Here is a 72089-nt window from a genome sequence, read left to right on the forward strand (position 1 = left end):
CAAGTTTCAAGGGGAAAAAATCATTTAAAGCCAAGACAAAGCTGTGAAATCAAAGTTAACTCGGGTAGAAAAAAAGACAGAAAGTTAACAAAATTTCAGTAGGCTATATCTTTGGATTCAGACTTTGGAATTTGACCTATTTTATATCAAAATGACCGGCTCGAGAATAACTATCTAATGGTCTAGGCCTCTAACCATTTGGAGTAGTAAAAGTATATGAAAATAGCATTACAGTAAATTCTAACAGTTTAAACCCTTTTGGACTTAATCCATTGGACTTTGGACATGATTCTCTGGCCCAAAACTCAGCCCTGAAGCCTAATCACTAATTTGTAACCCTAATCCTCTATTTTATAAAGGGGACTAAAGCAAAACCCTAATCATCTTCCATCCCATAATTTAGTGTAATTTAGAGTTTATGTTTTTAGCCTCCAATTCCATTAAACACCATTTTTATTAATAAAGTTCATTCTTTTTCATATCTGTTTAGTTTAATGTCTTCTTTTAGTTTAAGGGGGTGTTTGGATCCTATTTATTTATTGGCAAAAAGTGTTTATTAGTGAAAAAACATTTTTTGAAAAAAATAAATGTGTTTGGTCTCTATTTAAAAAAAAAATTAGTTTTTCATAAAAAAAACACTTTTTGGTCCCAAAAACTCATTTTATGATAATTATGTAAAACTTGTTTTTCAAGTTAAAAAAACTGTTTTTCTTGGATGGAAACACTTTGGGCCGTTTAGGGCGCTCAAGGCAAATGAACTGCCCGAATGTTTTAGACTTTAATACTTTATGCCGCGATATGTCGAAATTTTTCGAGAAATATAGTGTGAAATCTGGTTTGATAAAATAGCTTTTAAGAAAAATCGCAATCAAACATATTTATTCAAAAACTGTTTTTAGAATAAATATTTTTTCATAAAAATGCTTTTTAAGAAAAAATATTTTTTTTTAAAAATGAGAACCAAACACCTACTAATTATTATTGTTATTCCAATGATTTTAGACTAATCTTTGTTAGGAATATACAACTTAATTGTACTTACTCTTTACCAATTACCAAACTATACAAACCTTTTGTCTTGTAAGTGTCTTGTACTTCTTAATTAAATCTGAGCCTAGTGTAGATACACTATGTCCTTAAGACAGATTTTCTCCCTCACGGTGCTTGAAGGTTGATGGGAAACTGTCTCCCAAGATAGAACGGATTTCCTTCTATAGAAAGCTAGCACTTCAATTCTATAGAATCTTAACACAACATAGTATTTGACTAAGAACGAGGGAGAAGAGAAAGATCGTAACTCGCGGTGATCCGGTGTATTTTTCTCTCCAAATTCATCCACTATTTATAGGTGAGTGGTGCCTCTTCAAACAACACGGTGACTCTTAGGAAAAAGTAAGCAACTCTTTGAAAAGTCACATGTTTGAAAAAGACACACCATTTCGCATAAAAGCATCGTTTCGAACCAGTGCCTATTTCGAAAGGTCACACCTTTTCGGCATGATGCACTGTTTCGAACCAGTGCACATTTCGAAAGGTCGCACCTTTTCGGCATAATGCACTGTTTCGAACAAGTGTATCATTTTGAAAAGGTTTTTCTCACATTACGTACTGTTTCAAGAAAAAACCCATTTCATCTCAAGTGGGGTAACTTGGGAGACAAACTACTCATTGATATTTTAATGGATTTGTGCAAATTCATTTTTTCTAACAATCCCCCACATGAATGAAAATTTGGCTTCTTCTATCATAAACATCGGATTTCTGTTCTTTTACAAATGAAAAGATACCGCATCAGGTCAAGTAGCATGGGAGGCCTTGAACTTGCCTTAGTGAAAGACGATCGGATTTAATTGGACGATCAATAGACTTCAATTAATGTCCTTGAATTGTCAGCCGTTTGTATGAACCTAGACAATCATCTTCACGCAATACCTTCTCGAATATTGTTGGTTCTCACGTTTGTGTTCATTTTGGCCTTAAACACGTATTGGTTTCAGATAGTGCTTTTGAGACATTTGCCTTTAAAATTCTCATAGAAGCGGCCCCACTTCGCACTAACATAAGTGATTTTCTATAAAGAGTATCCTGCAATACTCTACTTGGATAACATAACTTTCCAAGATATAGTAAATCATTAAAAGCTTGACTTATCCTGGTTCTCACGGCAGATATGCACTGTCTTATATAGGAATGGGTTAGAGTATAATATTACTCTCCAGTGCTAACTGAGGCACAAACATAATTCAGTTGGCCCATTGAACCTAGATCTTGGGATCTCCAGTCAACTAGGTTGGTTTTTCCATTATGATGACTCTTGGTTGATTATCTCAAAGGCTTTAAGCCCATTCCCCTTGATAATCTTTCTACTTGCTCTCTTGTTAAACCTTTTGTAAGCGGATCCGCAATGTTATCTTTTGACCTTACATAGTCGATTGAGATAACTCCATTTGAGAGCAATTGTCTAACGACGTATGTGTCAAGACTTCCCGTTATACATGCTACTCTATGCTCTACCAATAGCAGATTGGCTGTCACAGTGTATACACACTGCTGGCACAGGTTGAGCCCAGTTTGGAATATCCTCTAAGAAATTTCAAAGCCACTATGCTTCTTCTCCAGCCTTGTCCAATGCTATGAATTCTGATTCCATAGTGGACCTCGCTATGCACGTTTGTTTTGAGGATTTCCAAGAAACAGCTGCACCTCCAAGTGTAAAGACATATCCACTTGTGGACTTTGAGTCTTTAGTGACAGATATCCAATTAGCATCGCAGTACCCTTCTAGAACGGCTGGATATCTTGTATAGCTCTACCAATAGCAGATTGGCTGTCACAGTGTATACACACTGCTGGCACAGGTTGAGCCCAGTTTGGAATATCCTCTAAGAAATTTCGAAGCCACTCTACTTCTTCTCCAGCCTTGTCCAATGCTATGAATTCTGATTCCATAGTGGACCTCGCTATGACGTTTGTTTTAAGGATTTCCAAGAAACAGCTGCACCTCTAAGTGTAAAGACATATCCACTTGTGGACTTTGAGTCTTTAGTGTCAGATATCCAATTAGCATCGTAGCATTTTTCTCGAACGGCCGGATATCTTGTATAGTGCAAACCAAAATTTCGAAAGTATACTTTAAATATCCCAAAACTCTCAATATGGCAGTCCAATGATCTCTGCCAGGATTACTCGTATATCGACTTAGCTTGCTCACAGAGTATGCTATGTCAGGCCTTGTACAGTTCATGACATACATTAAACTACCAAGTATACGAGAGTATTCTAGTTGAGATATGCTATCTCCAGTACTTTTGGCTAAATGAAGATTTACGTCAACTGGTGACCTTTTTGGTGTGATGTTATATTTCTTGAATTTGTCAAGAATCGTCTCAATGTAATGAGATTGTGATAGAACAAGTCCATCCTCTATCCTAGAGATCTTAATTCCTAGGATAACATTAGCGACACCTAAATCTTTCATGTCAAACTTACTAGACAACATTTGTTTGGTAGATTTTATGACATCCATATTACTACCCAAAATTAGCATATCGTCTACATAGAGACAAACAATGACACATCTCTTTTGAGTGCTTTTAACATAGACACACTTGTCACACTCGTTTATTTTGAAACCGTTTGACAACATTGCATTGTCAAATTTCTCATGCCATTGTTTAGGTGCTTGCTTTAATCCATATAAAGATTTAACAAGCTAGCTTGCAAACTTTCCTTTCTTGTCCAGGAGCAATAAACCCTTCGGGTTGTTCCATGTATATTTCTTCATCTAACTCACCATTCAAGAATGCCGTCTTTACATCCATTTGATGTATCTCAAATCCATGTATTGATGTTATTGCTATTAGCATCCTTATGGAAGTTATTCTTGTAACTGGAGAGTAAGTGTCAAAATAATCTAATCTTTCCTTTTGTCTAAAGCCTTTGACCACAAGTCTAGCTTTATACTTGTCGATTGATCCATCAGTCTTAAATTTCTTTGTGAATATCCACTTATATCCCAAAGTCTTGGAACCTGGTGGTAAATCCACCAATTCCCATGTATGATTTTGCATTATGGATTCAATCTCGCTATTTATTGCTTCTTTCCAATAAGTATCTTCTGGAGATGACATTGCCTCCTTGAACGTTTGAAGATTATTTTCCAACAAGTATGTTAGAAAATCAGGTCCAAAAGACGTTGACGTCCTTGACCTTTTGCTACGTTTAGGTTCCTCCTCAATTTCGCTTTGTGTAGGATGGTTACTAGTTGTAGCATCTAAAGTTCTCTTTGTTGAACTTGACTCTATACACATGTTATACGGAAACGTCTTTTCAAAGAATGAAGCATTCCTTGACTCTATAATTGTATTAACATGTATATCTTGAATCTCTGATTTATGAACCAGAAAACGATATGCACTACTATTGTTTGCATATCCAATGAATACACAATCAATAGTCTTGGGTCCTATCTTCACCTTCTTAGGTTTAGGGACTTCCACTTTAGCAAGACACCCCCACACTTTTAAGAATTCGTAGGAAGTCTGATGACCTTTCCACAATTCGTATGGTGTTTTAAGCGACTTCTTGTTAGGAATCTTGTTGAGAATGTAATTGGCGGAAAGCAAAGCTTCCCCCCACAAATTCTGGGGTAAACCAAAACTTCACAACATAACGTTCATCATCTCTTTTAGAGTTCGGTTTTTGCGTTCCGCAATACCGTTTGATTGAGATGAATAAGGAGTCGTAGTTTGATGAATGATTTCATGTTCATAACATAAACCTTCAAAAGGTGATTCATATTCACCTCCTCTATCACTCCTTATAGCCTTAATCTTTTTGCTTAGTTGATTTTCAACTTCATTTTTATAGTGTTTGAACACTTCAATTGCCTCATCTTTACTTCTCAACAAGTAAACATAACTATATCTAGTGCTATCGTCAATAAAAGTAATGAAATACTTTTTACCACATCTAGTTTGCACGTACTTAAGATCACATATATCCATTGTGTATTTAGTCTAAAAGGTTCAAGATTTCTTTCAATGGAATGAAAGGATGATCCGTCAACTTGGATTCTACACAAGTTTCACATTTATGGTGTGGGTCTTTTTTAATTTTGGTATATAGTCCAAATTAATTAATCTATAAAGTATCATAATTAACATGTCCTAATCTACCATGCCATACATGTGAATACTCAATCAAGTAAATGTAAGATTCAACTTTATTGGCTCTTTGGTAATAATAGTAAAACAAGACATCCTAAAGAGCCCATCCTGAAGATAGCCCTTTCCCACGAATATATCATTCTTAGTTAGTACAAATTTATCAGAAACAAAGACTAACTTAAAGTCATTCTTGCTCAGCAGCGACCCAGAAACCAAGTTCTTGCGAATTAGGCACATAGAGCACCTCATTCAGAGTTAGTTCCTTCCCATAAGTCAACCTCATCACCACCTTTCCTTTGCCTTCAACCTTGGACGTAGAAGAGTTTCCCATAAAGAGTTGTTCTTCCTTTTCCACAGCATGATAAGTGGTGAACATCAACTTGTTGGAGCATATGTGGCGAGTAGCACCAGTATCCACCCACCATTCCCTTTCATTTCCAATCATGAGACATTTAGAAACCACAGCAGATAGGTTCATGTCATTAACATTGTCAAAAAGCGTGTCCATTGTCATATTGGCTTAAGTCTTTTGCTTCTTATACTTCTTTAGCTTGCGACATTCACTTGCCTTATGTCCAGCCTTCCCACAATTGTAGCACTTGCCCTTGAACTTAGTAGGTGTACTACTCTCTTCACCTTGAGCTTTGTCTTGGTGCTTCCTCTTTCCCTTAGCACTTGATCCTTCCACAACATTGGCCTTTGCCACCATGGGATCCTTGCCCTTCTTCTCAGATAGGCGGTTATCTTCCTCTATCCTTAGACGGACAATCAGTTCTTCAAGATTCATATCTTTGCGTTTATGCTTAAGATAGTTATTAAAATCCTTCCAAGATGGTGGTAATTTCTCAATCATAGCAGCCACTTGGAAAGATTCTCCTAGGGTCATTCCTTCAGCAATGACATCATGGAGAATTACTTGAAGTTCTTGGACTTGGCTTATGACGGTCTTACTATCCGTCATTTTGAAATCAAGAAATCTGCAAACTATGAATTTCTTCATGCCAGCATCTTCACTCTTGTATTTCTTGTCCAACGAATCTCAAAGTTCATTAGCAGTCTTGAACACACTATACACATTGTATAATGAGTTAGCCAACCCACTAAGGACATAATTTCTACACAAGAAATCTGCATGAAACCAAGCATCCTTGGCCAAAACCTTCTCCTTGTCGGTTTCATCAGGGCTTACATCAAGAGCCTTATCCCATAGAAACCTTGCCAAGTTCAGGGTAGTCAGATAGAATAGCATCTTCTGTTGCCAGCGCTTGAGATCAGTTCCATTGAACTTTTCAGGCTTCTCCTCATGAGGAACAGAATGGGAAACAGCAGTAGGAACAGTAACAACAGGAGTAACTGGTGGTGTTGCCATATTCTGAAATATAACTACACTTTGTTATTTCCTTTAAACCAAAAGAAAAGAAAAATGTAAACAAATTACGTTCGGTAAAGAAGAAGAAGAAAAGAAATATGTCTTAAGTTGTTAGGAATATACAACTTAATTGTACTTACTCTTTACCAATTACCAAACTATACAAACCTTTTGTCTTGTAAGTGTCTTGTACTTCTTAATTAAATCCGAGCCTAGTGTAGATACACTATGTCCTTAAGACAGATTTTCTCCTCACGCGGTGCTTGAAGGTTGATGGGAAATTATCTCCCCAAGATAGAACGGATTTCCTTCTATAGAAAGCTAGCACTTCAATTCTATAGAATCAGCGAACACAACATAGTATTTGACTAAGAACAGAGGGAGAAGAGAAAGATCAGAACTCTGTGTGATCTGGTGTATTTTTCTCTCCAAATTCATCCACTATTTATAGGTGAGTGGTGCCTCTTCGAAACAACACAGTGACTCTTGGGAAAAAGTAAGCAACTCTTTGAAAAGTCACATGTTTCGAAAAGACACACCATTTCGGCATAAAACACTATTTCGAACCAATACCTATTTCGAAAGGTCACACCTTTTCGGCATGATACACTGTTTCGAACCAGTGCACATTTCGAAAGGTCGCACCTTTTTAGCATAATGCACTGTTTCGAACAAGTGCATCATTTTGAAAAGGTTTTTCTCACATTACATACTGTTTCAAGAAAAAACTCATTTCATCTCAAGTGGGGTAACTTGGGAGACAAACTACTCATTCATATTTTAATGGATTTGTGCATGAATTGACTTATTTAGTTTTTATGTATGTTTAAAGATAAAATAATTCATTTTGAATTAAACTAAGGTTTGTTATGATTAAACAAAGATGCTTAGTTATAATTCTACTTCTTGCTAGTAATAATGACTACAAAGGTACAAAAAAATTTGAAATTTTTATTGGGACATTATAGAAAAACAAATAATATAAAACTTTACAATGAAGTAACTAGATTTTGGCATGAAATAACTAATTAAGTGGATTATTCATTTTCTTTATCTTCTCCTCATTCATTTGAATAATATATTTTATTCGGGGCTAAGGCTTCTTGCCTTCTTGGACACAAAACTGTTACAACAATGCTAGTAGTTATACTTTGTTAATTTAAGAAAGGAGGTATTCAACGGTTTCATTTGTCATTTTGTATATAAATCAAGTGGTAAGATATAACTTTTATGCCAGTAACGGTGACCTGGTTTGATACTCAGGGATATCCCAAGACCTAATGTGTAAAAAATGTGTTTACAAGTAGATTAAAACGTTGATATCATCGCGCAATAGCCAATAGCAAACCTTTTGTTTTAGAAAATTATTTCCACCAGGGGGTTGCGTTTCAATGTTTGTTTTAACTGTTGAATGTTTATCGTTTGATTTGGTTTCTGCTGAAAGGAGTTCATTAACTGAAGTGCGAACAATTTTGCTGAATGTTGGTTGCAAGAAGAAATGTTCATTCTGTTATGCCCCAAAAGCTATGGAGCACACCAATCCAATGCAACGAAAACGACAACAAATAACAAAATCGGTAGAAGCAACAACCCACTACAACGGTGTGTTATAAACTACTTATCAAAGCACCAACAAGGAAAGATTTACCGTGACCAAGCTATGCCTACATCCACCAACAAAAGAAGCATCTATTCCAATAAAGAGAACGTGATTACAATGACTCGACAACCAAAGAATCCCAATAGAACTCACAAACAAATTATCTCTCACTAACAAAATTCTCCTCACTACAGTTGGTTTTCTCTCATACTCAAAACTCACAAAGTCAATCAATATTTATAGAGTACCGAAAATTTGGACGTGAGAACAATTGGTTTCCTAAATAAACCAAACTCTAATTCCACACCGTGGTGTTGATTCCTAATTTCAATATATTTCCAATTCTGAGTGAACCTAATTAAAATAGTTTCTAATATATACGTGCTGTAGAAGTACGCTTACTTTTCAATTTGAATTTGGAAGGTACTAAATTCAACATCAACTTAAATCGAACACCTATAGAGTTACTTTTCAATTTGAATTTGGAAGGTACTAAATTCAACATCAACTTAGATAGAACACCTATTGAGAAAACACAACTGGTATATCACCGACAGTACATGTCATACTTCATTTGGATATGTTCGACTATGTAGCGCCGAACAGAATCAGTTCAACATATGCACAAACAGTGGCATACTCCAACACATTCAACATTTAACACTTTTTGAGTGGTCCACCCAGTCTTTCAGTCAGCATTCAGGCACTGAAAACAGACCCTACTTTGTTTATGACCGTACTAGGGCAATTTCAGATCCGGAATCCTACAAAAACATTTACCCTTTACCGTACATACACAACATAAAGAAATAATTTATATTATTATATTATTATAAATCCCTATTATTATATTATAAAACTTCTCTCCAACCAAAATGAGAACTTTCGAAGAAAGCCTTCTTTTGCAAACAAAGCCAACATGTAAAAGCCAAAACACACATAGCTCCACGGAAAGTGGAGGAAAGCAATTCACACACATTGAGGGTGAAGCCTCGTCTCTAGGCTTCACTTATCAGCCAGAAGACGTAGATCATCTCAGTGTATTAAATTAAATTTAAAATGTATCCACGTAAATCCTTTACAGTTATCTTGAGTATCAAATGCACATTTGCCTGCACCTTATCCAATGGCTACGTACTATTAAAGATCTATTTAATTGCATATGATCTCATTCAGACATCCTCACATCTATCCAAAAGAGGTGTTTTGCTTTCTTCTTGTCTATTCGTTTCTTCCACAGCACCTGTGAGTTCTTTTGATCTCGTCGCTTCATGTGTCCAATCTGTTTCCATCAACACAAAGACCATGACAGTAGCACAAGTTACTTGTGCTGCAAGTAAACCCAACCAAAGGCCCAGTAGTCCCATATCCATAACAAACCCCAGAATAATTGCCACAGGCAAGCCCACTCCATAGAAAGAACCTAAGTTTATGTTAGCTCCTAAAGATGGCCTTGCACTCCCTCTCAAAACTCCACATCCAGTTGTCTGTGGGCAGTTCCCAAGCTCACACAATCCTATAACAGGCATTGCCATTGCCGTTAATGATATAATCGCTTCATCACCTGTAAACGCTCTACCCCAAACATCACGCAGTGTCATTGTAAATACCATGGCGATTAGGCCCGTAAAAACTGCACATAGTAACCCAATATGAGTTGATGTCCTAGCTCGCTCTGGCCGATTAGCACCTAGCTCGTTCCCAACCCGTGTCGACACAGCTAAACTTAGTGCAGACGGGAAGATGTAAACAAGTGAAGTGGTTTGCATGAGAATGCCCATGGCTGCCATGGCCTCAGTTGCATGAGAGAGAAGACCTGAGAACAAGATCATGAATTCGTACCACCACCATTCTAAGCAAACAGATATGCAACTTGGAATAGCAAGACTGAGAATTGGTTTCCACTCGCGGAAGCACTCAAAAGACCAACTTTGCCAAGATATTATGTGTGTTTTTGAGAAGTAAAGATAGAAGAAAATGGCTATAAGAAAGTTCAGATTTGTTAAACATCCCGCTGTAGCGACTCCGCGAATACCAAGTTCAAGGTGGCAAACAAGTAAATAGTTAATTGGGGCATGCAGAAGAAGAGCAAAAAGAGAGCTGTGCATGAGTGGTCTTGTTATATTTTGAGATCTCAAATAAATCTTGAGAGGGTTTAGAATTGATTGAAAGAGAAGATCAGGGAGGGAGAAAGCGAGGTAAGTAGAAGCAATGGAAGAAATTTTAGGATCCTGGCCAAAGTAGAGAAGAAGGGGTTCTACATTTAACCAAAGGAAAGAAAGGGGTATAGAGATAAAGATGAGAATGGTGATGGTGCGTTGTAGAACATGAGACATGAGTAGCCATTGTTTTGCGCCATAAGCTTGAGAAGAAATGGCATCCATACCCATTGAGAGACCAGAGAGAACAGAGTAGCCAGTAATGTTTGCAAAGCCAATAGAAAGAGAACAACCTGCTAATACTTCTTTTCCAAGTCTTCCCACGAAGAGCATTGATATTAAAGCTTTACCATAGAGTATAAGACCTGTGATAATCATAGGGAAGGCAATGGAATAGAGCTGTTTGATCTCTTCAACCACCTGCATATTCATAGATGGTACAACAAAAGAAATGAGAGATTTTGATCTTGAAAGCTGGCAAGCCAAGAAAATGAAAAGCATGCACCCAAAGAGACAGAAAGAGAGCTAAGAGTGAGTACATGAGGTTATATAATGGAATGAAGTGATGAGTCACTGACCTCTTGAAGATGCCAAGTGTTGGTGTGGTGGTGATTAGGGTGTTGTTGGTGTGAGAAGTTGTTAGTAGCACTTTTACTGGTTGGCAAAACATGGTGGCAAATCATAAGTGGATATGATGGTGATGATGTTGCAGCAGTAGTAGCAGCAGCAGTAGTCTTGTTCTCCATATTTTTCAGACACAGCCACCAACTTGAAGATATCTAGCTCTCTCTCTGATACAAATAGTAAGAAAACGGCAAAAGTTCCAAAAAGGTTAGACACACACAAAGGAACTTAATTAAAGAGGTGCACATGATAGTCCCTACAAAATTCATAAGTGAAACCCCACAATCACAAACACCTAGCTACTAATCAAAATACATTAGCAAACCAATCAACTGATAAAAGCATTAAGAAATAAACTTTCTTTAACTGATACATCTTGGTTGTTTCGTTTAGTCTGAAATATAGAAGAACAAGACAGAATAAAAAGGGAATAAGAGGACTGAATGTCACTATCAAGTCTGATAATTCTTGGTTTATCAGTACACCATTCCCCTTTACTTCCAACCAAGTGTTAGTAATTAATATAGCAACATTCATTTAAGCATCTTTTAAAACTGCTTGTGTTTGAGTTTTGAGCGAGTAGATCATGTGCGTGTTTTACTGTTATGTTGCTCGAATCTCCAAGTAGGAGTTGGCAACTACTATAGCACTGGCCGGGTAAGCAGTAAAAGCAGAATGAATGAATGAGTACAATTCGTCTTTTTTTATTTGGAAGTTTTGGCAGAAATGGACACTCCCCAGTCCCCCTTTTACGTGTTTTGTGTCGCCCTCCATACTCACTACCTGCTGAAAAACACGGGAGCTCCAATGTGATTTATCATCATAATCTAACCAGAAATAAAATCTAATATCATTGTTCATTTCAATACATTACTGCAAACGCATGAGTAATAAACAACCCTACTGTAATAAATATTAAGATACACGCTTAATGCATTACCTTAAATTTGTGAATACTTACGAGAAAATTGTTCCTCCATTCTTAATAACCTTAAGGGCAACATTAAATTATGGACATATCAAAGACACATTGGTGATTATTCAACCTAATTGCATGAGAATTTCCCTAATGAATATCAACAAGCTCTAACTTAGGTATTGTATCGAACACCTCTAGATCCTATGTGTAGATCACAAAGAAAAACAAACAGTTAAAACCTTCAAAAGAATTTAAGAATTGCAAAAGAAACCAGACACACTAAGACCAAAATTTAATGTGTTTTTCACTTCTACAAGATTTCGTGCATAGAGATACAATAATCCAACATTGTGTAAGTACTTAAAACCGTACATGACACCATACATTATGTTCGTGTGCCACTCTGTTTACAGGGAGTAACTCTCAAGGACAAAAATGCCGAAAAAGTAACTCTCAAGGACTGGGTAGATGAAAGGTCAAGTATACCCTTGACGCGAAATAAAAAACGGATCGGGTAGATGAAATGTCAAGTATACCCCTGATGCGAAATAATTAACGGCCCGGCCCAGATAAAACGACCTGGTGTATTTAGTATGAACATTGAATGTTCACAGTCATTGGGTATGAACATTCAATGTTCATAGTCTTTTGGGTATGAACATTCGATGTTCATAGTGAACATTCAATGTTCACAGTCCTTGGGTATGAATATTGATTGGGTATGAACATTGAATGTTCATAGTCTTTTGGGTATGAACATTCGATGTTCATAGTGAACATGCAATGTTCATAGTCCTTTGGGTATGAACATTCAATGTTCACGCGATCATTGGGTATGAATATTGATTGGGTATGAACATTCAATGTCCATAGTCTTTTAGGTATAAACATTCGATGTTCATAGTCCTTTGGATATGAACATTCAATGTTCATAGTCTTGGGTATGAACATTGATTGAGTATGAACATTCAATGTTCATAGTCTTTGGGTATGAACATTGATTGGGTATGAACATTGAATGTTCTATGAGCATTCAATGTTCATACATCAATATATTGTATAAGGTACATTCACCTATTTGGATATGAACAATCATTGTTCATACACCAGCAGGCGTATAAACACTCATTGTTCATAGTAAAATGATAGAAAGGGTAAAATTGAAAAATATTTATTTTAAATCCGGAATATTTGTCTTTGAAGGTTATTTTCACAAAAGGGTATAACTGGCATTTAAAAAAATAAAATGGTCAAACCAATTTATTTTGTCCTTGAGGGTTACTAAATTTGAAATCATGGGTCGGTGAGTTACTAATTGCTAGAATTTGTCTTTGTGAGTTACTCACCAAAAACTGTGTTCTCTAAATTTCATTTTCTTTAAAATTAGGTGTTAGACCCAATTTCTTGCTCTATTTATTAACAAATGGTTTCGAGTTGGTTCCCCCAAAATTTAAAATGACATACTGACCCAAGTATTCTCTTCGGCACAAAATAGCTCAAGTCCTCCATGATTGTAAAATTCAAATATCTTACTCTCTACTCATTGCCGATAGGTCTCAAAATTCTCAGTGCTCGACTTTAACTGGATGAGGTTTAATTTAAGAACAGATAACCAAGCAATACTTCGGTTTTTGGTTTAAAACGTGGTCAAAAAGGTTCATAGCTTCAGGTTTGCGTTTTGCTTACTATGAGCACTGCTCGCCTAGTGACGACCTTAATTATAATTACTAGATATCTCGACTGATAAGGTCTGCAAAATCCAAAGACTGGAAAGCTGTCACCACTTTTGAGGAAATGACCAATACAAAACCGACACGATTTTGTTTCGTTTTTATGGTCCCCTGATACATACACCATCTGACCTTCTATTGAATTCTCAATAGTAACGGTACGTAGTCAGTAAGTAAAGTCATTCCTACCCACGGCTTTAGAGTACTGTTGCGCTCGTGCATTCTGCTCACACCTTCACTGCCATTCTCACATAATCATGCATTGCTCGTATGTGACAGCTTTGCAAGCTAGATGCTATGCCCCCAAATATGCGTCCATGCACTTTTTTCATCTTTCACTTTTTCTTGACCAACTTCAACCTGCAAGAAACTCATCCTATATCCTAAACAAGACAAGAACAATCTAAGCAAAATCATCAATTTTGACCAATTCAACAAAAAATTTCCTTTTATATCATTCTCACATGGGAGACAAATTCTCTCTTTCTTCTTACACAACCTCCAACACAATATGACGTAACCTTACGGTCAATATACACCACAAGATGTTCTTAAAGATTCACACTAAAAAATCTAGGCTATTAAATTAAGGTTAAATTAGAGAAAAGAAATGATAGTCTTTTGTTAAGTATAGAAAAGTAGTTTATCACACATTGAAGCTACCAATAAATTAAATAACTATCATCAATTTTAATATCATTACCACATAAACAACTTATAGAGTTATAGTTTGGTTTCGCATTCCAAAATTTATACCAACCTAAAAAACTTGTTATTTTAGTCTTTATTCTCATTGTCTTCTCTATTTTCGATTTGTTTAAGAAATAATGGAGAAAAATAATAACACAAACATCGACAAAAGTAATGGCCTAATTAACATTCATGAAAGTAGCTGACAATAACCAAAACTTGTTACTTTGTAGATGTCTGTGTTATTGTTTTCTTCTATTATTCCTTAAACAAATTGAAAATTGAGAAGACAATGAGATGAAATAAGAAAGTAACAAATTTTTGTGTTTCTGAAATTGGTACAAAATTTTGGAGTTTGAGAGTGCAGAAACCGAAGTATAAACTATCTGTGTAGCAAAAGACATTAAAGTTGCTTATAGTTATTTAATTTATTGCTACCTTCAATATGTGATAACTACTTTTCTACATTAAACAAAAACTACAATTTTTTTTCTCTAATTCGACCTTAATCTAACGGTCCGGATTTTTAATACGAATCTTTAAGATTATATTTTATGGTGTGTGTTGATTGTAAGGTCATATCATATAAAAAGAGAGAGTGTTATAAGAAGAAGAGAGAGAATTTGTCTCCCATGTGAAAAGGGTATAAAAGTAATCTTTTATTGAATATGTAAAAAAATTGGTGTTTTGACAGGATTTAAAAATGGTACGTTTCTTACCTTGTTTAGGATATGATATTATCCTTGGAATTCCACTTAATTGCTTTGTTTACATGTATACGTTAGTGAAATATATTGATGAAAGTGATACCAAAGGGGCCTCTTGTTCTGTTGAAATCATGAACAGTGAGATGAGATAGAGACAAAGTAGCATATAAATCATCGTAGTGTCTGTGTCCAACTCTCTCTTTCACTGCGTATATTATCATTAGTTGTCATCCTTATAAGTTAACGAAGATAAGGATTCCCTTACACTTCCCTTTCTCCTCATTTGTAAAAACCTACTTTTGTATAGACTGACACTAATTAACTGGGGCAATCTAATACTACAATTATGGGCACTAAGGATATGTATGGCTAAGGGCCGTTTCACAACCATTTGAAGTATAATGAGTTTTGTTTCTAGAGTACTGGATGCACCGGTGCGCTGGATTCTCATCTCTTGATTCAAGACTTTGTGGGGACAGTACATACACACCTATTGCTGATAAGAAGGCCCAGATTCTAGAGCACACATACAGCCTGCACACTCTAGATTTTGCATTAAAACAAATTCTTACTTAAATGATTTTGACATAAGCCATTATCAAATAAGTAATACCAAACAACCAAACTCAAATGAGTTTTTGATTTAATTACTAAAACTAAAATAAAAAGAGAAAATTGCTAAAAAAAAACAAAAGAGAATGAAATGAGACAAGAGAAAAGCTCTATAATTTTTGTTTCTCATTATGTAAACTAGTTTTTTTATTTGTTTATGTTTTAATAGATTATCTCATTTTAAGAATGAGAGATAATGGTTTCTAAATATTTTTACCAAACACTTTTTTTTATATCCAAAATCAATTATAAGAATCATAATCAATTATTGGCTCTTGATGGATTCTCATAATGGTTTCCAAATGGCCCTAAGAGATAAATTACAAATAAACAGAAACAATGTTGGTATCATTACTATTTTAGGGTGTGCCACGTAACAGCTTTTAGTTCGTAGTTAAAGGAACGCCGGAGCGTTTTTAAATTCTGGGCATTGATATAATCTTGGCATTGGAGATGCCTAAAAGGGTTGGAGACTTGGAGATGCTTTGTACTGTACAGGGATATCAGGATATGTTGGTCAGGTTAGGTGGCAGCAGAAGCAAATGTAAAAGCCCTTCTATAACCCTCCACTATGATGCACCATTGCACCCTTTAGAACAGGCCACCATGATAAATACATCTTACATCATGTACACTCATATTTATATCCATTCTTGTCTCCTTTCTTCCCTCCCATTCAAGTATTCAACACAACCGTTTTGATTTACAGAACTGTCTCATTCATCTTTTGATAGATAGATGGATAGACAGTTCTAAATGTCTAATGGTAATTCTGAAATGAAAGCTCATATTTGCTGCAAATAGGCAAGCATAGACAACTGAGTTTGACGTGTGTAGATTCCATAACTAGAACTTTATTGGCCCAGACACTAGTAATCTCCTATCGCCATTTGACACTTAAGCGGAGGGGACCTTTTAAGATTCCAAAGAAGAATCACCATTCCAGCGGTACTGGACCTTGACCTTTGATGGTGATTCTCATCTTCTATAAAAGGTGAGGCTGATTTTCCACGTTTGTTCATGCACCACACCTTTAGGCTTTAGTCACCTTATGCACCATACTGTGCGACTATACACTTAGTGGGCTTTCTGTCTCTTACTTCCGCATTTTCGGCTTCAAATACAGATACTTAACCAAAAACGAGTACTCCTACACATATAGCCATACGTAGAGCATATAGCTAATCCATGCCAGATATCATTTCCTCCAGTAAATATATCTTCTGATTCTTCTCTTAAGAGAGCAAGCTCCTTTAGCCATAAGAAGTGACTATTTTACACGTCCTTAAACCTCTTGTTCCACAAGCCACTCACAGTGAAATACTGTTCCTATTGTCAGAATTTCAAAAGATGATTTTCCAACAGTACTTTAAACAATCAAGTGGTCAACCACACCGATACTGGACACTCATGGACACTCAGACGAGGATAAAGTGATATAAACGTGTTGTTAACTATCTGAAGGGTTAAACCGATGCATAAACATGAATTATTAATTAATTAGTAGTTTTTTATTTTGTTCGGTTTCCTAATTCAATTAGAAATAAAAATTAGACGGTTTTTTATTTAGTTTCCAATTAGATTTATTAGTTGTTTTTTTTTATAAAGACATCTAGGCTTTCATTGTTAGATGGTTACTAGATTTTGGACCGGGTATACGTTCGAGATCTATTAAATATTTTGTGTGCTGAAAAGGCTTTACAAAATGTCTCACACAAATTTTCGAATCAGAACATATTTTTATTGAAAATAAACCGAAATATGAGCAGCAATTATGGTGCATAAGTCCTTGGAAACTAAGAGATCAAATTGAGATAGCCTCTTCACTTTATGGTTTAGAATATTAATCCGAAATTTTCAAATGGAATTATCTTTAACTCTTATATAATAGTTTTTTCAGATTTATAATGATTTAGCGGCAAATTATCGAATAAGAATATATTTTTATTGAAAATAAACCGAAATACGTTAATGATCAGCGATGCTGTATAAGTACTAGTAAACTAAGGGATCAAATTGAGATAGCCTCTTCACTTTGTGGTTTATGATATTAATCCGAAATTTTCAAATAAAAATTATCTTAAACTTGATCTAGTTTGTATAATAGTTTTATTAGATTTATGGTGATTTAGCGGTAAATCATTACCGTTCGGTTTATGTACTAATGTACAAATCACTAAAATATCTATCAAATCACTAAAACAGGTTGATTGTTTCTATATCCTCAAAGAATACACTACTTATACAAATCACTTATTTTTTAGTAATTTTTTTATTTGATTAAATATATAAGAATTGGAACACTAAAAGTGTTTGATTCGTAATAGAAAATTACCTTACACAAATTACCTATTTCTTAACAATTTTTTTTATTTGATCAAATATATAAGAATTGAAAATATATTTAAACTCTCCAAATATAAAAATTATAAATACACTCAAACTCTCAAAAGAGGTTCCATATACGTGGGATTGTAGGTTTTTAGAAAATAATATATTTCATATTAGAGTGTCACATAAGAGAAAGAAAATGATATCTCTCATATTAGAGTGTCACGTAGGAGGAAAAATCACTTATTTTTTAGTAATTTTTTTTATTTGATTAAATATATAAAAATTGAAACACTAAAAGTGTTTGATTCGTAATAGAAAATTACCTTACACAAATTACCTATTTCTTAACAATTTTTTTTTATTTGATCAAATATATACGAATTGAAAATATACTCAAACTCTCCAAATATAAAAATTATAAATACACTCAAACTCTCAAAAGAGGTTCCATATAATGGGATTATAGGTTTTAGAAAAGAATATATTTCATATTAAGTGCCCATAAGAGAAAAGAAAATGCATAAGAGAAAGAAAATGTTATATCTCAAGTATTAGAGTGAAATATTAATTCTTTGATAATTGTTCTTCATGTTTGAAGATTTAAACCATAATTTAGGTGTTTGTTTTTTAAATCGTATTGATTTCATCTATTATTAGTATATCAAATTTGGATAGCGGTTGATTTGTGGGAATTTTACACTATTTTGATAATGATGTTCTTCCTGTAGGAAAATTTAAACCCAAAAATTTTAGTTCATTTTTGAAATGTAAAAGATGATTTTATTATTCATTTGAAGCTTCCAATCAAGATACATCAAAAAGAAATTTTTGAAAGAATTGTTAAATATAATACAATTATAATAGACATCTAACAAAAAGTATGAAAAGATGTTCCAAATATAAGGCAAATCTTCTCCTCCCGATCAACTCGGTAAATCATCATCTAAAGAAATAAAAAGTAATTCGCTTGGGAAATTCCTCCACCACCGACTATGAAAGAGGCGACAATGTCAACATCTTTTTGTTCCTAAAAATGCACAAAATGCCTCTTCTCAAAATAATTGACGAAGTGTCACCACCATCAAGAAGATGTTCAAAAATTACCAAACCAAACTTGAAGGCCAAGAAGATAAAGAAGAAAACAAGATATGGTAAAGATTTATAGGTAATATACACATGTAATTCATGTTTGGCAATGGAATTCAACATTACAAAATGAGAAATTGTAGTGAGTTACTTAAAATTATGTGGAATATATAAATTCAAGGAAATAGTTAATGTCTCTTTCATGACTTCCAATAAATGCTAGCATCATTTTGGTGCCATGCTATTTGTTTCAATTTATCAATTTTTTGCAACCCCTTTTGTGCGTGATGAATTTTTATAACTCCAAACTCGATGATAAGTTCCTTTTTAAGCCGAGATTGATACATAGCATAGATTATTAATTAAAGTAAATTTAATTTGGTTTTAGGTTTAGTAGTTGTTTTATTTTATAAAGGCATCTAGGCCTTCAAAACCAAGATAGAAAACTTCAACAATGGATGAATTGTTTTAATTTAAAAGAAAGTTTAAACCTTCAAACATGAAGAACAATTTTCAAAGAATAAATATTCCATAATAGACATCTAACAATGAAAACCAAATCTAATTGGAAACCAAATAGAAAACTATGTAATTCTTATTCCTAATTGAATTAGGAAGCCAAACAAAATAGAAACTACTAATTAATTAATAATCCATGCTTATACATCAATACCCTTTTACTTAACAAGAAAAGAGTCCATAGGGCTAATGTTGGGGAAAAACAACTCTAGATAACACTGTTTTTTTTTAGTAACTCACAAGGGCAAATTCCAATAATAAATAATCCACAAACCCATGATTTCAATTTTAGTAACCCTTAAGGACAAAATAAATTAGCCTGATCTTTTTATTTTTTAAAATACCAGTTTGACCTCTTCGTGTTATTATAGATATAAAACATAGAAATTTTTATTTATTTTTTAAATACCGATTTCACCCCTTTGTGTTATATTTATAAATCAGAGAAATTTGATAATTATTCGTACCCAAATAAGTGAACATACCTTATACACTATGTTGATGTATAAACAATGATTGTTCATACCCCAAATATATATGAACAATTATTGTTCATACTCCAATATGTGTTATTACTAATCTTACATTATGTTGAAGTATGAACAGTAATTGTACATAGCGATGTTGAGACCAATGTTTATTATTCTGAACGGAATAAGTAATTCCGCCCAATATTTCGATTTTTCAAAAAACCAGAAAAAACAGTTTAGAGTCGAAATATTGATAATTCTAAATTTTTTTGGAATTCAGAATATAACATGGGTCGAAATATTGTGAATTTCGGTTTTTGAATTTGTTGGAATTCCGATAATTCCAAAATCTCGAACTATGGTTGAGGTATGAACAATGATTATACATACGAATATGGATTGTTTAAACTCCAAATAGGTATGAACAATATTAATATATGAACAGTGATTGTTCATACTCCAATAGGTGTTCTTACTGATCATACATTATATTAAGGTATAAACAGTAATTATGCATATAGCTCATGTTGAAGTATGAACAGTGATTGTTTATACTCCAAATAGGCAAATGATTATTCATACTCCAATATGTATTTTTACTAATCATATATTATACTGAGATATGAACAATCACTATTTATATTATATACACCGGATCGTTTCGGTTGGACCAAACCGTTTATTATTTCGCATTACCTTTCATCTATCCGAGCCATTTTTTATTTTGTGTCAAGAGTATACTTACATTTCATCTATCCGGTCTTTCTGAGTGATTTTATAAAAAAATGGTGTTGAGAGTGACTTTTTTATCCAATTTGTCCTTGAGAGTCACTCATTTGGCTCAAAAAAACCCTAATAAAAAATAATCAATAATTGCTTGTCATTATCATTATCAACACTTATCCCAATTATCTGGGGTCGAGCTAAACTAATACTATTCCTCCATTCAAATTTAAAGCCTCATCTCATTCGAAGTCCCACATACAATTATCCCACTTTATGATTGTGAATACCTTAGCTGAAATGCATTCCATAAGTATGCTTGATGGAGATAGTGATGTCATATTCACAATTTATCATGAATCGCCAAAAAAGGAAATAACTGAAAATGCTTCTAACCGGAAATTCACAATTAACAAGCAATCCAGCTAACAATACACTGGTGTCAAGAAGGATTTATCTGATCTTGGTATAACAAGCACAATAGGACAAGTTACTTGGAATCTAGAAAAATGCTAGTGCTTGCTAACTTTAATCGAGAAACACCACTAACATTTATGTCAGTGTATTTGAAAATGATATAAAGTCCGAAATTCTATTATGTGCGAGTGGCTGCGAAAATATCGTTCAAACTAATGGTTTAAACGTGCTCGACGATTCAAGACAAAAGATATACAGTAGCTTACAGACAGTGTTAACCCATCTGGTCTCTAATTTAATGCTATGCAAGAGACTGACAGATATCTTGTGATCCACTGTCCACAGACTCAGATGTAACTGTTTAACAGACAGCTTTTAAGCTATGTGCACTGTTGAATTTTTCTATGGCTGGTTACTGATATACACAAACTAAAATCTGCATTGACTTATTTTTTGTAGATATGATTTATTAACTATTTCAAATAATATCATAAATAATTAAAAAAATCAAAAATTTTTAAACTTGCCAAATATAGTATAAAAAATGGTGAAAATAAACGGTCTACAATTAGCCAAATTTTGTAAATTATTAACTACATTTAATAATTTTAATTTTAATTTTAATTTTTTTGATTATTTATGACAATATTTAGAATAGTTAGAAAATTATATCTACAAAAAATTAGCCTAATCCAAAACTTATAAATATTATAACGATTTTGAGTTTGTTGTGTCCTTAGTACCCCTCATATTCACAATATAACCTAATATACACATAATAAAATCTGCATTGTTGGTATAGTTGGTATTTACTCTCCAAACCCTACCTTCGTATCTCAATTAGTCAATTGCCAAACAATAGTTTAACTCTTTCGACAACTAGAACATAACTCCAAATCAAGTACGGTAAAAAAATTCTTAGACCTTTCCATAATGAAAGTTCATTTAAAGGACAGGTAGGTCGTGGACCCATCCTGCAGATGGCAGAAGTCTGTCACTGTTCACTTTATATTGCTCATGTTTACTGTTTACTTTAGTAACAGTATCAGACGCCCCCAAAATCTTAAAAAATGCCTATTGAAATGGTTTTTGATGTTTTGGCATGCCAAATTTGACTAGCAAGCTAAAAATCATATGTGGCACCCTTTTGGCACCTCATTTTAGCAGCTTTTAGCCACTTGAGAAACTACTGCAGGATATAATTGGATTTAACACAATCGAATAAATAGGTTAATTTCTCCTCTCTGTGGCCAACCAAGAACTTCTATGAGAAACCACAGAGATTTAACATGGAGACTTTCATTAATACAACCTCTTTTTTGTGGACAATTTTTTTATAAAAAAAAGAGAGAAAACGAAAGACATGTAGACGCGGACTGATGGATACAAATGATTTTTGCTTACTCAAATATATAACTTGTCCCACTCTTTCTGATTAACAGCACAGCATGGAAATATGATGGGTGTCATCCCTTCACACCTAGGACCAATGAGCTCTTTGTAGGTATGCAGAGTGGAACCTACGAGTCTCTTTTAAATTCTACAAGATTCTGGGTATATATATCAGCTAAGTTGCTACAAAGGAATTCATCATATCTAGTGTGGTTTCAGCAGTGTATGAATATGAGTTCATGCAACTTGTAGTTGTCAGTTAGTGAATTAGATTATATAAATGTGATTCGCTGTGTACTTAGAAACAAATAACACATAGATGTAAGGTAATGTTCACATTATAACAGTAGAAAATTATCAACAGGAGTAAAACATAAACACTTAGGTTAAATAGAGGTCAGGAATGTTACACTCGAAACTGCAGGCATCGAAGTCCAGAAAAAGTATGCATGCATCAAGACTCAACGCAACCATGTCATCAGGCATAATCCTTCAAAGCATTGATGTATAATAGTACTAGGGCTGGACTACTTGAGGAATGTGGCAAAACCCAAGTATGCTTCTCATGCATCCAGTTCCACTGGTATCTTCTTTTTTTGCAACTTGTGAGAGACTATTATAGTATCTCAGATATCTGGAACACAATATATGTCAATCTCATTATATTGCACAGCTTAAAAGTACAAATAAGACATGAACATACATGTATTGGCATCTCAGCTATAAGAAGACCGCTGCTTTCCTCGATGCTTCTCAAGGTCATCACTTCACCCCCGACAACCATGTTAATCACAATACCATCTGCAAGGAATACAAACCTGTCAAGTGTCAACAGTAGAGCATGAGAATACCTAGTGTGCTATTACCCAGGAAAAGAACCTGCTGCCAAACAACTTGAAATGCGCCTCAAATAGGTTTCCTGCAAGCAATAAAAAAATGATTTAGGAAGCTAAAAGATCAAAGCTAAGCGTTAGTCGTCATTTAATATACATAACTTTATGTGACAGGAACATTTAATTGGAACTACGCAACTGCAGTTTCAAAATTAAGGCTCAGCAAATGCTAAATAAACTCAGAAATTAAACAACTAATGGTAGAGATTCTTCTCACTGTAAGGTGCCATAATATCTGTCTAAGAAATCTGCAAGATTTTGGAGTTTAGCACACATCTTAGGTGATGATCTTGCAACAATATAACTTGTGGGGCATAAGCATATAGGCATCACTGATCATCATTCATCGATCACGCAAATAGATTGACAGAGTAACAGACAATGCAATACATCTTATAGCATATATAAGATACACAAAAAGAACGTATCAACAAAAACATCTTTAAGAACAAAATATTTCCTGATAAGACAAGGGCCAAAATATTGTAACTCCCAAGCATGTGGTCGTCATAAAGAAGTGAACAATATCTTATGACCAATGTTTTAAATACCATTTACCTACTCATGAAGCCTGCAAAAGTTGAGGTCAGGGTACACTTAAACAGAGATTTAAAAGTTCACCTCAGCCTACTATAAGTTACACCTCTAGGCATCAAAGAGTCATAGACCTCATAAACAAACTTGACAGAAAATTCCAAAATGAATATTTGAGGCATACTCGACACAAGTATGCATTATTACGCTCTAAAGGCTCTTAATGACGATCTTGACCCATTCAAGCTCAAATTGTTTGCCACAGCCTTGTATAAACCATGGTTTGACGGGGCAGAAGAATTGTATTCTTGTTCTCATGTCTAAAATTTCCCTAATTACTCTGTTTTAGGCCCAAAGAAGACACTTTTATCATTACTTCTCTCCATTAACTCCTTGTAAAATAACAGGAAGTTGGGGTGTATGAGTTGGTAGGGAACCTGTAACACGCTTGAGTGAAGGAAGAAACATATAGTTGTACTCATGTACTGTATCTTGATAAAAGAACAAAAACAGAACCTTCTTTGCTGGTAATTCGTAATTTATCAAAACACGTGCTGAGATAGGTGGCTCTCCAGAGGCAAGAAGAGGCAGGCAGGTATCTGTTACAACTATGACACATGATTTCTGGTCATAATTTTCAGCTTCACTATCAATCCCTGAATGAGTAGTAACATTCTGGTTCCAGTCCATGGTTGCTTGACGGAATTTCTCCAATATCATTGCTCGTTCAGCTTCAGCCTGATCACTGTACTGTGATATGGAAAAATAAAATGGAGTGCATATTAGGTGCTATGTTACATGGACACACCATTTTTAAAAAATTAATCACATATTGTATGTGATATACCTCAATTTTTCATATTTCGTCGTGTTAGACACTTTGTATCCGTGTCGGCCATGCTAATGTAACTTAGATTATGTGTAAATAACTAATAGGGGGAGGGGGACGAAAACTTGTCAGATCAACATAAAAAAGTTAGCTCCAGAGGTCTCATAGTAAGAAACTGAAACTGGGGAATATTCTTTGTTATATCATATAGTAGTTCAAATCTAGAAAGAAAAAACTTAATTTTGAAGAAACAGCAATACAGAATCTCACATTATTCAACGGATAAGGAGAATCAAACACTGACTATAATCATTACCAGAGAAGCCAAGGAAATATATGGAAGGTTAGAAATAGCCGAGCAAACAGCGTCAAGTTCGTCACGTGAACTGCAGCACAGAACCATTGGGACCGCTCGACGTCCCGCGACTCCTAATAAATCTGACAAAGTCTCCTGCCGAATTTAACATAAGTTATATATATATAAGTGGAGAGAAAGAGCGGGGGTGAGAAGAAATACCAATTTGAAGCGATGTCTATCGACTGCAAGGTAGAAGTGACGAGACTGACTGAAAACATATTATTGGGGTCAGTTAATAAAGAGAAAAAATAGTATGTGAAAAATATGTAACATTTTTTTTTAGCCGTACCTGAATTGGGCAGGGAAAGAAGATGGGGCTTCAACCACGGTATCAATTGCCATTCCTGCTTTCAACGAGAGAAAGGATCACTTGAATTTATACATGTTGGTTCTAACTTTTTGAAATTTCAGTTTACTCGAAATGCATAAATTTTCAGAAATTTTGGAATGGAATGAATATATATCGAAATATCAGATATAAATGCCGAATCTTCAGATTCCCACCAGTCAGTAGATATAAAATATGCCGAACTTACTAGTATACTGCTATGCAGTGGGGGCGTGAGCAGAGAGGGAGAGTAGAAAAAGAGAGATTGAGAGGGCATGGAGAGAAAGAGGGACGAAAAGGAGAGACGAAAAATGGGAACGCTCTGCTCATTTGATAAACCTAAAATGCCGGCATGCCAAGTATATGTCAACATTAGAAAACATAGTGCCGATTCTTTTTATTTCGACGAATATATTTCATGATATTTTGATACACATTGCTATTTTGTACTATTTTGATGAAGATCGAGATCCAAGCACTAATATATTTCATCTTCTCGAGATAAAAACTCCATTATACAATCTTCATTCATAGTTGATCATTACTTAATTCCTAATTCCCTATCCATTCCACAAAATATACAATCTTCATTGAGGCAAACCACTAAGAAAAACACCTCGACTATAGTGCTAAAAACAACAAGTGAAACATAAGGGTACAAATCATAATCTTAATGGTGTTGATATACTGACTTAGTGCACATTCAACTTGTCATATAAACATTCTTTAATTAATGTGGTGATTACTTTTATCTAGGACCAGATAATTGCTCTGAGGAAAGGTAAGAAAAGGGAGGCATGGCGTCTTTAGCACTCGAATCAGTCATATTATGATCAATGGACTGACGACCATAGCAGTTTAGGAATTTTAACGAGTTAACCTGAGGCACTCCCACCGCCATTTTTCCTTCTATCATTCTCACCACATTAACCATGCTCGGTCTTAACCATGGATCATTATGCAAACAACACAATGCTATTTTCACTAGCATCTCAACTTGTTCATACTTTACTCTACCCTCTAATCTTGGATCAGCTAGTTCAGTGAACAGACCATGCTTGTACTTTTCAAGTGCCATCTTTGGGAAATAAGTCCATGTTGATTCGCCAATATTCTTTCCTTTGATGACTAAGCAGTTCCTACTTCCCCTTATGATCTCAAGCAAAACCATGCCGAAACTATACACATCGCTCTTATCAGATATTCCTGTGTTGCTGGTGAGCCATTCTGGTGCCAAGTAGCCGCGAGTCCCTCTCATTGTGGTAAAGAGTTTCGATTGCTCTGGTCCTAGCAATTTCGATAGTCCAAAGTCCGCAAGTTTGACTTGAAAAGGATTACCTACAAGGATGTTAGCTGGCTTTACATCCAAGTGCAAAATTTTGTTTTCGCAGTCTCCATGTAAGTATGCTAGTCCACGAGCCGTGCCAAGTGCTATTTCAACTCTTTCAGACCAATCCAATATTGTTTCAGTACCAAACAATAAGTTATCGAGTGAACCACGATTCATGAACTCGTAAACCAGGAAATGATCTAGTCCTCTTGTGCAAAAACCCCGAAGCTTCACTAGATTGACATGGTGAATGAGACCAATGGCTGTAATTTCTGCACAAAACCCCTTCTTTCCCTCTATGGCTATACTGCTGATCTTCTTTACGGCTACTTCACTGTTGTCCAAGGGAGAGGTACCCTTGTAAACAACCCCGAATCCCCCAGAACCTATCTGGTTGTTGAAGTTATTGGTTGCCGTTTCTATATCATTGTAACTAAATCTCACAGGTAATCCTGGAATGTATGCTGAAACACATAACGACTCTGTTGCCAAAGCAGAGAGTGAGCCAGTCTTGTGTGATGTATGAGAGACTATTTTAGTTTGTTCAAGCTTTCTTCTATAACCATATCTAAGACCAAAAAAAGCAGCCACAAAAAGGATTGCTAGAGAGGATAGGAGAAACCAAGCAAATGTAGGTAACAACACCCTTTTCCGTTTGCCCCCAACCTCATGTTCAGCCGGTTGAAGTGAATTGTCAACAAACTTGAGGTAGCCCAAGGCGTTTTGGTTTCTACCGCGTGTTAGAGAACCCAACGGCTCTTTCAGTAAGTAGCACTTGCTAGATGAATTAGTATAGAAAAAACCCATACATGAGCAATCCCTTGAACAACGGTCTTGGCAAACATGTTGACTGATACCTGAGACTGATGGTGGTTTGAAATTATTTGCAAAATATTGAATGCTGGCATCTAGTTTGACATAAGAAACACTAGAGATGGTAGTACAAAACGGAGGTTTTGAACCATTGGGAAGCAAGCAACCGCTTAAAGGGTCTGTACTATTTGAGTAATCAAGGCCAACAGAGCAAGAACATGCATGAGAATTGGTATTTACCATATCTGAACAAAGCCCAAGATGTCCACAAGAGAAGGGGAGAAGGCAGTTCCCAGTGGGTTCCACATCAAAACGCTGCGACTCCATACCAGAGAAGCTGAGAAACTTGAGCTGCCCCGAATAATCCAATGTAATGAACCCTACTGATGGTGGCATTCGATTACTACTATCGTTTGATATATAGAGACCCGACTTGTTTATTCTCATGTAAGAATTACCACCGCTGTAGTTCATGGTCTCCCTTGATAATGATGATGATAATGTCCAGTAATTCTGTCCCTTCCATTGCAAGACAGCATCATTCTCAATTACCAAAAGTTGGTATTCACCTTCTGAAAAATTTGAATCAGAAATTGGACTGATCAACTTCATTCCAACTGGCAAAACTTGGCCTACCGCAATGGTATTTGCTGGATGATCAAAACTCTGCCAAACAAAATTATCGTACTTATCCAACAGAACAAGATTTCCATTCTCCATCAGTTGCATTCTGGAGACTACTCCAGCAGTACTTGGCAGTGTCGACCATACCAAATCTCTGTTGCTGTCAAAAATACTTAAGCCATTCACTGTTAAACGTACTTCATTTGTATGAGTGATGGGCGAGTCCCGATTAGCTACCCAAATAATACTGTTAGACGCAACATGGATAACTGAGAGATAAAATGATGTCATCTGCGATGCTGGATTCGTTATGGCTGCTCTATAAGTACCATTACTTGAAATCAAGAAGGCACCGGAATTGTCGATATGTTGGGTGTTTGTTCCAGTGAAATTTGGGAAAATAGAAGTGGGCAATTCACAAGTTACTTGAATAGAAACCAAAGAGAATAAAATAAGAAAGACAAAGTAACTAAGAGAACTATATGAGCTCTCCATAAGTGCTACCTCAAAGTTGCTCTTCTCTCTTCTTCCTCAGCTCTTATTTTTGGATGACCAAGACCCAAGTAAAACCATTCATTCATGTTCATGTCTTCATCATCTTTAAAGTGAATGTCTGACTTCTTTGGTTTTCATAGATTTGTCAAAACAGCTGACTTTCTGTACCAAGTAGTTGATTATCCAGCAAGAGTATGAGTGACATGCTTGACCTTGCCATTGACATTTTGTTGTAGTGGTATGCTTTTCAGCAATACAGAACTATCACGGCATTTATGTTGACTATTAGCGCAAATTTGGAAAATTTGATTTGGCTGTAATTTGTCACTAATCCATCAAGGCCACATAGAAGGTGGTTTTGTAGGACGAAACTTCGAAAAAGACCAAAATCTTGACATTCACACTAAACCACTTGGAATGTAACTCTTGTTCCTGACTTCCTGCAACCGGGTCAAGCAGTATGTCTAATAAGCAACAATAATTACAAGCTACAATTCCACACACTATCAATAGAGTGAACTTCACTACTCAAAAAAAGACTAGGCAGTGTTAGGAGATTTCACTGTGAAGTCACACCTCAATCTAGTTATTTTCAATCCCAAATGACTTCAACATAGAGATCACACCAAGGAAGTCACCCACCCAAGACTTTGGTAGTTATCACAACAAACTCAACAAAGCAAAACCACTAATTTATCATCACAATTCATAACAAACAATAAATATATAAGTAAATACAAAGAGACACAAAGATTTAAAGTGGTTTATTAAATGTTACCTACGTCCACACAAGAGCCGAGTTTCCTTTATAGTAAAGATTATAGAGTTTACAAGAGGTAACTAGAATCAAGAACAAGAGGCTTCACTCAAACCCTAGTTCAATAGAGCTCCCACAATTCCCATGAAATGAATCTCTCAAAGTTGTCTCAAAACTCTAATCTATTTCCTTTATATAGGTACACATAGAAAAATGTGAGAAAAATGGGCTTTGGACTGAAATATCGACAAACTGTCAAAATTTCAGAAAGGTGGAGCGCGGGCACACCTTGGGCAAGGCAAATGAAAGCGCGTACGCGTTTTCTTCGTTTCCAACTTATAGTAAGTGTGCGCCCTTTGGGTTTGGCTGTAGAGAAGTACGGATGCGCACCCTCTTCTCAAAAAGAAAATATGCTGAAGATCGACAACATGGTCGGACACCAGAGCAAAGCTCGACGGTTCCATAACCTAACAATCTCCCACTTGGAACCTTCGAGATTCTATATGCCTATCACATCTCAATTGTAGCAACTCAATCCAAATCCAATTTACTAATAAAACACTCGACTCATCCATCATGGTCTTCAAGCAAGAAGACCCGACGAAGTTGAACACTTCAACTTCATCTTCACAACACCCCTACCATGACATAGATATGTCTCCGTGGTACTCCATGAATAACACAATATCCATTTCACCGCTTCCCAATATTGATGTTTGCCAAGGTTAGTCATAAACCTCCAAACAACTCCTACTGCATGGGATATATCCGGGTGCGTGCAAACCATATACCACCGTCTAGGGGCTTGTTGGAAACTATGCAAGCTCTTTCTCAGCTTGCGCACTATATTCTCTCTATCTTTCTGTAGGAAACCCAACAGTTGTTGCGTGTAAATCTCCTCAATATGGTCACAATGGAGATGAGCAGTTTTCACATCTAATTGCTTAAGATTTAAACCTTCTGCTACAACAATACAAAACACTGACTGAAAAGTATTTGGGGAGAATATCATTGCCATATATTTCTTGGAACCATCATGTTCTTTCTTGACTCGATACACCCATTTGCTATGTAGAGTCATGTCCTTGGATACTCTGGCCAACTCCCAAGTGATACTAGAGACAAGGGACTTCGTCTCATCACACATAATAAGCTCCCACTTGCTAGCATCACCAACCTCCAATGCCACATCATAGCAATGAGGTTCACCATCATCAGTAAATAAATAGGTGGAGGGAGGATACTTCATGCTCGGTACAGTTTGCCTGGATAACCTCCTTAGTGCACGAAGTGGAGATGGACTTGGTAGCGTAGTTTCTTCACCCGAGTCACTACTATCATCATCTGACTATGGAACTTTCACAACACCACGACTCATATCAGAGCCTTCCAACTCAACATACTTAGTGCCACTATCTGTAACTGGCTCCACGGGCTGTGCTTCTTTTCTGTCCCTGTACAAAACCGTCTCATTGAACAAGGCATCTCTCCTTCGAATAATTTTCCAGTTTTGGTCATCCCAAAAAAGATAACCAATATCATCATCGCCATATCCAATGAAGGTACACTTGACATCAAGCTTACTCCTAGCTTGGTCACTAGTGTGCACATATGACTCACACCCAAACACTCTCAAATGGGAAAAGTTCACATCCTTCCTGCTCCACACTTCCTATGGAATCCTAAAATCTAAAGGTACTGACGGTCCTCAGTTGATCAGGTAAGCTGTTGTGCTAACACTCTCTACCCAGAATTGCTCAGGCAAACCTACTAGTGTACGCATACACTTAGCCCTATCTGTCACTGTTCTAATCATCAGCTTTGCGACCCCATTCTCCTGAGATGTCCCTCGCAAAGTCTTTTCCATCTTGATACCACTGTTAGCACAATACTTCTCAAAACCTGGATCAACATACTCTCCACAATTATCGGATCTCAGCTTCTTCACCTTGAAACATGTCTCATTCTCAACCATGGTCTTCCACGTCTTGAATACTTTAAATACCTTGGACTTGTGTCTCAAGAAATAGACCCACACCTTTCTAGTATAGTCATCAATGAAAGTCATAAAATATAATTTTCCGCCAAGTGAAAAGACATTAGCTGGCCCCCAGACATCTGTATGAATCAACTCAAGCTTCTTAGCTTTCAGAGTTCAACCTATCTCCTGAAAACTCACCCTTCTCTGCTTTTTAAACATGCAATTCTCGCAGAAGTCAAAGTCTGTCGACTCTAACGGGAGTTTACCAGTGGAGTGAAGGATTTGCATTCCTTTCCCACTCATGTGACCAAGTCTGCGATGCCAAACATTCGGATCCTCTTTGCCATTTGCCACAACATTTGACCCACACTCGTGTGCGGTCATGTAGAGAGTACCATTCTTGTCGCCTTTAGCGACTATTAGAGAACCCTTAGAGACTTTCCAAGTATCCCTCGTGAAGATTGTAACAAATCCTTCACTTGCCAATTGCCCCACAAAAATCAAATTCTTTCTCAAATCCAGAACGTGTCGAACATTCCTCAATAACCATGTCCTATATATCTTTCAACATGATATGTACATCACCTTTGCCAACAATGGCACAAGATTGGTCATCACCAAGAAAGACCTTTCCAAGATCACCTTTGGTGTAGTTCTCAAAGAACTCTCGATTTGAGGTCACATGGAATGATACGCCGGAATTTAAAACCCAAGACTCCTTATTGTTCTCCATCGAACATATCAAAGCATCATCTTTCACTTCAATTACTTTAACTTCTTGATTCTTCTTGTAGTTGTCATTCCTTGGTGTTTGGCATCGGTTACTATAGTAGCTAGGCAAACCACAATTGTAACATATATAATGATACTATCATCTCTAGGCTTATCTCTAGGGGCATGAGAGTTCATTCTCCCCCTTCTATTTCTCGGTCTACCATGACCCTTGTGCAGGGCCCTACGAAAGCAAGTGTGCAATGTAAAGGCGACAGGCCCCCAATATACAAGGCCCCAAAAAATAGTATTTGTAGAGAGCCTATTTGGCAAATCACAAGCCCAAACCAATCAAAAGCCCAAAAAATTGGAAATTTCACAAATCACAATAAACAACGGAAATATCCCATCATATTCTCTTTCTTCATTAATTATTTTCGTAAAAATAGGAAATAAGATATGTAATAAATGATCATTATCCAAAAAAAGAAAAACATGTCTCTTCTCAACGACTAGATATCTCTCCCTCAACGACTAGATACCTTATTAATTATTTGCCTAAATTAGTCAATTACTCAAATACAAAAGAAAGAGTAAAAAAAATAAAATAATAAAACCCCTCATTCACCATTTCACCTTCTGATCATCTAGCATCCTCTCATTTTCAAAATTCTTTCTTTACAATTGTGGATTTGTATTAGTTTTCACTTTGATTATTCACCTAACTTTTGATTCTTCTTCAAGTAAGTTAGAGATTAAAATCAATTTTCCCTTTCTTAAATATTATTTTAATAACTCAATTTAATTCCAAAGTAATCTAGTCTAATTTAGTGTTGTATATATATTTTAATTGCAGGCATTACAAATTGTCATGTGAATTGTGAAGTGTGCAGTGAGTCAGTGACTTCATCAAGGGCTTCAAGGCCATACCACTATCTTTCAATCTTTCATCTCCATTTAAGCATTAAACATATCAGGTTATATTGTTCTAACTCAATTTCTTGTTAATTTATTTTTTTTTTAAAATGCTTCCTAGAAAGTGTCAATCTGGACATGAAAAACGTAAAAAGAGACAAAGACTTTTAGAACTAACTCAATCTCAGAAAGGAGCCCTTGATAAATTTATTTTTAAAGAACCACAAGGTTTAGGAACAAATTCAGATGAAAATGAAAATGTTGATGATCTAGATAACAATGGAAACGAAAATGTTAGTGATCCTGACCCTATTGAAAATGATAACAATGAGGATCTTTGGTGTTATGGGCCATCTTGAAAATGACCAAGTCAAGTAATTTTGGCAACGAACAACCAAGTCAATCCATTCTCTTAGACATTTATGACCCAAGAACTTGGGACAATCTTGACACATTATCTAGAGATTTATTAGTAAAAAAGGGGTCCTATAAAGGGACCTATTAGTCGGAAAAGGACCTAAAGATAGTTGTTATAGGCGTTTCTCTTCAACATTTTATAATTTCGACATTTACGAATGGATTTAGAGGATAGAAAATGGTTAGTATATTACAAGGCAATGGATAAAGTGTTTTGTTTTTGTTGCAAGTTCTTTAAAAAAGGTTTTCAAAAAGGTTTGTTGGTAAATGAAGGGTATAATGATTGGGGGCATCTTAGTACTAGGCTTCATCAACATGAAACAAGTACAGACCACATCATTAACATGATCACTTGGAATGATTTATGTAAGAGATTGGAAAAAGAAGAAACTATTGATAAATATGTTCAACACCAAATTAACAAAGAGAAAGAACATTGGAAGGCAGTATTACGTAGAATAATATCCGGTGTGAAATATCTGGTAAATATAACTTGGCATTACGAGGAACAAATGAGAAATTATATGAAAAAAAAACAATGGAAATTTTTAGGCATAATTGAAATGATTCGAATGGGATCTAATAATGCAAGAACATGTTCGACGATAGATAATAATGAAATTCATTATCATTATCTTGGTCATAAAATACAAAATGAATTGATAAGTATGTTAGCTTTTGAAATTAAAAATGCAATTATTCAAAAGTTAAAGAAAGCAAAATATTTTTCGTGATACTTGATTGCACTCCAGATTTTAGTCACCAAGAACAAATGACTTTGATATTGAGATGTGTGGATGTTTGACTTGTCAAAAGAAGAGTAGATGAGTACTTTGTAGAATTTATGGTAGTGAATGATACATCTCGGCAGGGACTTTTTCTAGAATTGCAAAATGTGCTTAAAATTCTTAATCTTAATATTGATGATGTACGAGGTCAAGGATATGATAATGGGTCTAATATGAAAGGGAAACACCAAGGTGTACAAAAAAAACTACTAGATATTAACCCTAGAGCATTTTATACTCCTTGTGGTTGTCATAGTCTTAATTTAACACTTTGTGATATGGCTAATTGTTGTGGTAAAGCAAAAGATTTTTTTGGGGTTGTACAACGAATTTATACATTGTTTTCACAATCTACAAAGCGGTGGCAGATTTTGGAAGAGAATCTGAAAGAGTTTACTCTTAAGTCAGCATCGGCTACCCGTTGGGAAAGTCGTGTTGATAGTGTTAAAGCAATTAGATATCAAGCTCCTGAAATAAGAGAGGCTTTACTTCACTAGCTGGCGATAATGATTCTAAAATAAAGAGTGAAGCTGATTCTTTAGCTAGACATGGAATTGGAAATTTTGAGTTCTTGTTAGGCATGATTATTTGGTATGAGATATTGTCTACCGTTAATACAATTAGCAAAACCTTACAATCTGAAGATATGCAAATAGATATGGCTATTGATAAAATAAAATGGTTGATTACATATTTTAAAAAGTATAGAGAAACTGGTCTCACACAAGCCATGATAACTGCTAAAGATATTGCTACTGAAATGGAAATTGATCCTGTGTTTCAAGTGAAACGTCAAATTAAATGAAAGAGACATTTTGATGAGAATGCCAATGAGGAGTCAATGCAATCAGCGGAAGACTCATTTAGAAATCAATATTTCTATTTTATTGTAGATCAAGCTATTAGTTCATTAGATAAAAGGTTTGAGCAACTAAAAGCATATGAGGATATTTTTGGTTTTGTTTAGATCGAGAAGAAGTTAAATTCACTAGATGATAATCAGTTGGAAGCATGTTGTGATCGTCTTGAAACTATTCTAAAACATGAAAACTCTTCTGATCTTGATGGGAAAGACTTATATGGAGAACTAAGAGTCTTAAAAGAGGTGTTACCAAAAGATAAAAATAAAGCTATTGATATACTTGATTTCTTGAAACGACACGATTGTTTTCCTAATGCATGCATAGCTTATAGAATTTTGTTGATTTGTTCAAACGTCTGCAGAAAGAAGTTTTTCAAAATTAAAATTATTGAAATCATATCTTAGATCGACTATGTCACAAGAAAGACTAAATGGGCTAGCGTTAATATCTATTGAAAATGAATTTTTAAAGAAAATTAACTTTGAAAGCTTCATTGATGATTTTGCAGCCAAAAATGCGAGAAGGGAAATATTTCGATGATCCTTTGTGTTGATGGAAGAGTATTGGAAGAGGGCCACATTTCGCTGTTTGCACAGGGCCATTGAAAACTCAGGGACGGCCCTGCCCTTGTGCACATGCATTCCTTCGCTCTCGGTACTCAAAGCCGAACCCGATGTCGAGGCTCCATCCGAACTCCTTCGAATTTCCTCCGCTAGTATCATAGTAACTACATCGTCGAATTTTAACTTATTCATTCCTGCCGAGCCACTAATAGCCGCAACTGTAGCCTTCCAACTTTGAGGCATTTGTCATATTATTGTCAACGCTCTCACTTCATCACTAAATGTAATCTCAACTGACTCTAATTGGTCTTTTATTTGGTTGAATTCATTTAAGTGGTCTTTGAAGGAATCATTCTCCGACATTCTCATGGAGAAGAGCTTGGTAATCAAATAGACCTTGTTCGCGGTCGAAGGTTGCTCATACATGCACGTGAGTGCCTTCATGAGAGATGCCACCGTCTTCTCATTTTTAATATTGAAGGCCACCGACTTTGAGAGACTCAATCGAATTGTCGCCAATGCTTTTCTATCTAGCAAATCCCATTCACTTTGCTTGTAACTCGTTGGCTTCTCTCCCATCAAAGGTTCATACAAACCCTTTTGATAGAGTATGTCCTCAATTTGCATATTCCAATAGCCGAAGTTTGTACCATCAAAATTTTATATCTTGTAGCTTTCTTTATCGGTCGTCATGACTTCCAATCAACCAAAACAATGGTGGAGAACTCTCGAAAGAATTTCTACAAACACCTAGCTTTCAATGCTAAAGGTGTAGTCTTTCCTCAAACACCTTGTATCTATGATTCAACCTGGCGCTCCGATACCATTTGTTGGGAGATTTCACTAGGAAGTCACACCTCAACCTAGTTACTTTCAATCCCAAATGACTTCAACTTGGAGATCACACCAAGAAAGTCACCCACCTAAGACTTCGGTAGGTATCATAACAAACTTAATAAAGCAAAACAACTAATTTATCATCACAATTCATAGCAAACAATAAATATGGAAGTAAATACAAAGAGACACAAATATTTAAGATGGTTCGGTAAATGCTACTTACGACCACACAAAAGCCGAGTTTTCTTTATAGTAAAAATTAGAGAGTTTACAAGAGGTAATTAGAATCAAGAACAAGAGCCCTCACTCAAACCCTAACTCAATAGAACTCCCACAATTCCCATGAAATAAATTTCTCAAAGTTGTCTCAAAACCCTAATCTATTTTTTTTATATAGGTACACATAGAAAAATGTGAGAAAAATAGGTTTTGGACCGAAATATCGACAAACTGTCAAAATTCGAAAGGAAAAGGTGGGGCTTGGGGCAAAGGAAAGCGTTGTCACACCTCAATTTCGGCAATTGAAAAAACATTATTTGTTCCCGACTCTTCGATCTCCGAGGTGTGACGCACTCTCAACTCCCAAAAACCCATAAACAGTTTAAATATGCGGATAATAAAAACCAATAAAAATTTTAACTTAAACAAAAGTCTTCTTCATGACAAAGATTCACAAATAAGATTAGGTTACAACTCTCCTTTCAATAACTCTTTAATAAAATTTACAAATGAAATACAAAAACATTGTCTAGACTGAAATTCTATATCACCTCAAGGGAAAACAAAACAAATCCTCGAGATGAACGCTTAACTTAAAACCACAAGCAAAGAACCATTCTTCTTCAACACTAAACTGTCAAAACTTATCAACTATGTTCATTGAATGAACACACCCGATAAGCAAACATGCAAATCGGTCAAGATTATAAAATGCTTTGGTGTGAGTAGCTCTAAAACAACATATACTTATACAAATATATACATAATCCATACGGCAGTTAGTTCCTCCACCGAGGCGCCATAACTTTCAACAACTAATACAAGATCCTTAAGTACAATAATCTAGGCAGGTAGTTCCTCCATCGAGGCTTTTAACTTCCCACTAACCACACAACAACCTATATAATAAATAAATAAGGTGTAGTTCCTCCATCGAGGCGCTTTAGGTTCTAACTAAACAAAAACCAACCAAGCATATTATATCATCTATCAAAAGATATATCATTTACCAACATATTACCATAATTATATTAATTTAGACTTTCTTTGTGTGTCCCTAAAATCACGTCATATCTATGTCTTACCTAGTTTCCCTGGCTACCACAATCGCTACCCAACGCCGAACATGTACATCCACATGCATCCCCTTACATAATGAACCACTCCGTGCATAACCACCCTGAGCGGGATGCCGCACACCAGGTAAATCCTCACACGGAAGCAATTATGTAAGTAATGCTACTATTCGGCATAAAATATTGAGCATCTCGTTCTATTTTGCGAACGGAATAATCAAGCCATTATTCGGCTACGATTGCCCAACACATGGGTCAATCAACATCTCATATATATACAACATCTTATATATCAACATCTTATATATCAAGCCACTATTCGGCTACGATTGCCCAATACATGGGTCAATCAACATCTCATATATATACAACATCTTATATATCAAGCCACTATTCGGATACAATTGCCCAACACATGGGTCAATCAACATCTCATATATATACAACATCTTATATATCAAATACGCCAACACAGGGCAGATCACATGAGTTGTGGTAGTCAGGTTCTAGGATTTTCAGATTCGTAATTTATTCAGGTGTCATACATTTATGACTCATAAACGTTTTCACTATATCACGTGCATGTCAAATACATTATTGCACTAAGCCACAATATTTAGAAATGTCTCAATATATCTCATAACCATTTTCATACTTTCATGTGCCAATATATTATTGACTACACCACACTCCCCGTGGGCAAATATTCACAAATACTCTATTAGCATCTCACATATAAAATAATGGAGTGTATATACATTTCTCCAAGATATTGCATTAATATATATATCCCAACATATGATATCATGTCATAATGCTTCAACGATCACATACATTTTATAGCGATTAGGAATATAATGTCTCCTAACATCTCAATATCGCCACGTGTAAAAATACACAACATCAAGGTCAAATCTTTCTTAGATAATGATCACCAAATTATACAAGCTTCCACAAGCATTTTATTACTATATGTGTCCATATAATATACACATAAAAGAAGACAAATAAATAAGCCCATCCCACAATCAAAGCCCAATATATATATGCTTTACACACTACTCACGTCAAATCTAAATTAGATAATGACCAACCAAGTTATACCATATCGACAATATTCTATTACTATATTTGTCCATATAAACAAACATGTGAAAAACTGGAAAAGTCAACATTCCCAGTCAACGGTCAACAGTCAAAGTCAACGGTCAAAGGTCAACACATCATGGTCAAAGTCAAAGTCAATATGTCCTGGTCAAAGTCAAACTGTCCTGGTCAAAGTCAACAGGTCCTGGTCAAAGTCAATTCATCATTGTCAAAGTCAAACTGTCGTTTCCGTGTTCGACAGGTTCAGGGTCATAGCCATGGTTCATGGCTAAGGTCAAAGGTGCATGGCTCATGGGCTCATGACCAAGGTCATAGTCCGGACCCAACTGGCCAAGCCCAAACCTTAGAACCCGAAAGTTTAAACATTTAAAGACCCAATTAGATCTATTTTAAGTCCTATGGGGCCCCAAAAAAATATTAAACCGCCCAAAACTTTAGGACCGAATCCGCCTAAAACACAACCGAAGTTCGCCCGAAACAAACTCACAGAAACTGGCCCAAGAAAACTTAACCTAAACCAAATAAAATCGGGCCCAACAACTAAAAGAAATCGGCCCAAGACAAAATAAAAGAATTTGGCCCAAACCAAACATTTAAATTTCGGCCCACACAAAACCAAAAGGGTTAGGCCCAAAGCCCAAACCGAAATTGTTACTGTTCATCTTCCTCAAGTTTCTCTCCTCCACCACCAGCACCAAACCGACCACCCCACCTTCTACACGACCACCCAATTCCACCAATCGATTTTTAACCCCCATAACAACCCAAACAACATTAACAAAACGAAAGATTCAATTAATTAAACAAATCCTTTCTTCAAAAGTAGATCTACAAATTTCGGACTGCCATTAATGGCTTCTCCAAGCTCCCCACCGACAGCCCCCACACACTCAAACAGCCCCTTCAAACGACCACCAACACAACATCCAAAAACACAACCCACACAGTTCAAACTACCAACAAAATCGTCCCCACCCCAGTATGGCAATAATGGCAGTAACGCCATTAACGCACCTCAAGCTTTCTCCAAGCTCCAACAGCGCCCATGACGACCTCCAACCACCACCAATGGTAATCCCACTAACCCCACAACCGAACCCACAAAAACAAACCAACCCATCAAAGAGCAGTGCGTTTCATGGGGTTGGCGCCTCCATTGACAAAGCTCCAACGAGTTTCTGAACTGTTCCAACAGTTTCAAACTCCTATAATCCCAACACCACTCCACCAAAAGTCAAACTTCTCGACAAAGACCAATCGGCCTGCCCTAACGGTTTAACCATCGATTTCAATCTCGGCGGTTTAACCCATATTTTTAACAACCACGCAGATTTAACGATAATAACATAATAATAAACCGAAAACATAAACATAAACTTTTAACAGTAAAGTTACCCGTGAAATAGAAAACTAATTTACTCACCTTACGTAACAGCTCGACGAATCTCTCCTAATCTGCGTCGTCGCGCTCCAACGCTCGAGCAAACAAACTTCAAGCTCTGCCTCCATTTTTAATATATTATTTTTCTCTGAACCCTATTTTCCAGAACAATGTGTTTATATACTTGGGTCCGAAACCCAAGCCCAACACAGACTCGGGCCCAAAAACTAGGCCCACATGTCTCAAATCCAATCCAGCCGATTTTTAAATAAATAAATAAATAAATAATTAATTAATAAATATGTATTTTAAATACGGGCGTTACACGCGTGCACGCCTTCTTCGTTTCCAACTTCTAGTAACATGAGCGTGTGCACCCCTTGGGTCTGACTGTAGAGAAGCGTGGGCACGCCCTCTTCTCAGAATGAAAACATGCTGAAGATCGAAAACATGGTCGGACACCGGAGCAAAACTCGAAGTTTCCATAACCTAACATGCAGTTACTGAGAAAATGTCGCAGAAACATTATTTTCTTCAGACAGTTTGTTTTTTTCATCAAACACAGAAAATGAGCGTTTTTTTTTTCAATTATTATTTTTTATTGCAACCCCAATTTAGTTCGCAACAGTAGATGGAGCCATGAACCCTGGTGCTGCGACCGGCCAATAGTGCATACGCTTGGCACCTCCACCCACCCACTCTGGGGCCAAACCAAGGCGACCGCTGGGGAATTAGGCCCCTGATTAGGTCAAGAAAAAGGCCCCTAGATAAACAATAAACACTTGTATGTTACATACCTAAGCCAATACTTACATGGTCCAAGCCCAATAATTGAATCATCTATTCATGTATTAGATTATAAGCCCAACAATCTACATGGTCCAAGCCCAAAAACTAAATCATCGCTCATTCAATTCTTAAAAATGAAGAGGAATGCATACGTTGGAATGAAAAAAATGCAAAGTTCTAACCCACTGAAGCCAAGGTGCTTGTTGAATGCTGATGATATTACAAGTTTACACCAAAAACCAAATTAAAGGTTTTGTAATTGAATAGGCCCTATATTTTGTGCTCGCCTTGGGCCCCAAGAAACTCAGAGCCGGCCCTGCCCACGCCCATCTCACTTGGCAAGTATCCTTGAAAGTGTGGTGCACTTTTAGCCTTTGACCAAACAAAAAGAAGCAAAAAAATGTAGAGATGCTTACTTGTACACTTGTAGTCTTGTAGAGCCTAAAAACTTGATATTACTGAAAGAGGCCGGATCTTCTCCACCCGGGTGGAAAAGATTGACTTTTACACCTTACAAAATAATTTAGACATGTGTCCACATATGTAACCACCTAACTTACGGTGTTAACTATTGCTCAAAAAAGAAAATCAAAACAAATGCAAAAAATAGGAAATATTCTATGCGTGAAATCTAGAAAACAAAATGTCCACAATCTCGCCTTCTTCTCCTACAGTCCTACTCTCATATATTTCAACAAAAATAAACCATTTTATTATTAACCAAAAAATTAAAGGTGTTTGCTTTATCTTTCATTTAAGTAGAAAGACTTGATTTGCATTTAAATGAGAAAACCTACACATATTTACTTAAATTTAGTGAACTTGTAAACATATATAGTGTTTTCACTCTAACTCTTGTGTTCTTGAATTATTAAGTAGTTATACTGATGTAACTTATGATGCGATGGTATTTTGGATAAATATGACTTGCCCACATTATAATGCTTAAAAATGAATCTAAGACAAAAATGGCTAACTAGATCAATTAATATTGAAAAGAAATGATCTCATCAGAAATTAGAAATTGAAAGGTTACTTGAGCAAATTTCATAAAACTTAGAGACTTAACAAACGATTGTGGAAAAGACGCACGGAAACTAATTTGTAGTGATTTCTTTTTTGTTTTATCTCACTCTGTTAGTTTCATTTATTCTGGTGTTATATAAATGGACACATGTCCAAATTATTTTGTAAGGTGTAAAAATCAACCTTTTCCACCCGGGCGGAGAAGATCCAGCCTCTTACTGAAATAAGAGACACAGATGGGGTTGACGAGATAGGCAAATGCCATCCACTGATTTCAGAGCTAATCTAGTCACTCCAACTCCGACCTCGTCACAAAAGCCTAACACACACAAAATATAGGCTGTGATGAAAGACGGGTACACCTCCTGTCTTCCCTACACGTGTACGGTGTCCCCCCACCCGGCCCCCCTCTCTTATTTTGCTTTCTCACATTCTCTATTTTTATGAACATATATATTTTTGTTTTTTTAGTAAATCTATTTTTGTTGAGTTATTAAAAGACAATCTTATGACCCCTTGGACTTCTCTTCTTTTTCATGTTCAAACTTCTTCCTTGTAAGTTCTTATTATTTAACTTTCCTTCATTTTTTTTCCCATCTGAACTACTTATTTATCTTGTTGTTTTTGTTTTTAGCATTGGTTTCTGCATGTTGCTATGTACATAATCACATTTCTAATATTCCCTGTATGCCAAGTAGTTAATGTTCTAAGCTCGAGGGTTGTATGGATTGTTATCCATGCATGTACAAAAGATTTAATTGCCAATATATATATATATATAACTCATTAAGGAGAATATATATAAGAATTTGGATTCATAGGTGATATATGTTGGTTGCTGTGCATTTTCTCTAATAATTGAAGTATGGGCTGAGCAAGTAATAATATGTTTTGTTTTTTCGGGTGATATTAATGACAAAATGCAAGGAAGTAAACAACTTTTTAATTTTTTTGCAATGATTGATTCAGAATTTTCTTTTATGGTGCATGACTGGTTTTTCAACATATAATTAATTAACTACGGAATTCCATATTGAGCGACATTTAGAAAAAGATTTGGTGTAACTTGATAGAGGAAACTAACTGTTGGAATTGAGTTAGTGTCTGACAATTTTGATTGTTCATGAAGGACTTATCATTCGTATGTTGAAATTGAACTATTAGCTAATGCAATTTTAATCATAGTTTTATGCTATTTACTGTTTTGATGTTACCTACATGGCTACATTGAGCTATCCTGTCCCTTTTAAAATTGCTAAAATTTTACTTCTAAGTGTAGGCTTGCTCCTTCAGCATTACTGCAACCTTGGGTGTATGTAAATGTTGTGTTTTGTACTTTTGTGCTGATTTTCTTCTTCATGTCATTGCCTTTGTGAAACATAGCTTTCTCTCTTACTTCTAGCATCTGAAAATTTTGAAGGCCCAATATTCCTTGCAGCTGTGGTAACCAAATGATGTATATGACATTTTTCTTAAATGATCCCAGGCACCAACTTGGAGCTTCTTAGCATCTACTTGAGGTAGAGATGGCAAGATGAGCGCGGAAGGGAATGTTAATCGTTGATTCTCTCCACCTTCTACTTCTCAATGTGCTTCTTATGTTGTATTTTTATCCTTCAAGTCCTTAATTATTGAGAACAATTAGAGGTTAAGCGAAAAGTGGTAGAACACTCTTAAGTACCAGGTGAACCTTCCCTCAAAGCGTGCATTTCCTATCAAACTACGGGGGAGTTGGGGTCCAAAGTTGAGGGACTCACGACAGGATATTTCGAAGCGAATGATATCCCATCAGCTCGTTCATTGGTATCATCGCCACCGCGGATGATGGACAGTTCCTTGAATGGTGAAGATAGTGATCCTGTTACCACCTTTCATACTACGGTCAACGGTACAATGCCTTCTAATACAGCCAATGGAGTAAGAACTGATGAAGAGAGCATCCACGATACTGAGCAATCCAAGGAGCCTACTATGAGCAAAGTATGGGTTACAACTATACCTAATAATGCACATAGACGCAGTTATTCTTATGGATATGTAAAGAAAGTCGATCCAAAGGAAATGGTTGATACAACAGCGCCTATTGAGTCTGTTAAGGAGGCTGTCACAAAGTTTGGTGGAATAATTGATTGGAAAGCCCATAAAATCCAGGCTGAGGAGGTAAATATATATCCCAAGAAATGTCTTAATATATTAACATTGTTAACTTTAAAGTTAAACTGATATATATTATAGACTTAAAAGAAAAGCTAAGGGCTGTTTTCTTTGATTTCAAAACTGAGGACCTCGTTACGGTTCTCTACATTCCTCCAATCAGTTGCTGTTCATTTACTGCTATATATAATTTTTGTACTAACTTGGTGTTACAACTTCTGTACATTTTTCGCAGCATTGGTTTCAAGAATTAGACAATCTTTATGTGATAAATGAGGAACTTAGACTGATTTAATGTCCCTTAGTGACCACGGCTTAATTAAGTATCTATTTTTTCCTCAGCGATGACTTGTTATTTATTTGATTTCTGAATTCAACTATCTGGATGAGTGCAGAAGCGCAAGCTCATGGAACTTGAACTTGAGAAGTCTGAAGAGGAGCTTTTAAAGTATAAAAAACAGGCAGAGGCAACCCTTGATGCCAAGGCCAAGGCACTGGATGAGTTAGACAGCATAAAGAGAGTCAAAGAAGAGCTGAAGCTGAACCTCGAGAGAGCACAAAGGGAAGAACAACAAGCAAAACAGGACTCAGAACTTGCTAATCTAAGGGTAAAGGAGATGCACCAAGGGATAGGTGATGAAGCAAGTGCTGCGACCAATGCACAGTTCGAAGTGGCCCAAGATAGACATGCTGCTGCAGTGGCAGAACTGAAATCTGTGAAAGATGAGTTGGAAAAATTGCGGGTCGAGTATTCTTCTTTGGATTTGGAGAAAGAGATGGCTTTGAAGAGAGCAGAGGAAGCTGTTTCCGCATCCATAGAAGTAGAGAAGACAGTGGAGGAGCTAACTCTTGAGCTAATTGCGGTTAAGGGATCCTTAGAATCTGCACATGCTGCACATTTGGAAGCAGAGGAGAAAAGGATCAAAGCAGAAATGGCGAAGGAGCAGGATTCTTCCAATTGGGAGAAACAACTAAAGCAGGCCGAAGAAGAGCTAGAAAAGCTGAACCAGCACACATTGCCAGAAGTAGAGATGAAGTCCAAATTAGATACTGCAACAACTCTGGTACTCAATCTAAAAGCTGAGTTAGAAGAATACAAAGAAGGCAAATCATATCAAGAAGAAGAAGGGAACTTCAGAGCTAACCAAGAACCACCAGTGGATAGAAACCAGTTGGTTTCACATGGAGAAATTACTTCTGTCAGAAAAGAGCTTGAAGAAGTGAGATCTAACATTGAGGATGTAACAGCAAAAGTAATATGTTTGAAGGTTGCACTCACATCACTTAACTCAGAACTTGAAAGAGAAAAATCCGCAATATCCACCCTGAAACACAGAGAAGGAAGTATAGCGTCAGTAACAGTTGCATCTCTTGAAGCCGATCCTAACAATGTGTTGTCAGAAATAGCACTAATTCAGATGGAGAAAGGGGGGAAAGGAGAGAAAGAAGGGAGAGAGAAGATGGTGGAGGCGCCAAATCAACTACAGCATGCAGCTCAGGACACTGAACAAATCAAGTCATCGGCTTTATTGGCCCATGAAGCGATGTTAAAGGCAAAGGAAGAGGGAGAGCTATTGAAGGTAGGTGCATTTACCATGGATAAAAGATTACATGCAACTCAAAAGGAGATAGAAGCTTCCCTAGCATCAGAAAGGTTAGCTTTGGCAGCAGTCATGGCCTTAGAAAAAAGTGAACTGGCTGGAAGTGGTAGTAATGAAAATGCACCAAACGGAGTGACACTCTCTCTAGAGGAGTACTACACACTGAGCAAAACGGCTCACAACGTGGAGGAGCAAGCAAACCTAAAAGTGGCAGCTGCCATCTCTCAGATAGAAGAGGCCAAGGAATCTGAGTTAAGAACTCTACAGAGATTAAAAGAAATGGAACTGGAGAAGGCTGCAAAGTTGGAAGAGAGGAGAATTGCAATGGAGAAGGATGAGAAGGCCAAGGAAGGCAAGCTAGCAATTGAGCAGGAGTTGAGGAAGTGGAGGACTGACAACAAACAACGACGGAGAGCAAGTGATGTTGGTCATGGGGCCTTGAACCTCCATAGAGGTTCTAGTAGCATGGATGAGAGCAACAAGCCAAAACGTATCGAACGAAGTGTTACTGCTCCTGTCCAGACTAGTCCAGATGAGTTTATGCGCCTGGAATCTGTGTCAGATAGGTGTTTGTTGAAAAAGAAAAAGAAGAAGAGATCATTTTTTCCACGGATTGTCATGTTTCTGGCCAGAAGGAAAGTTCAGGCACCAAAAGCAGTGTAACTTTTCTTGAGTATGCATGCATATTATTGCGCAGATTCAATGGAGATAAACCTTGCTGGAGTTGTGCATTGTACCTCTATCATTCTCCCGATCAACTGTATATTAGAAATTTCAAATTTGTCAAAAAGGTGTATAGTACTTGGAATCAGACCAAGTTTTTTTTTCGAGTTTGGGTGAAAATGTACAATATTCTCTAGTGAAGTGATGAAAATCCGAGGTCCTGCGTACGCCTCTGGAAGTATTTTATCGTTTAGGAAATTGAGGAAAGCGCTCCAATAAGATGGCTGCTTCTTGTCTAAATGAAATGTAGCTCATTAGATCATGGCATTATGCCATTTTGAATGTCCCAAGTGTGGTGCAACACTTTCAACCGTGGTGTTGAGCTTTACTGGAAAGACTAACGGCTGCAAAACAACGCCAGTAGCAGCTCGTCCTTGGTCTGAAAACTTAATGGGTACCCAAACTTTCCTTGGTCGTTCAATAGGGCCGTTTTATTGGATTTTAATTTCTTTCAACAGGTTTATGTATTCAGTAAATTCATAAATTGGAAAAGTGAATTTGTAGCACGCAATATTTATTATCAGATTAAGATTCCAACTTGAAAAACCACATTTGACAAGTTTAAATATACAAAATTGTATTCCAATTTATTTTCATTTAAAAAATCGCGTACTATTTCTTTGATACTCCCTTTGTTTGTGCAGAATCTTAGAATACTTGAACATATTGAACTAAATTCTGCGTAAACGTAACCTTTCAAATTGACCGGCTTTAGCTCAGTTGGTAGAGCGGAGGACTGTAGTTGTATGCTGGTATCCTTAGGTCGCTGGTTCGAATCCGGCAAGCCGGAATTGCACATCTATTGTTTTCCCAAAAGTTCATGAGCATGTTGTTATTAATTATTGTATCCACGAAGCACAGATGCCCTCGTAATTGACATAGCCAATAATGATGACCCTGTGAAAGATCTATATGAGGAAGTGAGGAACCATAAACAATCGAGATTTTTCATGAGCGAGGTGGACTGCTATCGGTTTCCATCTACATACTCCTTAAAGTGCCAATGCAGAGCTCCATTTGCATAGGCAGGAGGTCCAGTATAAGGGACAAAATTTGTTTTTTCAACTCTTATCCTTCGCCATGAATCAGTACCCAAAGTAAGAACCTCAACTTCATGAGATAAAATTGGTAAAGTCCAGGAAACAACTTTATATTTACCTGTTAGCTGCGTATCTACACCAAATCCTATCATAAGGCTTGTCCATGACTTTTCTAAGCAACGGGGCTTGGGCAGTATTATGGTTTCCGGAGTAACTGGGTTACGCACTTGTTTATATATTGTTATCAGCTCCAAGGTAAACACAACAAACCGTTGCAAGATGCTATACATGAATCTAGCATAGTAGAAGAGCGAATCGATGGGAGATTTTTTGTCAAAATCCCGAACCTTTCAATAATCAAATAGAAATATAGGCAATCATTATGTCTTTGTAATACCTGAATTAATCCTCCACTGTCATTCTTCTTGTTTCGATCCATGTGAAAGTTGTAGAAAAGTGGGGTTTGGATCAGTGTAATTAAGCCAATGCTGCATACACACTTAAATTTCACTATGGTGTCCATAGGGAGTCTACTTTAGTATGTCCACTACTATATCATCGATCAGGGAACTCAGGAACGTCCAGCTTATCCACCTCACCATTTCCGTCATTCTTATATGTGAATTCCTTGAATGCACAAGTCAAATCTTTTCGATATACACCTCAGTGGAAGAGTAGAAACTCCGAACACAAAATCATGGGGAGTCATGTAGGAAAGCTCCACCAAAAACTTACACCAACGTCCCATTCTCCGAAACTAACTCCTATTTGCTTTTTTTTTCGACTTTGAACCTGAAATAATACTGCAACAATGTGGAGACGATGGTCAAGTTCCGTTTTATTGAACAGGATATACAGCTGGGATTTATTGAACGAAAGAAGGATTTTATTCTAAACGAAAGAATTGAAGCTAATTTTCGGTAACTGATCGAGTAGGATTAGGACACGATGATGAACTGATGAAGAGACCCATCGACGATCAAGTTCCAAAAAGGCAGGTGCCAGCTAGTTTGCTAGTTGGTAAAATCAGAGGTTTGGGGTACGAACCCCATGCTGAGTGCTCGCTCATAGTCACATTCAAGCCTATACATGTTCTTTTTTTACGCCTCAACGCCTTTTAAAACAATGTTGCAAACTACTCACAAAGTCCATATATAGTTTGAGCCATGATCACAAGATGCAATTACAACATAAAACTTTACAATAAGAATTATAATTTGAAACAAGATCTTTAAGAGGTCATCATTTTCGAACTTTAACAGCCAGTTTCAATGATCCAGCCCAAATGTAAAATGGGTGACCAATTGAAAATAGGGATATTGACATACCCTCTACCAGTAGTTGTGATTAGGATTACCCTCTAAAATAACGGAAATTAGGATTTTCTCTCCAAATTGACGGTCAACTAACTTTTCCAGCTTTTTACAAGTCAAAACACATGGAAAAAAAAATACACATGAAATGACATTAATACCTTTTTACTCTCCAATATTTTTTTTATTTGTTTTTTTAGTTTTGTGAGGCCCACAAAATAATAAAAAAGAAACAAAAAAAATGTCCTCAATTTATTTTAATAAGTGAATAAAAAATAAAGTAGGGACATGTCAAGACACATGAAACGATATTAATATTTTTTTACTCTCTTATATTTATTTTTCTTTTATTATCATGTGGGCCCCACAAAAAAACCCCATAATTAGAAAATACTTATATTTCACAAATAAAAAATAATAATTTTCTAAAAGAATGTAGCCATGTAGGTCCCACAAACACTAATTCTCGGCTTTATTTTTTATTCACTTATTAAAATAAATTGAGGACATAAAAAAAATATCCTCAATTTATTTTAATAAGTGAATAAAAAATAAAATAGAGAATTAGTGTTTGTGGGACCCATATTTTAAAAAAAATCAATTTTATTCGTGAGATGTAAGTATTATCTAAGTATGAGTTTTTTTTTTTTTTTTGTGGAGCTCATCTATTATAATAAAACACAATGGCAAGACAAAGGCTGATCGGGATCGTCTGGGGATCTGAGTTAGATTGGGACAAATGTACGAACTAGAGCATTTTGAAACTCCTTTTCAATGCTATTTAAAAGTATTACTTAAGGAACTAAATGTTTTGTAAATGAATTAAATGGTTTGTAAATGAATTAAAGATCATTTAATTATTTCTATTTTATTTAATTTGTTTATTTATTTTTAATTTTTCATAGCCTCTTAAAAAAAAAGCCAACCTCTCCAGTAATGATAATGATACTTACAATAATTTCTATATTACTCTTCCGTTGAACACTCCCTCAATTAATTTCTAAATTACTATATTAAAGTCCATTTAATCTTTCCTTCATGGTATTATATTCCGTTTTATTTATTTATAATTTTTCATTACCCTAGCCTCTCCAACAAATTTAAAAAAAAAAATCCAACGTCTCCACTTAATGAAGAAATTCATGGGTGTAAATGCATTTATTAGAAATAAAACTAAAATGGCAATAATGAAGAATAAATCTCTCTCTTCCATGTTTAAATTCCGATATACTACTCCTTATTCCTCTCTATTATTACGACTTTCCTTTTTCCATCAAAATTTCCTTTTTCTCTATGTCCAAATTTATTCAATTTTGATGTAACTCCTCCATTTGACATTAACCAACTCCATCTTCTTTTGTGCAATTCCCACATATAAATTTTGTTCTTTTGGCTTTTTCTATAACAACTATACTACCTCTCTGCACTTCATTCTATGCAAATCTCAACAAACAGGTTCTATCTTTCACCTTTTTATGTTTTCGTTTAGTTTTCCGTTTTTTATTTTTTTGGTTTAGTTATTTTGTTTTTTGGTTTTGTTCATCACATCTAAGTATCAATCTTTTATTTATCTTATTGGTTTATCTATTTGTTTTCTTAAAATTATTTGTAATTGCAATATTGCAGGTGCCAAAGATTGAAGCAAATTAGGCGATTATATGCGTAAATATTTATTGTTTAATCACATGGTGCAGTTCCATCTTCCACCTCTTGAGTGTGTGCAAATGTAAGTTGTTTTACATGTTAATTTTGTGCCACAAATTTCTTAAGTTGTATTCAAATTTGGGTAGGTTTTTTTAGAGTGACTACTGACTTACGTATTACTCACTAGCAGTTGGAAGGGTGTTAATTGTCTAAGAGCGCCACTCTCTCCACTTTTTCGACCCCCTAACATGAATTGGTCAATCGGAATTGGTGGTGATTTAAAATAGCAATATCAGTTCACACTTGCCAAATTCTTGGTTAATTATATTGATTATGAAACTCCAAGATCAGGTATATGTTGCCTATTTCTTCTTATATTCAATCTCTATGTTTTGATTTTCGTGTCTTCAATCCCATATTTATGTTGCTACTGAAATAATTTCAATTTGGTAAATCGGTGGTGTCTCGAATTACAATTTATCATTGTATAGGGTTTTAATTTAATAGTTTTTAACTTAATAGGAGCTTCATATTGGTATTGGGTTGGTCGATCCTGTTTTTGTCCCCAGAGTCAGAATGATTCGCATTAATCGTTGTGGAACAACGTATGATAGAGAAGAGGATACATGATCAAGTGTACATCCTGATAGTATTGTATTTTTTGTTTTTTGTATCATCACTGAACATAGTGGATTTGTTGTGCTCATTGCATTAGAATGATACATCTATTTGTTATATAAATATTTAGTACAATAACCACACAACTTACCCAACAGAATTCGAACACAACCTACCCAACAGAGGATACAATGTGACATTCGACTAATTTGTGAATTTAGGCTCCTATGAATTGGGAATGAGTTTATAGTGTTAGCTTGAAAAGTGGTATTATCAAGGAGAATAAATTCCAAATGCGCACTAGGTATAATATTTTTTCAAACGCCCAATTTTTTTTCTATAGTGCAACTTAATGGTTTTATGAGTATAAATTTTAGATTGAATTATGTATAGATTTTGTTCAGTTGTATGCCATAAAGTATCTTCATAAAATATCCTATGAATATGTGTCTGTCTCATTTCATTGAATTTAGAAATCTTTCATTTTCGTAGTAGTAGCTTAACCTTTGTTTCCCAAGAAAATATTCTCTTTCTATTTTGTCAGCATTTATGTGTGCAGGTCATTTGAAGTTATGCACTTGCCGTTAATAAGGTAAAATCCGCTCCTAGCTTGCCTATTTTTTAGAAAATTTTAGATAGTTTCTCTTTTTGTCATATGTTTATACTGTAAACAAAGGGAGGGAGTAAATTTCAAAAGTGTTTCAGAATTTCCAGAGGTTTAAAAGTGTATAATTTTTTTAGTTTGATATCCGATTGATCCTAATATTGCTCATAGCCTCATACCAATAATTTCCAATCTGTTGTTTGTACCTTGGTTTATGATTTATGTGAAGCTAAAAGGAGTAACTTTTTGTAAGCTTATGTGATTGGAAATATGCAGAAATAATGGTTTACCAATAGAAATATTTGCTATTTTACTTTGATAGTTTGGTTGTTAATATGGTTGAGAGTATATGCTTTGTTTATTTAATTTGTCTTATCTGTTTGATACCATACATTTTTAGTACGCAACCTACTTGAAAATAACAAACGAAAGTTGTTATGATTTTTGGTGTGTGCTGAATTGGTAAATGACCTTGGTGGCTTAGTGCCTTACTGATTCCATTTGCAAAACATGTTCTTATTACATTGGACCTTCCACACATGTGGTCAGTTCTTTTCTGGCAAGCAAGGATAGAGACGGGGGGTAGAGGGAGGCAGCTGTCCCCCAAATTTTTTAGAAAACCCAAGAAATTATACTACAATCAATGCGAAAATTCCTTAATAATCTATAAGGCTTCTGTCACACCCCAAATTTCCAAAAATATAAAATAGAGAATTTTCACACCCTATTCCATATTTTGGAAACCCAGGATGAAACTAAACCCTAATAACCTATTACTAAACACAAATAATTTTTTTAATAATTTTAACTTGGAAGACAAGTTAGTTCCATTTTCTCAAAATGGCATGTAGTTTCTTTCCAAGTAAGATTTCACCTCCAATATACAATTCCAAGAATCTCATATAACGGTACTCATCATTCCCACTTTTCAAAATAACTCACAACATAAATACCACTTATATTCCACTTATTAAATGCACATATGATAACCTAATTAAATATAAATTTGATACACCTTACTTTTAAGCCAACACGTCGTCTTAGGGTAGGATATTTACGTCCCTGCAGAAAAGATTAATAGATCCTACCCTCCTGCAAAACAGAGTTAGACATCACAATAAATGATTTATCTCAGCCAGTCAAATTTCCATTTATAACCAGACTTCATTTAAGACATTTAAGTCTAACTGTTATAACCTGGTTCATCCCGCATACTTGAGGAATACCACTTATCATAATACCTATATCAAGGGTAATCATTCATATGACATCATTACGTCATAAAGTTTTCTGCGTGCATAACCATAGATCTCAGACTATCACAAGTCATTAATATTTTCGTAATGACATATCAAGTTATAATCATTTCGCAGTCATATAGATATCACAATCATTTACTAATATTATTCACAGTCACACTGCACATCCATAACATCACACAATTCATATATTTTTACTTAAAAACCACTCGTCTACTTATGAGAACGAGGAAAAGTCACAACCAAGGAGTACATTCATCCCTTGTAAGTATCAACTCATACAAACCACGTATATATTTCTCATAAGAAATCATATACATCATATGCAATAACTCCATCACACATAAAATCAATATTTTCCCTTTTCTTATTAATTATCTTGTTGACTCATTTATTCAAAGACACAGTCCAACCTTTAGTTCCTACTCTACGATTTTCACTACACACATTTGCCAAATCACACATATCCGTGTGCCTCACTCACACCGAGTACCACTACAAGACATATGTCCCAAGCGGGATATCGCCTCCAGGAAACATACTTTTATCTTGTAAACTCGTAACTTGTGAGCCACAGCCGCGCCATCTTTGGGCTTTCCATACACATAATCATAAAGCCTCCTTTGGGCATAACAAAATATCAGGTCATTCATGGCACATTCAATGAATACCTTGGGTCATTCCCGCCACATTCAAGGAATACCCATCATAACACTAACGACCCATTCATAGCACATTCAATGAATGCCGTGAGTCATTCCCGCTACATTCAAGGAATACCCAAACCTACATTCCCGTATATTCAAGGAATACGACCAACCCGCAAGGCGAATACTTTAGTTCATCTCTAGGGCAGTCCAAACTATATGACATCACAAGTCATAATATCTCATTACCAAATCCTGAGGCGTGGAGAGTTCTAAAGATATGGGCGACACATTAAAATATTATTATCGCTTATAATTATACTAGCAGTACTCATGTCAAAACAGACTACACATGCAGAGAGTCATTTTCGCCCGTCAAGGCAAATCAAGCACTTAAATATCATTGAATGTAAATAGACTTATAATCAAACAAATATAATTTACATAACCACACTCATATACATAATATCGTAGACAAATAGTTCATTAGCCCAAATTCAAGTCCACACACACTAATGTCTAAAACAGATCCACATATACTAAAGTCTATATTCATATACAACTTCTATCTCACACATATATATTTATGTAGTCTCAAAACAACAGTAATTTCTAACACAATCACATAGTTATCACACAAACTAATATATACATTATAGATATAAAAAACAACAGTAATTTCTAACACAATCACATAGTTATCACACAAACTAATATATACATTATAGATATAGTGACTGCACTTTTGTTCAAAGCTGCCTACGTATCCAAATCTTTCAGGATTGGAATCAAGCCTTTGTAGTTCTTAACCAATTCTCCAAATATTTTAATAATCACGATAAAAGAAAACATATAGATATCTTTTCATTCCACACCAATATTTCCACAATAGTAAGAATATATCGAAAGTATAATAACCACTGACCATCTAATGCCATCACGTAACCACCCAACTATATCCATTTTAAACTTTAGCTAATTCGAACAACCTTGTTAATCCGTGCCTTGACAAACAACCCACCATTGGATCTGCTTAAAATTTGTATATGTCATTTAACTAGATATCAAGAATCTACGGATTTAAATTTGAGGTCAATCCGATAATAGGTTGACCTCCATCTATGCAGAAACAAAGGACTGCACCCATCAGTTTTTGGTGTAGTTTCTACTATGACCAGTCTCACTAACACTACACCATATCTGTTGAAAAAAGACACTTTTGGATGTCGTTTTTCCAAAAAAAAAGACACTTTTGGGTGTTGTATGGTGACCCGTTTTTTTTGCAGTCTTTTTTTTTCTACAACACTTCACAAGTGTCTTTTTTTTTTCATTTATTTTTTAAAAAAGGCCGAATCAGGGCCAAAAAATGCCCCTACAGTTCTGTAGCATTAATAGCATCAGTAATAAACAGATACTTGTGCCTTTTGAAGTGTGCAGTAATAGACAAAGCCCACTTCTCATCCATCATCAAATGGCTAATAGAAACAATTTTATAGCCTACTCAGCGACTCAGCCTAATAGCAACAGTTAAAGGTTCCCATCAAGAAGTTACTCAGCTCCTACTTTTTAGTACTTTTACAACCCTAAACTCAAAACAGAAAACTCAACCAAAACATTTAGTCGTTAAATGGTACTAAGTTCCTAAAAAGTTCAGGATATCCATCCATAGAAACAAAACAGAAAATAGTGTATTCTTCTAGTGCCAATTGCTTTTAAGATACATCAGATCTTGATAGAATTCTCCATCCTCGACTTCCCGCCTCTTGTTGTGTATTCATTAATGGAAACTCAGTAGAACCTGAAACAGATAATAAGATGTTTCTTTAAAAACAGAACTCTTTAAATGCCTGAGACTGAAAGAACAAAACACTAGTGACAACAAATACTATCAACATACAAAACATGACAGATACAAACCAACCTCAACCCCCCATATTCTAGTACTTTTTAAAATTTCGAATCATTATCATATTCTCTATCACAACAAACAAAACAAATAACTTAAAGCAGCAGGCCAATGGTTAAAACAGAAACAACCTTGTCCAAAAGAAGGATAAAGTATCCCAGTAATCATGGTCATATTTCATTTTTAGTAGGTCTAACATGAACCCCACTATCCCACCAAAGGAGTACAAACATACTTGAAAATATCGGATTACATAAAAAGAGTCGATTAATTGAAATAAGAAAAAAGGACAACACAATGCCATGAAAACCTGCCTAATACTACAAGACAAAGTGATTTGATGCAATACAATTTCGCTCTATAACCAATTATCACTGCATAACAGTAACTCTTCTGGTAACAGCTTGTCTTCCCAATAGAATATCACTTTTCATACCGATTTAATCCTAAACTCCTACCAACAGATTAAAGGTACAGACTTCTACAATTTCACATATATCAAAAGTCCAAAAGAGATATCCTATAGCAAATTTCCCCTCATCTCAAAGCATACAGAAAGAATAAACCAAAACAAACAAACATGTGATCATTGGATACGAGCAAAACAATATTCTAGTAAGACTTAAGTCCTATCACAATTTTCATCCAATAAAATTTTCCACTGAACCAAAAAGTCCATAAGAATCAAAACAGTTTACATGCAACAACTCTCACGAGCATGCAAATTAGCAAACTATATCCCTCCGCTGTCCATGAATATTGAACTACTGAAGGTCAGGGCCGAGTGAACTATATCCCTCTCGACACGCCTATCCATCCAGAGCTGTCTTTTCTCGCAATCTCAGGAACCTTAATTCTATTACTTCAGCACAAAATCTTAAACTAAATTTCAATACATGGCCGCCACACTTGGATTAGTTGGATAGTCCTGGCCTATAACTGATTGACGCAAGGATATGATATTATGATCCTTCCAGTTGGTTGCGACAGCTGAAGCTTCTAAGTCCAACTTCTTCTGCAATCTGCGTGTGCCTAATAGAACTAACTTACCAACGAAATTATGGAATTTGATATACTTTTACGAATATGAGCACATAACAAACAACAAACTAAAAAAAAAGAGGTTTAGAAAAAAGAGGAAAAGTTTTTGATGTTGTCTACTGGTATCCCTTCTTGAGGTCTCCGACTGCCAAGTTGGGCTACACAGCTGTGGCTGGAGGAGGTCTAGTATGGATGGGAGAAGGAGATGTCCCACAGCATTTCCATACTAATGGGGACTATAAGCTTGCAAAAATGTTTGGGAGGGATTTCTACTTAACCTCCTTGCTGTATTCAGTTTGAGATGGTCTTAAAATGCTTGCTAGAGCTATTTACCTCTCCATTTTGTTTACACCATATATCCAGTTCAACATCAGAGACACTGATGAGGCACAAGCATCCTTTGACCTCTGATAAGATACAATAGTTGGTATTGGGCAATGAATCATGCATGTGCAACAACTCTTCCGTACCATAAAAACTGTATGTTATTATATTCAGCTTAAAAAAAAACAAGCTAAACTAGAAGCAGTATATATAAACATCAGAGACACTGATGAGGCACAAGCATCCTTTGACCTCTGATAAGATACAATAGTTGGTATTGGGCAATGAATCATGCATGTGCAACAACTCTTCCGTACCATAAAAACTGTATGTTATTATATTCAGCTTAAAAAAAAACAAGCTAAACTAGAAGCAGTATATATACTTGGCCATAACTAGTCATTCTAAGCAGTATATATACTTGGCTGAAAATCACACTTATCCTAAAATCACAAGAAATAAAGACAAGTCATACACACACAAACACAAGAAATAAAGACAAGAAGTAAAGAAATGATAACACAGACAAATAGAATACCGTACCTAAAGAAAACGAGTAAAATCCTTCGGCCATTTAACTGCTGTAGGAAGGTGTAGCTCCCCGAATGTTCTTTTGGATCCAAATGAGCGGTCAATGCGGTCAATGACAAGACATACACGGACGTTGTAAATGTCCATTGGGGTATCCAGAGTTGCATCAAGAATGATATTTGCTCTTGTTGCCCTTCCCTTGGCAACAACTTCTCGATGCATGTTAATCGATCAATTCACATAATTCCATCCCTCTAGAAGAATCACTATGTGATTGTGAGCGTGTTGGATCCCTTGCCTACAAGCAATAAGTTAACAAAGACAAAACCACGATTTAGTTATCTCCTAAATTAGCTCAAGCCCCTAGACACAATGTCTCACATTCAAATCATACATTTGACGTCGCTGATGAATCTGCAATGATCCTTCTATGTGATTGCTGACCTGCCACTTCTTCTCTTGTCTCCAGCAAGATCTTAGTGATGGTGACCACAGCTTGTTTGGTATCAACTGGTTCAGAGCCTCCTTTGAGACCCCCAGTGGACTACAAGGGAATGTTGTACATACTGCATGCGAATGCAACAAAGATACAACCGACGACTTTGCGAGATTCTGAGATTGACCAGTATCAATCTCATAATGTTCCGCTTGAAGTTTCTACACAAGTTAACTGTGAAATGGCCAGAACTCAAGGAGCATTTCCCAGACCAACTATTTGGAGATTCATAATTGTCCAAATCTTGAAGATTCTCCTCTACTAGATAGTGAAAGAGTTTGGATAGCAGAAGCAAAATCAGAACAAGGTGTCACTTCTCCCACAGAAGACCAGATACCTCCTCCTGTAACTCCAAATAATCCACTGCTGATGATGCTCCTAATCAACCCCTCGGTTAAGCTGGCGATTCTCTTCCACTTCACGAAGTACCATCGGTTGATTAAGTTCTTCCACCGCTAGCAATGTTCCTACTTCCCCTAGATCTACTCATGATCATGGACCCCACTGCATCTCTACCTCCCCATTGATTCCCCTACTTTTTGGCAAAGCCAGATCTCTATCTTTAAAGAACCGGTATCTAAATTATATAAGTTTAGATCAAGTAATCCACTTCACTTATATAAGAATATTTATGCACACTTACACTCGGATACTTTACAAAAATTTCATGGTGCTAAATATTACGTACATTTTCTTTCTCCAGATTATCGGGCAATATTCGTGGGATATGATCCTTGTGAGAAAAATATCTTTGAGATTTACTATAATAGGACGGCAAGATGAGGGTGGCTTCTTTTTAGCTTATGATTGAAACTTTTTTTTTTCTTAGCTAAGATATCAAGAATATGATATCAGTATATATATAGATAAGAGTTATCATATTCTGTAAAATAACTTTAAGAAACAGGTTAGTGATTTTCGATATTGTTAGACATTGTTTTCCTATCCTGAACAAATTATATAAAAAGTATCACCAACATTATCAAGTTATATATGTTTTTGCTTAACATTAATTATATATATATATATATATATATATATATATATATATATATATATATATATATATATATATATATATATATATAGGGATATTGTAGCCACATTCTAGCCACATTGTAAATTAATGTTCGTGGACTTTCCCCACCATGGAGAACATGCTCACAAAAATTCAGCTCATTTAAAGAAATCTAACCTTAGAACATGCTCACAAAATTTTTGGATAGATGAAAAGCTTGAACACTAAGTTTTACATGGTTAGACATATTGAGAATGATCTTCATGGTGGGGAAATCATCTCCACAAAAACTAGGTCTTAATTCATTTGTATGTGAAAAATGTGGCTAGAATGTGCACATAAGAATGTGCCTCTATCCCTCCCCTATATATATATATATATATATATATATATATATATATATATTGTAATAGTTGTTTGTGGTTTTACTGAAGGTTGGAGGTTGGACAGAGGTTTATATAGGGCTCACATTTGCAACGGTTAGGGGTGCATGCCATGAAGTTCCATGGATACCATGACCGATCAAACTGAAATTTTACGTATTTAAAAGAAAGTACCTCTGTGCTCTCCTGTCCCGACATATCCGATCCTATGGATTTCAACAAATACACACTTAGCAGAAACCCCAACACAGCTGGAAGAAAAGCACTATACTTAACCTGCAAATAATGCCATACATGCAATCAGATTTAAGTATATCATCCATAACATACATGCAATTAGATTTAACTAAGAAGAACTTTATTAGTTAAGCCACACCCGACTTACCAGAACTCGTCAAGAATTATACATACACAAGCAGTGCCGAACATACGAACAGAAAACAATATTAACACCTAATACACTGCCAATACAAAAGCATACAAAGGCCCCAGATACGCAATCCAAAACTTAGAATGCAAATTGTAGCGCATGGAACAAATATAAAGTAACAGACGCTTCAATAACACTGCCAAATGCTGCCTCAGACAAGCTGATATAAAAAACCAAATCAGCATGCGACAAATCAAGTCACTAAGATTTCAGACATAAGAAGTACATATCTGGAATTAGCAAATGCTCCATACAATACATTATTGATTCCTCAAACAATAGTGTATTGTGAGTAGTTGGGTTTCTCATGGAAAACAAACAATAGAAATATTCCAGACAGAGTGAGTACTAGAGAACATAACTAGACAACTGACCTAGAAAAACATGACTCAAACCCGTCAAGTCTCGTGTCATTGAGACTTGATTATGGTGGAAATCTTTGCTGGTAAAGGATAAGGATTTTCATTCATTTATCATTAACCCGATCAATTTTCATTCGTTTTCCAGCAAAGATATCTAATGGCCTCTTCATTAGGAAAGAAGACTAAGCTCTGAGAAATAGTAATTCTTGAAAATTTCCTAGTTTGTCACAAATGAGGAAATGGTGCTCCATGGATTACTAATTTGTGACAAATCAAAAAACGCCCTTTTATAATTACCTTAGTCCATGTCTGTCCGGAGCTAAGAATGCCTAAATAATGAAAGCTCTTTAATAACTTCGCCACTCCGCTAATATCACATTTCATTCTCATATGCAAATTCTTTGAACTTCGGTACTTTACATTGTGAGTTTTACATGGATCTGGTTGAAGAGTTCCATTTCTAGTTCGCCGCCAAATCTTTGGCAGAAAAAGCGAAAAAAACAAATCCAAGTTGTTCATGACCTCCTAAGATCCAAGTTATGCGTGAATTAGTTCAATATGCAAGATTTACATATTTAACCGAGAACAAGAACAAAACCAATTTTACGTGACAATTTTCAGCCAATTAAAGAAGCTATGTAGGCGCGCCGACTGGCTAGATCATACATAAGAACAATACAAATAAGAACATAAATCAGTTGTTCATTTCGTCGAACATCATTGAAATCAATGACACCAATAATGGCTTTAGGAATTAGTATATCATGCCATATGGTACCATACTTATTCCATGTAATGAAAGTTATAGTAGAATAATGTCTTGTCAAAGGCAAGAGTTTCTAGATTAGGGAAGCTCTCTAACAACTTAGCCACTGCACCAATATCGCCTTTTGTTTTCTTACCCCATTTGCTCAACTTCAGGTACTTTACATTGTCAAAATTAATTTCATTATGATTCCAAATGTCCAGTACAATCTTTGGCCAAAATTTTTGCTGGGAAAAAAAAACAATCAAAGTAATTTCGAATCACTAATTTCCATTTACCAAAAACAATCTATGTCAATATTAAACATTATTCTAGACGATTCCTACATTTCACATGTAATATAAAAAATTACACTAACAAGTAACAAATGTTGTACATTAATCAATACATGACACTAATCATCACCACCATTGTCTACACAAATACTAATTCCTAAGCTAACCAATACCATATACAATTCCAATTACAGTAAAATCATAATTGATGGATCAGAGTCCTAGCTTGATAGATCTCTAAAAAGAGAAATATAAACGCATAGTATAATCATTGTCGATAAGCTGGGGAAAGGCTCATCACTTCCATCATACTTTTTTAACGAACTAAACAATACTAACACAATAAAGTCTCAGACAATCAAGGAAGGAATAAAGCAGCATTAACTCTCAAGCCCGGCGAAAGGTGAAAGCTCTTAGTCGGCAACTACGAATGTTTCTGAGAAACAAGCCTTGGATTTATCATCATTGACTCTTGTTTTTCCACAATCAATATTCACAATGGTAATAAGCAATGCACTCAGAATGAAAAGGACTAATAATAAGTTAAAAAAATTACAGATCTTTCGATCTCTTTTTCAATATGATGGAACCTGATTACTAATTAAACAGAATATGAATCACTAATTAAAGCACTAATTTCGAACCTGATTACAATATTACTCTGTTTAACTAATTTGAATCGATTACATGTTTAAAGATTATATGAATTAATCTTTAAAAGCGTTAAAATCTAAACGAAATCGCTTAGATCTGATAAAGAGATTGTAGATTTGATAAAGAAATAATTGAAATTACCTGAAGAGATTGTAGATTTGCTGAAGATAGCGATTTGAGGATCGATCAAATATTATGAAGATTTTGAGAGTGGATTTTGAGAGTGATTTTTCTTATTTTGAGAGTGAAAAATAGGTTAGAGAGAACGAAACAGGTTATTTTCTATGGGTTGTGATAATGTGATCCGACGCTTAGGGGAGTTCAACGACACGTGGTGGGCGTACTCACAAAAAGACAAAACAAAAGTGTCGGTAGCTTTGCTTTTTTTTTTAAAAAATCTGGTGTAGTGTAATGGAAGCCTCGACAGATATCAAACTGTTGGATAAATCTAAAAATCTAATATGAAAGACTACAATGTGTCAGGAAACTATGGATTAAATTTCATACAAATCCGAATACGGAGGTCACCATCTAAGCAGAAACAAAAGACTGCGCAGTGCAGTTTTTCTGGTGTAGAAACACCAAGACCTGTCACGCTTATGCGCGTCTTGACAGAAATCTAACCGTTGGATATGTCTAAAGTTTTAATATGTCATACTTCAATGTGTCAGGACCTTATGGTTTAAATTGGAGAGACATCCAATTACGGAACGATCTCCATCTAGGTAGAAAGAAAAGACAGCACAAAACGGTTTATGAGTAGCGTCATTTAGGAGTAAGACAGAGCAAACAAACAGTACGTCTCATTTCTTTTTATTATTATTATTATTTTTTTCATTTTTAAAACAGTAATTGATGAGTCAGAGTGTAAGACTAATTAACTTTTCATTTTCTTGTTACCTTATTGGAATTTTCTGTGCTTTAATTAGATTTTCTTTTAAGTCAGAAACAAACCAAGACGGCAAGACGTGTTTAGAAAAGTACGCGGGAGCGAAAATAGCACAGCATGATAACGATACCTTAGACCTCACTTTATAATTTTCAGTAACCAATTACCAGACTCTGAAAACTTTGGGGCATTCCGATCAAATCGATATTTAATGTTAGATAGTCACACCTTGGCAAACTGATCTGACCAACCGTGATGATTTCTCACACCAAAAAGAAGAAGACAAACATGCACATATATGCTAACGCAGACCAATTATAGGCAACAATAAATAAAAGTGACAAGAGAATAACTTACTACGGTCCATTGGGTGCAGCCAGTTTGGAAAATCAGAACCATGATGATCAATATAACCAAGTAATTTACGTTGAACCGGAATGTCCAAATGATCAAGAACGCACATGGACGCTAGCATGCACTAACTTACTAACACAATAACACCCACCAGTTCCCAATAGTTTACGAAACTCAATCCAACACATCAGTGTTTAGCTCGCATAATGTACAAGGTGATGAACTTGGTGCAAGGAGATGTATTCATTATCCATACCCGTCAGATCTGTCAACTCTTTAGCAGGACCAAATATGACTTCCATCAGTTATCAGGGCTTGCTAAGTGGTATCCATGCACTCCCAATTTCCTCTCATGAAATGTTGAGAGCTGAGGGAGATGTCTATCGAAACTATTACATACATTGCATTCACATCTACTTGATGAATATTTGCAACAACGTCAGTATATCATCCACCCCCCCCCAGTTGAAGCATTTTTTTTTTCTTCTTTTAAATATATCTTTTCCTATATTTCCTCTAACCACTCCCTGTATGCACGACTCTTTACAGTTATCCCATTTTTTTTTTCTCTTTTTTTCATTTATCTCATTATTATTATTATTATTAAACCCCATTAGCCCACATTGTAGATATTAGGTCCTTGTCCAAATAATATTAATAAACAAAATAAAATACTTGCTATATATATATATATATTTATTTAATTTAAAATAATAGGGTTGTTATAGCTTCACCCTTCTAATTTTTTTTGAGATAGTGTACTACTGCCCCTCATATTCCTTAATAATCTATAAAACCAGTTTTTGGCTTGGGAATGATTTGTGTGTATTCACTGTAGTCAATCTTCACCATTTGAAGTCAGACTTTTTATTTTCCTTTTTTTTTACAGGTATGTTCGTGACTTCCACAATAGTGGTTTCCAAGATAAAGGTCATTTTCTTTTCTTTATAGATTTTGAAATGGAATGAATGTGTTTTTTTATCGTATATGCTAACTAATTTGTTGAAAGGATTTCATTTTTGTGTTGCTGTCGTTACTCATCCTCCATTGTTGGATTAAATGGATTCATGAGTGGTGTCATGTAGAACCAAAATTTTCAGAAGGTAGCGTAAATAGGTTTTCACAATCCCCATACCTAATTTGGGACTAAATGTACACTTTTGCATCTCTTTTTCACAATACAATATAAGAATCCCTAGGACTCTTCTCAAGAAAGCCGGGAAAAAAAATCTATGCATTATAGAATTCTAATGGTATTTGAAATCGATACCATTTTCGAATCATATCAACTAGCTAGGAACAAAAAACAATTACTGTACTACAGACTTTTTGAGATTTGACAAAGTTGATGGCTAGGAACAAAGACAACACTATTGTTGATGGCTAGATGAGTTTTTATAAGTACTTTCAAATAGTGGAATTTTCACTAAGCTGAGTCGACTTGATCGAGCTTAAAGTCAAGTGATGTTAAATTGCTTTTTTTTCCCCGATAATCCTAGATGAGAAATTTAGCCTCCTAAGGTCTAACATTATTTTTTTCCACAGGACTGCAACACTTACCTATTGCATATATTGGAATGGGTATCCACCCAGTTGCATCAAACACACGTCTCAATCAAGAATGCCTAAGAAAAATTAGTATAAGGTGTTAGTTTGCATTGGCTCGACAACAAGGTACCACCAACCTTATAGTTCATCGAATACAAGTGGATTGTGGAAATTGATGAACCTCCCAAAATGAATTGAGAAGTACGAGTAAGAGTTGGTATTTTTTGGAAGATCATCACTGAAGCTTGACCTTATGGGTGATTGAACCTTGCATGAGTTTAACTTAATGCATATTTCGTTAATACTGTATTGTTGTGTATTTTATTTTATCAAAGTTTTTTACTTTATCTGTACAAAGAGTAGAAACATCTTTGATGAAGTTTATTGTAGGTGATATTTGGTGGGAGTCATAGTTGTACAAGTTGCTTGCAAATTGTAAGCATTAAGCAGTTCCTTAACCATATATTGTGTCTTTGTATGTAATATATTTAATTGAAAAGGCCTATTTTGCAAAATACATATACCATTGTCAAGTTTCTAGGCATATTCCATGATTTAAAAAACTATACCAATAAGCTATAGATCAATTGAATCTAATAACATCATTGACAATTAGCTATATTTTTTTTATTGAAAAAAAATCCTACTAAAGTATCTATATAAAAATATGTACTGTGTTGACCATAAGAGCTCATATTAATATAATTAAAAATTATTCAATTAAGTCAAAAATTGCAATTACATGTTAAAGTTGACATGTCTTATGTTTTTTTTTCGTGAAGATTAAACAAATGATATTGAGTAATTATATATATTAACTTTCTTTTTCTAAAAAACATAAAGACAACTGTGCCGAAGGCACGGGTTATACCTAGTAGAATAATAAAAAGAAAATAAATAAATATAGGTGAGTAAAAGAGTATTAATGTCATTTCACGTGTTTTTTTTTCATGTGTTTTGACTGGTCAAAGGACGAAAAAATTAGTTGACCGTCAATTTGAGAGAGAAATCCTAATTTCAGTTATTTTGGAGGGTAATCCTAATTGCAACTACTGGTGGGGGTATGTCAATATAACCCTTGAAAATATTAGTTGGGAACATACTTTTTAGTTTTTGAAGAACTTAACCAAAGCACTGCAAAGCGAATTGAAGGAACCAACTCTGCTTCAACATTTTAAGAGAAAGGGTTAACTAGTATTACCCCCTACTAGATGAGCCAATTATGATTTCCCCCAACTAGATGGGGAAATTAGGGTCTCCCTCTAAGTACACACTACACACAAATAAAATTTCAAAAGCGCAGTAAGAGAAATTAGGGTCTCCCCTAAGTACACACAAGTAGGGGGTAATACTAGTTAACCCTGAGAGAAAAAGGGAGTACAAAACAGCACAGTAAGATAAACTTCGAAATCGCGTTAGCACCTCAGTGAAGAAGATAACATGAACATATTGAAACAAGCAGAAGAGCAAGTCAAAAAAGATTATCTGTCTTCGACCAAAATGTCATTGAGACAAATTTCGTTTGAGGATTAAAGATGTAAGTACAAACCACAAACATACAGAAGTGGTTTATTTGAAGAATAAACAAAGGTTGGTAAACTTAAGTCGTCCTAGATTAGTAATGTAACCGGCCTGCGCAGCCTTCTGGACCCAGTTGTTCACGTCCTTAATCCTTATATTGCTCCACCAATAAATGGACAAAATAGAATTTGAACCCATGTTCATGTCCTATTTATTTTCCTGATTGCATCTAGTAAGTTATGATCTAATCATAATTCAGAAATGCAGTATTTACTTACTCCCTTTTGGACAATGAAATTAATAATGCAAAATCCATGGAGGTCCTACGAGATCAATGCAATTACTACTCAATCCACGGAGGTACTATGAAATTCATCCAATCAGATGCTAAATCCATGGAGGTCCTAACAAACACTTTTTGGAGGAACCAGTACTTAGCAAAATGTATTACTACAAAAGTTTTTCTAAGAATTGTCGGATTAAAACCAGCCATGCTAGGATGTTCAGTTTCCCAAGCTGTCCCCAACCAAAATCCGATGTGAATGCATCTTCGTTTTCAAATATCATATATTCATATGAAAATGCATCCATGGTTTTTCTTGTTTTGGAAGAAAGGTCCGATCGTAGGCCATGAGTGTTTCATTTAGCTCACAATTTAAGCAAACAGGGCAAGTTACTGCTTGAGGTCAAACTACTTGTTATAAAACATGACAGATATTTACTTGAAATACTAACTGAGCATCACCTGCTTTAAAATTAATCTTGGAACAACTGATATATAATATACATTGAGGGAAAAAATGTGGATTGTTTTGCTGATATATATTGTTATCTGGTAAAACACAATACTGATACTGACGGATATACTAGTCGAATAATCGTAAAGCGTAATCCTCCAGAAAAAAATATATATGCCAACTGGCGGGATTCTCAAAATTACAACTAACAATCAAACACTTTGTTACTCATAGAAAAACAAAAGATTCAATAACTTAGATTAAATCTCAAAGAGTACAGAACACTAATATAGAGTAGTTGTTCTCTACAACTAACTGACTCAATGACAACAGTAATGGAGTAGTGGACACATGCAGTTATACAACTGCCTATAACCTAATTGAACATAAACAAATGACTCCTGAATAAACTAAGGACACAATGACACATACGACATGACCATGAATCCATGATAATAACTAAAATAAGAACAACATACAAATAGGATGCACTAAACTTTAACAGGGATTTCCATCACTCCATCCTTGCCCAGAGCCCTGCGGATCTGGAGGCTGGTAGTCATATTTGCGACTGAGTAATATCATAAAGCTTTCATGCAAATTTATAGGACAATTGTGAACAAATTCAAAAACTATAATTATGCTACTTCGTTGATCTTAAACCAAATTGAGCACTACCAAAAAATTAAAAATGGTGGAAATCCAGCTGCAACATTAAAATGTATAGGACAGTAGTTCGCACTGACACTTTACATGACAGTAATCCTATATGTAGCATTCAAGAACTAGAATCAGCAAGTGTCTGAATCAAAGTCCTGTGCCACGGATCTGAGAGGTGTGTTAAGAGGTTATCAACGGGACCAGCATGAGTTACGTACGCTTGCACGAAAAAACCAAGCATTGCGACCATAGCCAAACGTCCTGTCACGAAATAATCATTATTGTAAATATGACTCGTCAATAAACTAAAAACAAAATGGAACCTTTTAAGGTAGTTGGTCAAACCATTTTTTATCTCCTTGAGTTTCCATTCATTGGCACTTTTGATGTCTTTGGCCAGACCAAGGGGATTGAGCAACGGACCACCAGGGTAGCTGTTGATGTTAGACGAAGGTTGTTAGTTGATCATCAGCTAGCGGCAAGCCGACAACTAACAGGCTTAAATTCTACGATTGAGTAATGTATCGTCTAATATATGAAACAGTACCCAGGTTCTAGGCCTTCTAAGGCAGCTTCCAGCCCAAAGAAGCTTCCCTCCTTTGCCTGTGATCCAGGATTTGTGAAATCCATGTACCTTTTTGTTTCGACGAACCTGCAAGTGCAGTAAGGTGAGCATAAATCATTGGTAGGATAACAAAACATTGGTAAATTTCTGTAAGAATTTTACTGCAATAGATTTGTTTGTTTTGAATGGTTCTCATGGTAGGTTTTAAGGTCAACATATACTACTGGCTTAACATCGATAAAGTTGTGAGCAGTGAAGTGCATAAGAACATATGTACATATAAAGAATTCACATACAGAACATCCAAACTAGCCTCACGGTCATCATTGAATAAGGTTTCCTATAATATATTAAGATTATGCATATGGTACTGCTAGAAGTTCATTCAAGAGAGAGAACGATAGAAATTTATGCCAAGAAAACAGAGTTAAAAATGGAGAAAATAATAACATTATACCCCATCAAAAGAAGTTGGATTATGAAGAGAGTCCTTGTGCTAGCAAATCCAAATCTCATGGCACCTGCTTCATACCACACTGGTAAGTTGCTGATTCCTGTGACGCGAAGTACCTGCAACAATCATTTAAGTGATAACTTTAGAACTATCTTTCGAGAAGCAATCCCCTAGGTTGTTTCTGATTTCGGTTGAAAACAAATGTTTCCCTGTAATGAAGAAACTAGATAAACATATTGACATACATATAGAATGCCAAGAGAAAACCTTATATTGAATCTACTCACATCAGTCAAGAGAATTCCTGCTACTCCAGCCATAGCGAATCGTGCATGTACAAGCTCTGCCTGTACATACCACTTCAGGCTCTCCGGGTCCTCTCCAAGTCCCAGAGGATCAAAACCAAAATCTCCTGGAAGACTAAACAAAAGTAGGCCAAACTAAGATTGCGTTTTCACAGAAAGGTCACTTCAGCAATCAGAGTCTCAGAGACCTTATGAGAAATGGACACTCAGAAACGACGCTCATGTGTTAAGTTCTCTGTTTCCCATACATTTGTGAATATCCCAAATTTTACTATAAGTATTTCTACACACAAATTAAGTACCTACTGAAACAAGAAGACTCACGTTCCATCTAGGTAAGAAGGTGGGTCGAGCCCAGGAAGCCAGGTAGCGCGCTGTGCTCGGACTAAGGTTCGATAAGAACGTGGAGTGTGTGATGTTCTGAGAGGCGAGATGGTGCTGAAGAGTGAAAATTTAGTTCTGTAATTGCTAGAGAAGGTAGCGTATGGTGTGGACGAAAATGAAGGCCGGAGTACGAATCCCTTACTTCCCAATGCCACAGCCATCCTATCGCACTTTCAAAAACCAAAATTACACAAATCTCACACTCTACAAGCACAAGTTCACATGCTTTTTGCTGAGCTAAATTGAAAAGTGAATCATCAGACTTGCAAAACTACAGAATACTACGCCTATCAGCATTTGAGAGGTGAACATCGACCTTCAGAATTCAAATAATCCTATCCATAAGCTGTCAGCACATGAATATGTCTAGCTGGCAAAGGGACTGTTTAGTTGTAGCCAACTTGACTGAGCTCAGTAGGCAGTGAAAAAAATCATCCAACTAGATGGAAGGAAACAATACCTCTTCTTAATAGTATAAAACATAATTTGGCTAAGAACCCAGACGAGCAGGAAAGAACCACGTCAAATCCTGTTTAATACAGATATCAAGCAATGGTGTGATGGTATTAAACAAGAAAAGAAGCAGAAGCTACTATCCTTTAAAAGGCAGATGATATTAACAAGAAAAAACTGTAGTACAAACTGTCCAAAACTCTAGCATTTTCAAGAATGTCTTAACTGCGTTCAAACAATCAAAATATATAATTGAGAAAGGAAATTTACAGATCATCGTCTGCTATTTGACAATGCTGTAGGAGCTGATTTTCATTGGAGTTGCAACTTGCTAGTCGGAATTTTCAGAAACCAATTATGTTAAAGCAAAAGAAGAATACAATAAGAAGAACCATCACGTTAAACATTGGAGGATCTGATAAACAACAAAGTAGAATACAATAAGTAAATCCTAACACCTGAAGCTTTCAAATTGTCTTTTTTCTTTTTTTTGCTCGGTTTCAAACTGCCTTGAATACACACAACCAGTTAAAACACACATATAAGAAAGGTAACAATAGATCATCTTCTGCTATTTGATATGCTGAAGGAGCTGACTTTCATTGGCGTCGCAACCACCAGTGGAGCCTCAGGAGAATCAGTAACTGCAAACTTTTCGTGCATGAACCGACTGTCAACAATTGATTCATCTTTCAGAACAATCTTGTAGCAGTAACAGCTCTTCAGTCCATTCTGGTTGTGGTAGCATTCATGTGCGCTGTTTTTCACCTGCTGAAAGTTCCAAATCACACTAAATTTGCCCACTGTTGCAACCAGATGGCGCTCCTGCTTCCCATTTTCTGTAACCTACAAAAAAAAAGGTTGCAACACAGTCAACTATTTGAACTTCATCTAAATCTTAAATATCAGTCATGGACTAGTTATATAAAAAGAACCCATTCTTTGTCATCTATATAAACTTATAAAGAAACTATAAAGGTCAGAAGCAAGGAAGGGTCAAAAAGCTTTCAAAAACCCAGTCACAACCCTCCAATACATCATGAAAAAAAAGGAGAAGAAAAAAAAAATTGAGGTGCCATACTGAAGAACTTTGTATACATCATGCAAACCGCTTATCAAACTGCAGGATAATAATCATCGCATAATTTATCAAGCAAATAATCTGAACATAATAATTGGAATATACAAACTGCTAAACAACTAATGGAAAATCTCAACAGGACACGATTAAATGATTGATATATGGGCAATTCTGAGAATGCTTCTTGACACCTCTCTTTAAGGACCCTCTGGACTTGGTGTACCAGTCCAAAATGAAGGCATGGCCCACCAAATACCCAAGTTTAACACTAATAGGCTCATTTTCTGGTAGAAATTCCACTAAGAAGACTACCAAGTTTCTATCTGCAGAATTTCCAGTTCAAGTCAACACATATAAGGCTGGGGCATACCTCCTGTCACTTTCATACAACAATAATTTTTTTTTTTGCTCGGTAAAAATTAAATTGTATTAATCAAAGAAAACGTAGGTCGAGATAACCTACCATTACAACGGAAATATAAAAACAACCCAAAAATAAACCAACCACCCTACTCAAGACTCTATCCATAATATCTTCTCATCTAGCTACAAATTGTTCAAAATGAATGTTTCTTAGGTTAACAAAAATTTATTGTCTATCTATAAACTGTTCATCCATATATCCATTCTTCTTATCCTTTAGTTCACATATGAATGATTGTCCTTAAAGTTTATATACACTGTTAATCCTTAAGAGTCTAGAGGAACTTTTTGTGCATAAACCAACTGTCAACAATTGATTCTCCTCAGTAAATTGTTAAAGCTCAAGCATGTACAAATGTAAACAGGAAGCAAACAAATAGGAACGCCCAATGCATGCTGAAGGTTTAAATAGGATGACAAGAGTTGTAAAGGCATCAAATTGAGTACAAAGAAACATGCATTGAGGTCCACGACTCCACGTTATATGGAAAATGTTTGACTTAAGTTCCACATTTATGTTGCTAATATTGATTGGATACAATATCTGCAAATATGAAGTATGCCCTGAGTTTTGGCACATTTTGCCTCCCCTAGCACCTCTAGAAGGGTAGGTCTTCACAATCCTGAAAACGGTATCAACCCAATTCTTAACTCAAATATATACCTCACTTGCCTAAATAAACTAGATACAGTAAGAGAACAAAAAAAACATGCACGAAACACAACCATGGATCGACCATCTATCTAAGAAATAACAGTAAGGAGTTACG

At 35.6% G+C, this 72089-nt stretch overlaps 5 protein-coding genes, 1 long non-coding RNA gene, 3 other non-coding genes and 1 pseudogene across 14 annotated transcripts in view; 2 read left to right on the plus strand and 8 right to left on the minus strand.

The window, feature by feature from the left end:
- Positions 1 to 9007: 9007 nt before the first annotated feature.
- LOC147519571 (protein DETOXIFICATION 49-like) lies at positions 9008 to 11310 on the minus strand. Its single transcript, XM_086594871.1, has 2 exons — positions 10875 to 11310; positions 9008 to 10716 (listed from the first exon to the last, which is right to left on the minus strand). The coding sequence occupies exons 1-2, from the start codon at positions 11040 to 11042 to the stop codon at positions 9310 to 9312; spliced, it is 1575 nt and encodes a 524-aa protein (XP_086450997.1). The 5' UTR covers positions 11043 to 11310; the 3' UTR covers positions 9008 to 9309.
- An 11531-nt stretch (positions 11311 to 22841) lies between these two features.
- Positions 22842 to 25630, minus strand: LOC147519572 (initiation factor 4A-like protein). 3 transcript variants are annotated; one of them, XR_015212277.1, is made up of 7 exons: positions 25423 to 25543; positions 25293 to 25341; positions 25092 to 25226; positions 24463 to 24696; positions 23386 to 23438; positions 23223 to 23320; positions 22842 to 23153 (listed from the first exon to the last, which is right to left on the minus strand). XR_015212277.1 is itself a non-coding variant. In XM_086591156.1 (7 exons), the coding sequence occupies exons 1-7, from the start codon at positions 25473 to 25475 to the stop codon at positions 23136 to 23138; spliced, it is 627 nt and encodes a 208-aa protein (XP_086447282.1). In that variant the 5' UTR covers positions 25476 to 25630; the 3' UTR covers positions 22842 to 23135. The 3 variants fall into 3 exon arrangements, 2 of the variants coding, with proteins under 2 accessions (XP_086447282.1, XP_086447281.1); XM_086591156.1 differs by having other exon boundaries at positions 23399 to 23438; positions 25423 to 25630; XM_086591155.1 differs by having other exon boundaries at positions 23223 to 23337; positions 25423 to 25545.
- Positions 25631 to 25913: 283 nt separating this feature from the next.
- Positions 25914 to 29038, minus strand: LOC147519573 (G-type lectin S-receptor-like serine/threonine-protein kinase At5g35370 pseudogene; annotated as a pseudogene). Its single transcript, XR_015212278.1, has one exon. The product of XR_015212278.1 is annotated as a G-type lectin S-receptor-like serine/threonine-protein kinase At5g35370 pseudogene (transcript).
- A 13289-nt stretch (positions 29039 to 42327) lies between these two features.
- Positions 42328 to 46874, plus strand: LOC147519574 (protein WEAK CHLOROPLAST MOVEMENT UNDER BLUE LIGHT 1-like). Of its 3 annotated transcripts, none has more exons than XM_086591160.1 (3): positions 42328 to 42512; positions 43643 to 44316; positions 44706 to 46874. In XM_086591160.1, exons 2-3 carry the CDS (start codon positions 43978 to 43980, stop codon positions 46572 to 46574), a joined length of 2208 nt encoding a protein of 735 aa, XP_086447286.1. In that variant the 5' UTR covers positions 42328 to 42512; positions 43643 to 43977; the 3' UTR covers positions 46575 to 46874. The 3 variants fall into 3 exon arrangements, with proteins under 3 accessions (XP_086447286.1, XP_086447285.1, XP_086447284.1); XM_086591159.1 differs by having other exon boundaries at positions 42346 to 42538; XM_086591158.1 differs by lacking the exon at positions 42328 to 42512 and adding an exon at positions 42554 to 42711.
- Positions 46875 to 47339: 465 nt separating this feature from the next.
- Positions 47340 to 47424, plus strand: TRNAY-GUA (transfer RNA tyrosine (anticodon GUA)). The gene is given in 2 exon segments: positions 47340 to 47376; positions 47389 to 47424. It is a non-coding gene; the product is annotated as a tRNA-Tyr (tRNA).
- Positions 47425 to 55213: 7789 nt separating this feature from the next.
- LOC147519576 (uncharacterized) lies at positions 55214 to 57033 on the minus strand. Its single transcript, XR_015214252.1, has 2 exons — positions 56364 to 57033; positions 55214 to 55557 (listed from the first exon to the last, which is right to left on the minus strand). It is a non-coding gene; the product is annotated as an uncharacterized LOC147519576 (long non-coding RNA).
- A 4466-nt stretch (positions 57034 to 61499) lies between these two features.
- On the minus strand, positions 61500 to 61598 carry LOC147519577 (small nucleolar RNA Z103). The gene has a single exon (XR_015214552.1). It is a non-coding gene; the product is annotated as a small nucleolar RNA Z103 (small nucleolar RNA).
- Positions 61599 to 61637: 39 nt separating this feature from the next.
- On the minus strand, positions 61638 to 61762 carry LOC147519578 (small nucleolar RNA SNORD14). Its single transcript, XR_015214708.1, has one exon. It is a non-coding gene; the product is annotated as a small nucleolar RNA SNORD14 (small nucleolar RNA).
- A 5811-nt stretch (positions 61763 to 67573) lies between these two features.
- On the minus strand, positions 67574 to 69705 carry LHCA5 (photosystem I light harvesting complex protein 5). Its single transcript, XM_086591162.1, has 6 exons — positions 69303 to 69705; positions 68961 to 69093; positions 68677 to 68789; positions 68202 to 68306; positions 68000 to 68088; positions 67574 to 67915 (listed from the first exon to the last, which is right to left on the minus strand). Exons 1-6 carry the CDS (start codon positions 69521 to 69523, stop codon positions 67773 to 67775), a joined length of 804 nt encoding a protein of 267 aa, XP_086447288.1. The 5' UTR covers positions 69524 to 69705; the 3' UTR covers positions 67574 to 67772.
- Positions 69706 to 70156: 451 nt separating this feature from the next.
- LOC147519580 (protein CYPRO4-like) overlaps positions 70157 to 72089 on the minus strand; it is a 3734-nt gene continuing 1801 nt past the window's right edge. The window contains 1 exon segment of the mRNA XM_086591161.1: positions 70157 to 70661. Within this exon segment, the coding sequence (XP_086447287.1) occupies positions 70377 to 70661 (285 nt within the window). The 3' untranslated portion in view covers positions 70157 to 70376.

Source organism: Coptis chinensis, chromosome 2 (genome assembly GCF_015680905.1).
Source record: "Coptis chinensis isolate HL-2020 chromosome 2, ASM1568090v1, whole genome shotgun sequence".
Lineage (NCBI taxonomy): Eukaryota > Viridiplantae > Streptophyta > Magnoliopsida > Ranunculales > Ranunculaceae > Coptis > Coptis chinensis.

What these genes read in the sequence shown, in the direction of transcription:
- LOC147519572 (XM_086591155.1), bottom strand. Translation starts at nt 25,475, where the DNA reads ATGGCAATTGATACCGTGGTTGAAGCCCCATCTTCTTTCCCTGCCCAA. An exon ending in TCTTTCCCTGCCCAATTCAG is followed by an intron (nt 25,342 to 25,422) that starts GTACGGCTAAAA and finishes ATATGTTTTCAG; the next exon opens with TCAGTCTCGTCACTTCTACC. An exon ending in ACGAATTACCAGCAAAGAAG is followed by an intron (nt 23,439 to 24,462) that starts GTTCTGTTTTTG and finishes TATTGCTTGCAG; the next exon opens with GAAACCTATTTGAGGCGCAT.
- LOC147519571 (XM_086594871.1), bottom strand. Translation starts at nt 11,042, where the DNA reads ATGGAGAACAAGACTACTGCTGCTGCTACTACTGCTGCAACATCATCA. An exon ending in ACACTTGGCATCTTCAAGAG is followed by an intron (nt 10,717 to 10,874) that starts GTCAGTGACTCA and finishes ATGAATATGCAG; the next exon opens with GTGGTTGAAGAGATCAAACA.
- LOC147519574 (XM_086591160.1), top strand. Translation starts at nt 43,978, where the DNA reads ATGATGGACAGTTCCTTGAATGGTGAAGATAGTGATCCTGTTACCACC. An exon ending in ATAAAATCCAGGCTGAGGAG is followed by an intron (nt 44,317 to 44,705) that starts GTAAATATATAT and finishes GGATGAGTGCAG; the next exon opens with AAGCGCAAGCTCATGGAACT.
- LHCA5 (XM_086591162.1), bottom strand. Translation starts at nt 69,523, where the DNA reads ATGGCTGTGGCATTGGGAAGTAAGGGATTCGTACTCCGGCCTTCATTT. An exon ending in ATCCAACTTCTTTTGATGGG is followed by an intron (nt 68,307 to 68,676) that starts GTATAATGTTAT and finishes CTGCACTTGCAG; the next exon opens with GTTCGTCGAAACAAAAAGGT. An exon ending in ACTCAAGGAGATAAAAAATG is followed by an intron (nt 67,916 to 67,999) that starts GTTTGACCAACT and finishes ATTTCGTGACAG; the next exon opens with GACGTTTGGCTATGGTCGCA.